This window comes from Drosophila miranda, chromosome XR (genome assembly GCF_003369915.1).
Source record: "Drosophila miranda strain MSH22 chromosome XR, D.miranda_PacBio2.1, whole genome shotgun sequence".
Taxonomy (NCBI): Eukaryota; Metazoa; Arthropoda; class Insecta; order Diptera; family Drosophilidae; genus Drosophila; species Drosophila miranda.
Window position 1 is genome coordinate 14,003,732 of NC_046674.1, and position 70,400 is coordinate 14,074,131.

The 70,400-nt window shown below is 42.1% G+C and overlaps 5 protein-coding genes and 1 long non-coding RNA gene across 9 annotated transcripts in view; 4 read left to right on the plus strand and 2 right to left on the minus strand.

Annotated features, from left to right (window-relative positions):
• Positions 1-6,697: 6,697 nt before the first annotated feature.
• On the minus strand, positions 6,698-8,435 carry LOC108153645. The gene is made up of 3 exons (XM_017283749.2): positions 7,897-8,435; positions 7,237-7,811; positions 6,698-7,170 (listed from the first exon to the last, which is right to left on the minus strand). The coding sequence occupies exons 1-3, from the start codon at positions 8,348-8,350 to the stop codon at positions 7,108-7,110; spliced, it is 1,092 nt and encodes a 363-aa protein (XP_017139238.1). The 5' UTR covers positions 8,351-8,435; the 3' UTR covers positions 6,698-7,107.
• Positions 8,436-8,827: 392 nt separating this feature from the next.
• Positions 8,828-10,035, plus strand: LOC108150780. 2 transcript variants are annotated; one of them, XM_017279079.2, is made up of 4 exons: positions 8,833-9,049; positions 9,115-9,294; positions 9,356-9,549; positions 9,610-10,033. In XM_017279079.2, exons 1-4 carry the CDS (start codon positions 8,996-8,998, stop codon positions 9,680-9,682), a joined length of 501 nt encoding a protein of 166 aa, XP_017134568.1. In that variant the 5' UTR covers positions 8,833-8,995; the 3' UTR covers positions 9,683-10,033. The 2 variants fall into 2 exon arrangements, with proteins under 2 accessions (XP_017134566.1, XP_017134568.1); XM_017279077.2 differs by having other exon boundaries at positions 8,828-9,049; positions 9,115-9,549; positions 9,610-10,035.
• An 18,645-nt stretch (positions 10,036-28,680) lies between these two features.
• On the plus strand, positions 28,681-30,753 carry LOC108165515 (cell death protein Grim). Its single transcript, XM_017301571.2, has one exon. It carries the CDS (start codon positions 29,121-29,123, stop codon positions 29,586-29,588), a length of 468 nt encoding a protein of 155 aa, XP_017157060.1. The 5' UTR covers positions 28,681-29,120; the 3' UTR covers positions 29,589-30,753.
• A 2,480-nt stretch (positions 30,754-33,233) lies between these two features.
• On the plus strand, positions 33,234-36,235 carry LOC108153640 (mediator of RNA polymerase II transcription subunit 1). Its single transcript, XM_017283743.2, has 4 exons — positions 33,234-33,588; positions 33,662-33,753; positions 33,822-35,220; positions 35,282-36,235. Exons 1-4 carry the CDS (start codon positions 33,359-33,361, stop codon positions 35,373-35,375), a joined length of 1,815 nt encoding a protein of 604 aa, XP_017139232.1. The 5' UTR covers positions 33,234-33,358; the 3' UTR covers positions 35,376-36,235.
• A 23,468-nt stretch (positions 36,236-59,703) lies between these two features.
• On the minus strand, positions 59,704-61,199 carry LOC108153690. Of its 2 annotated transcripts, none has more exons than XM_033387903.1 (3): positions 60,657-61,199; positions 59,921-60,594; positions 59,704-59,822 (listed from the first exon to the last, which is right to left on the minus strand). In XM_033387903.1, the coding sequence occupies exons 1-3, from the start codon at positions 61,135-61,137 to the stop codon at positions 59,811-59,813; spliced, it is 1,167 nt and encodes a 388-aa protein (XP_033243794.1). In that variant the 5' UTR covers positions 61,138-61,199; the 3' UTR covers positions 59,704-59,810. The 2 variants fall into 2 exon arrangements, with proteins under 2 accessions (XP_033243794.1, XP_017139303.1); XM_017283814.2 differs by having other exon boundaries at positions 59,704-59,860; positions 60,657-61,197.
• Positions 61,200-64,726: 3,527 nt separating this feature from the next.
• LOC108150792 overlaps positions 64,727-70,400 on the plus strand; it is a 6,489-nt gene continuing 815 nt past the window's right edge. The window contains exons 1-3 of one of the 2 annotated variants that reach the window (XR_001774687.2): positions 64,727-65,219; positions 65,311-65,462; positions 70,094-70,400. The exon at positions 70,094-70,400 is cut by the window's right edge and continues 815 nt beyond it. This is a non-coding gene — a long non-coding RNA (uncharacterized LOC108150792). The remainder of the gene's footprint in view (positions 65,220-65,310; positions 65,463-70,093) is intronic. The other variant, XR_001774688.2, reaches the window with a different exon arrangement.

The window sequence follows — 70,400 nt, forward strand, 5'->3', positions numbered from 1 at the left end:
TTTAATCGCCATTTAAATTGGGATTGGGGGGGGGGGGGGGGGGATGGCACACAGACACACTCTTTAGAGCAAGGGGGTGGCAGGGACAGCATTTACTTAAGCGTGTTATCAGCGTAAAATAAATCTCCATGGAATGGTCAAGGCAGTAGAGGCCCAGGGGCCATCATCCGCTCTGTCTATAAAGATACATTTATACACTAGAAAAAAAATTAATTTCCCCAAAAACCAAGGCAATCCCAAGAGCCTTCTCCACAAAATGTTTAGTAATTTTCCTGATTTTATTTTCCCTTTTGCCTTTGCCTTTGCCTAATTTCTGTCAGTGCATATCTGTTTTAGTGTTTTCCAATCAGAGAAAACCCAAAAGGGTCCTCCAGTGGCACATTGGTCACGTGTCGGCCGATGGTCAGTTCTGTCCGCTGGTCAGTTGAGTGTGACGTGCGTCACATAATTGCAATAAATTAGAAATTGTCAGGCAGTTGAAACAATGTATGGCTCATCGCACCCCCCTTGGCCACACCGCCCTCCGTTCCCAGTCCTGAATGGACGTTGAATGGAGTTAAGTCTTTGCATTGGCCAAACAATTTGCGCTCTACAAATTTGCCTTAACGCACCGCCAGCCCGGGCTTTGGTTGCATTTACCTCGGCAAACAAATATCCCGAGCGGAGAAGGGGGGCGGGCGGCTACCAGACCACCAAAATATTTGTATTGTACATTGTACCCCCCTCGCCGGCCACGGACAAGCGCTCAACACTAAAAATTAATGCAGCATGGTGGGGCAGGAGGAGGCGAAGGAGTCGTGGCACCAGGAAACGCACATAATTAAGATCCACTGAGTGGCCGAGGATGAAAAAAAGGACGAAAAGAGGAGAGCGACTGGTCTGGCCAGACACCCTGCAGGAAAAGGACCTCTAAATAAAACCTAGATAAAACTAAAACAAAAAAGTTGAACAAAATATTCAATAAATAAATTCCATAATTAAATATATTCAAAAAATAAATTATAATATTGTAATTATTGACTTAAAAATAAGCATTACCTGTTGCGCTTAAAAATAATCCAAATAAATACGATATTTATTATTTGGTGACCCCGACGCCACACAAACCAGAGATCAAATGGTTAGAAACGAACGGCTACTTGTCACCAACAACCACAGAGTCCCAGCATACCCCAGAGAACCCCCACGGTTCACGTGGATTGCGAAAAAAACAAAAAAAAAATTCGAAATACAAAAGGAAGCGAATCCGAGGAAGTTGTACAAATAAAATTTTATGATTTTCCTGCAAGTGCACGGCACTGGAAGGAAATTAATCCCAAAGACAATGGGGAGGCAGCAACAAACTCAACATCGGCTTAACATATTTCACATTGAGGGAGTGGATGTGGGGACTGGGGGCTGGGACACGCCCATCGGCGTCTAACCAGAGCGGAAGTGCCAAGCAAATAATAGTAAAAACCAATTGCCAATCGTTAGTTTTTATAAGACATTTTCCTACTTCTTCAGCGGCCTGTTTCTTCTTTTGCGTTGTTGGAAAATTCATTTTCACTTGTCCAAGGGCTGACATCCAACCCCCAATGGAAAATCAAAGTCAATCACCGCACACAGATTTTGGTCAGAACGGAAATGTGTCCGAATTGATTGGTGGGAGGGTCCAAAGTGGGGTTCCGTCCACAAATTAGGAATCGCCAAGTTATGTATTGTCCTAGGAGAGGACTGTGCGACTGGACTCCAGGTCTATTGCGACGTCAGCAGGCTTTAAGATGGTCTAAAAGCTAGAGAATGAAGGAAATATTCTGCTCTAACAGCTCTTCCATTGGTGGTACTGAAATCAATTAACAATTAATTTGATGATTACAAAATCACCAAACAGCAGACGAGGAAATCAGGCAAACATAATGGAAAGCCAATTGAAAAGCAAGCATGAAAAATGGGAAAACAAAACTGAAACCGTATCGAAATCGGATTGGGAGATGATGCTTCATTAACATAAAACCACAGGGGCAGGGGCAAAGGCAGGGGCAGGGGCACAGCCAGGGAGCACGAGATCAATTAAAGGCCTCACAGCTTACCGCGAGTTGTTGCCGATAACTAATGGATCACAGTGGCCCGACAGTTATCAGAAATGTTAATGATTTCCAATCACAATCCCAATCCCAATCCCTATCCCAATCACAACCGCAACGATCCGATCCGATTGTTATTTTTCGTCATGCCGCACACACAGAGAGAGAGAGAGAGAGAGATGGCAACCCTTTGACAGGGGTCTGGTCTCGCCCGGTGTCACATGTCAATTTGTGGAAAAGAACAGCTCCTCAGGGGTAGAGAGTAGACAGCTTTCTTGACAGACAGCACCCCAAAGACGACGAAGTGCAACGCCCAGTGCGTTAGACCCGACCCCGACTCCGACCCGAACCATTAATATTAATAGTCCGCCCCAGAACGGAGTGCGTGCTGTACGTGACTTTTTCCCCGGGTGCCCTGCCCCGTTCTTCCGAGGCGAATCTTTGGCAAAACTCCGTTTTCTTATCGTTTTGATTTGTAGACATTTTATTGCTTTATTGATGCGTTCTTATCAAAAGCGCAGCGTTTCGTTTGATGGATTGTTTTCAACTCTTTTGAGGCCTCTACCTTGGGCTCTCCCCTGGGCATAAATCGTCAGCATTTTTATGCTGGTAGGTAAAACCTTCATCCCCCATCCTCCATCCACCATCCACCATCCTCCATCTCCATCATCTTTGGATCGGCTCGCACGCAATTTAACTTGGGAAACTTTTTCTTTTGTCAAATTTACAAATATTTTTCGGTTTGATTGGCACTTACCACCGTCTGAGAACCGACACACAAAGAGCACACAAAACGCAGTGTTTTGTTGTGGGAAAATGAGGCGGGCTCTGTTTAGGGAGTTTGTTTACCGCACAAGAAAATTCGAAGCGGCTACAAATATTCGAGGATCAAATATTAGGGTCCGTGAAAGGAGCTTCAAAAACAGAGAGATGCCGATTTTCCTATTTTGACTTGGTGACCCCGACCTCACAAAACCTATGTACGCTAATTGAGGTCAATGGAGTAAGTTCTGAAACATTAATTCGTTCTAGATTTTTTTTAGAACATATTATTTATTTAAAAAAAAATTTATTAAAAAAAAAATATATTATTAAAAAATAATCCCGAAAATATTCATATTAAAATTTAGAAGAAATATAATGCATCACGTTAATTCTAATTAAATTTTTGGAACTAAAACATAGATAAAAAGTGAATAAATAAAGTTATTAAGAAAAATTAGTTTAATTAAACTTTAAATTAAAAATAAAAGGCCTTCCACACACGCACCAATTTCTGTTGCGCTCTTTTGCGATGCCCCAAAAGGAAATTGCTGAAAGGAAATAATATATTAATCTATTTTGTGTTTTGTATTTAATATTGGAATAATTATTGCTATTGAATTAAAAGTAATTTAAGCTATTCAACTGTCTATATTTTCTTGAATAGTTCTTGCTTTATAAAATATATACTTTAAGCGGTGGCAGATGCTATTTTACCTCACTCCTCTGAGGCCCGAGCCTTGGAATAAAACCTTCTCTAAAATCCCATCATAATTTGTGATTACAAAAGCCCAACGACAAAAGCAAGTTCCACTCAACTGTTGTAAAATTTTATGATTTCTTTACAAGGATTTATATATATTTACAAATTATGCAGGAGCCTAAGCCTGCAGTAATAAATTACTAATGCTTTCACCTAACAAAAAACAACAAAAAAAAAACACCCGAAACTTTCGGCGAGAAATATTAAATTTTACGAGCTTAAATTTGTGTACGTGTTTTGGCTCAGAAGACGGAGAGACAAGCTCGCCCCCATTGGCAATTATGCCGATTGAAAAGTGGCCAAAAACTTGAGTAAACCGATTTTATTGATGGCTCGTCCCGAGCCCCAGAGAGGCTGGAACTAATCTCCTTAACAAGACGGGTATTAGGGAGTGCTGTCTATTGGTCTATTCATATTTCAAAAGGCAACAACTTTGCGCGACTGGCGCAAAGCCCCCCCCTCAGAAGGGCGTCATTAAAGTTTACGATCTTTTTGTGCGGGTGCCGGGTGCCCGGCCGTAAAGTACGAGTATGCAAAGCTATGCCCAGGCTATTTTGTAATAAAGGGTATTCCCGTAGACATTCCGGGCCAAATGCCCGCCACTTGTTTTGGGTGTTTGCCGTTTCGGGGATGGTCCATTGTTTCGCCAAGTGCCAAAAATGCAACAGCAGCAGCTCCTCCTTCTGCTACACATGTTTCTGCTCCTGATTCCTGCAGAGAGATCCATCCGAGTGTCGTGTGTCTTACCGCAAAATGTGTTGGCATAAAATCAACAAAAGTCATCAAAAGATATGCACGAGGAGAGGCGCCTCCAGCTCCAACTTTAGCTCCAGTTTCAGTTGAAAACTTTGCATATTAAATGTCATTCGGTAAAGTGGAATTAAGGAAGCGCAGCCAGCGCCCAGGAAACGCTGAAGCCTGTCACAGCAAATTATGCTGAAGTGCGTCTGTCAGGGTCCTGAAGAGGATGCATCGTCTGGCCCGCTCCGGCAAAGATTTCTTGGTTTCGGGTTGGGTTCGGTTTGGGGCATTGAGCCATAAATGAAAACTAAACAAGATTTCGGGCGCAGAGAACTTGCTGCAAATTTTATGAGCTAATTTTAATGAAGTTGCTAGCAAGCAAAAAAGTTGATGAATGTCGACACGAGATGCAGACAGGTTTATAAATTATGCCCAACTTAAGATAAGCGCCCGAGGAGCACTGCGTACCCTAAATAATTCAATGTGTGTGTTTCGTGGATAATGAGATTTCATTCCGAAGCTCTAATCGATTGTATTTTATCCATGGCAACCTTTTGGAGACCCACTGTTCAAAGGTTATTTGTTGAGGCTCAAAAGAAACGCACTCTGCCGATCTAATGACCTTTGTCACGGCTATTAGGATACCATTTGACCCCCAGTGCACACAGGACTCCCTTCATTAGGCGGCCACTTTGCAACGCTGTGAAATCGTAACAAAAAATTGAAAAAAAAACGAGGCCAAAGGCAGGCATTTCATGCTCCATTAAATTATCATACAATACTCATTGGAGGAGTACTATGTGGCGATCATCTCTGGTTCTGGAAATCTAATTAAATTAAAATCCAACTGCTGATCCCTGAATGATCTCCTCCGAAGAAGCCGCGGAACCAGCGCGACTCCAGCCCCTGTGGCCACTGGCCCTCTACTCGAAGCGTGACGATTTCGATTCAAGTGTCAAATCAACATCATTATTCATTATCAAATATATTTCTTTTCTTTCGATTTGGATTTGGATTTTCGGTTTTGCGGTTAACACAATCACAGCTGGAATCATCATTATGCGAGGAGGAGGGGGAGAGAATACTTTAATTGAACTTTCCATAGGCGGTGGAAATCAGACCCCGTCCCAGTCCCATCGAGGGGGGGTTTAATATGTTCTAACAAAGCAATCAATATCAAAGGCATAATTAAATAAAACTAATGATGCCACTGACAGACAGTGCTGCCAAGGGGGCTAATGATTCCACAGAGAGAGAGAGAGAGCACATAAATCTCTTCGGTGTTTCGATGGTACTTAGGCTTAGGCCACTCCAGAGGAGTGAGGGCCATTCCATCACTATATTTCCTTGAAGGCAAACCGATCAGAAGCAGAATAATAGTCTATAGTTCTATAGGATATTATTGATTTATTTGAATGATATTCTGATCTCTACCTCTCTCAATTCCATAACGAAAGTATGGGCTTGCCTTTTACCTTCTTCAAAAGTAACAATCCAGCCCCCATTGACATTGACGCCACTTCAGACTTGGGGCTGCTTGTTTCAGACAGATTTTTATGTACCGTAACTAAACGTTAATTTATGAGTGGAGCAGACAGAGAGGAAGACTTTCACTGGCCCGAGAGCAGAGCAGAGCAGAGCAGGAATTAAAAAGAAATTAACACGCTTCCAAAAATGTGTGTGCTAGCGGAATGGATTGGGGGTCGGTGGGTGGATCGGATCGGATCTCCTCCTCCTCCTCCTCAGAGATGCCGCAGCGAGTGTGTGTGAAGCCAAGTGAATTTTACAGCGCGCAAAAGGAGACCTTCCCTCCCCACCATCTCGTTATCTAATTGAGTTTGTTCCTGTTCTGTCTGTCTGGCCTTAATTTTAATGCGCTCGTAAAACAAGCGCAAAAATTGAGAGCCATAAAAGAGGTCCGACGAAACATTGAAAATTAAAATAAACACATAAAGTGGAACGCCGACACGGGTTCTGTTCCTGTCCCTGGGTCCTGGGTCCTGGGTCCTGGGTCCTGGGTGTGGGATGTGATGTGATACGCCCGATAACAAGTGTAAGACACATATGCATAAGCCCCCCACCAGCCCCTGTCCCGCTCTGATCCGATCTGCTCTGCTCTGCTCTGGCCATTCTTTCCTTTATTCAGGCCACGTTAACCCTGCGCCTAGCCTATAAATCAAACGAAGCGTAAAGCGCGCTTTATCCTTCCGGCATGGTAACGGTGCTACGAGATCTATGTCCTGGAAGCGTTGTTTTAAAATGGATTTTAATGGCCTCCGCGTCGCCTCACATTTTCTATGCTTGTAAAACTTTTATGAGTTATGCGCACATATCCATAATTTACTTATTATTTATTCGACTGTGTGTGTCTGGTATTTTGGTATTAAATTAATGTTTCATTATAGGAATTTTTTTTTTTATTTGCAAATTCCCAGGTCGCTCATTTATTTGGATTTACTTGTAGTATATGTCGAAAATCAATTAAGGAAGCTCTTTGCGTAGGAAAACTCCCAGACAACGGTATCAGGATTTACATATTCAAATACTTTTACTTCAAAAAATTATTTAGTTTTAGTGCGTCTATTCTAGTGACCAAGAAAAAAGTAACTTATTTAACACAGCTTTAAGAAACTGTTTAAAAAACATTATTTTGCTAAATTTCTGTACTTTTTCGAATAATTAAATAGGCAAGGTTTTTGCATATCAACTTTTTTGAATTCTTTAAAAATAAAAAGTTATTATTCCAATTTTAATGCAAGAATGGGTGCGTCTAACCTATTGACGAATCAGTTGGAATCTAACTAAATTCCATATTTCGGAGCTTAGGTAATCAGTCGCCTGCAATAGAAAGTGTTGACTGTTATCTCTCATGTCTCTTGTCTCATCTCTCTTCCACACACTCACCAATTTCTGCATCTGTTCTTGGGCAATCGACGAGCCGGTAGTCACTAAAAAACGACGGTGTTCATTGAAACCATTCGCTATTAAAATGTTCATGAAGGCTTCTAGATGTCGGTTGAACACATCCGTTATGACATTAATGGTGTCCATGGTAAAGGCCTGCAAGTTTTTGCATTCTCCAAGAACTTCCAAAAAAACCTCTGCAGTAAATCCGTTGGGTTGCTTCTCCTCTAACTGTATTTTCAGACGTTCCAATGTGAGTGCATATTTTGCGATGATTTGTCCAATGCTAACGTTACGATATTTGTTGCAAGACAGGGTCAACGAGCGGAGCTTCGGACATGATGGCAAGACTGAACATAATGGGCAGAACATAAATGTAAGGCTTTCCAGTTGAGGATACACAAAATCATGATAAGGATGCCCTGAACATGTCGTGTTGTCCTCAGCTGTTATTACACATAAAGTTTTAAGTTTCTTCAGATGAACGCATACTTCAAGAATATGGTTTACGCTTGCCCTACGGTTCGAATAAATCGTCAAATATTCCAGGTGTTCCAGTCTCTGTAAATGGCTGACTATAACATAGTCATCGAGTGCACATGTAAACGAAATAATTGTCGGATAATTCGATATTAAATAACGTGGATAGGACAATCTTACCCTCAGAATTCGAAGTATAGCATATTTCCAATTTTTTGCAGCCTGTATTAGTGTGAAGAAGAATATCCGATTCCACATAATCCATACTCCAAATCAGAATGAATTCGAGGTCTTTCATGCTTAAAATGGATTTGATCGCGTTGATATTCCCAGTTGTTACACACAATTGAGCGCATGCCAATTTAGGGCAATACTTTGGCACAAGATCTATAACTGACTTCCCGACAATGAGATCAATGTTAATATTGACTACAGAGGATCCACACGTTGCCAGAATAACTTTCAGATCGTCGTCTATGTATTTGGAACAGTCAAGTTGTGCGTATCGTCCGCCAGCATGGTAGAAAAAAGCGCTTCCAAGTATTTGGTGTGCGTCGGCCAGATTCAGTTGGTCCGTCTCGTCCAGGTAACCGAAAAATTTGTCAACGATCTCCAGGGGTAAGTTTAGTAGCATTTTGAAGCAAAAATGAACAAAAAACTAAAGTCACAAAAAAAACACGTCTTTGCAATGACACAGCACACAGAAAAAGTATGTATGTACATAGAAATCAAAGATGGGAGTCCCTAAAGCTCGGCGATATATTGTGTATCGATATTCAACCAGGGCTGCATTTGAGTGTGAATCTGTTTCAAGCTGCGGTCGATTCGCGTTCTCTCTTTCGATTCACATTTCTCGCCATTCTCTTTCTGTCCTTCGTTTTCTTTTGCTTTCTCAGCAACAATGCTGAGGCGACTCTCTCTCTCTCTCTCTCTCTCGCTCTCTGCGGAAAGAGCACATGTTCATGTGTGTGTGTGATAGAAAGAGATAGAGATAGAAACATCTTAAATGTATAGCCTTTTCACACTGCCGCGCGTTTCTTAGGCGTCTTGAGAACAGCTGATTTGTGTGTTTTATGCCGAGGAAAGCTGAAATTCTTGGAAATCAAGCATATTATGTTAAACGGCGACCAAAGGCCACCCCTGCCTTCGATTAGGACAGCCTGGAGCCTGGAGCTCAACAAACTGCTTGAATGCGCCTTGGCCTACCACGTTGGAGGAAAATATGCATAGAAAATAGTTTGTTTTTTGTGTCAACTAGCTGTACAAATTGTCTGTGAATATGCTGAATTGTTCCGTTCGTATCGTCAACCTGGTGCTGCAGTTCCTCACGGCGGTAACGTACACAGCTCCGATGGGCACTCGATGCGGCTTACCACAGAGCCCCTCCCCTCTTCCCAGGTGTCGGAGGTGCTGGCCTTGGTCTACCTGGTGATGCTGCTGTACACGCACTGTGTGCTGGCCGGCGAGTTCCGCAGCTCCGTGCTGATGTACGTCTACTTTCTGCCGGGCATCACCGCGGAGAGCGTGATCTTCGTGCTGTGTCGTGTGTGTTGCTTCAGCGTTGGACTCGATCCAATTGTGCGTATACACTGGCCACCGACTGAATGGTGTGGTGTACATGTGTGTGCCTGCTTTACAGGCGATCGTCTTCAATCTGGCCAGCGGCGTCCTGTGCACTTTCACCAGCCTAATCATGCTCCTGTCCATGCTCGATCACTGTGGCAACGAGTACCAGTACAAGTTCTTTATAGCCGGTGGATTCGGCCTTCTGGCCGGAATTCTTCACTTGCTGAATGGCGTCATCTGCAACATCTACCTGCCCGCCGAGGAATGGTACGTGTATTTATTTGCGAGATGTCTAATACACTCTTGATTCCATCGATTTGCCCCCAGGATCTACGCGAAACCCTCGAAACGAGTCCGAAAAAGGCTTCATGCAGCCTGGTTGCGGGAAAAAAGTCCTTAAATGCAGCTTGAAATTTGTGTAGAAATTAATTTGGGATTTAAAAGGTAGAGAAAGTGGTTTTCCTGCAAAGACTTGGAATAAGTTGGCATGAGATGGAGGTACAGTCATCGTAAAAGGTGCAATATCTCTTCATTAGGGAGATCAAAATACCAATAATAATTCCATTTAAGTATTATCCGAGTCTCTGCGTTCCTTATTAGAGGAGGAGACACTTTCTAATGCATTTCAGTGGACTATATTGGTATTGGAAATTGGTAAGAGTCATCCCATATTCCTGTGCCACTTAGTCAATGGTCAATGGCTGTCCTGGGAAACGGATTCGAACTCTCTCTGGCAGTCGGATAGAGATGTACAATTGGAGAGACCAAAAAAGCCAAGGATTGCTTCCCTCCTAGAACCTATAAAACCTCTATAATTGTCATAGAAAAATATTTAAAATAAATGCCTTTCTTTCAAATAAAAATAAATAAAATGTGTGTGCGTGTGTGTGTGTATTTCTACCGATTCCCAGAAACACACAAATCCAATATTTACAGCGAATCAAGATGAATCAATTACCATGCCTTTCTCATTTAAATTATAACACTTTCCCATGAAATTCCTGACCAACGTTCGCCATCAAGTAAACAATTTTTCGACATTTTAAACTTGCCGCAACTGCAGCAGAGATTTTTACCCAACACACACTTTTTTTCCAGAGATTGATGACGACGTTCCCATTCCCATTCCCATTGCGGGTGCTGGCCGATGCTGATTGAGCCTGGAGGGGGGGGGGTTGGAGTTTCTGTCAGGCATGGCCAAAGCCAAAGCCAGGGAGAGACGAGACCCATTGAGTAATACGTCACTTGAGTTGTCAAAAGAGCGACGCCCGACGAGTAGGAAAACGTGTGTACGTACCCCCCCACCCCCCACCGCCCCACACAACACGCATCCCGTCCGTGGCCGTGTCCCTGTTCCCGGGATTTCCGCACAAGTTGCTGTCGATCAGACCCACGTCGACGGCGGCGGGTAGCAAGTTGTTACATTTCAACATGTTTCGTCACGCCTTGAAATCATTTTGATACATGTATTTTGATCTCTTTTCTGGATTTCTCCTCTCTATTCTTTTTTGTTGTTGTGCCATCAAACAGTTTTTAAGTAGCGTCTTAGTTGAAGTGCAGGGCGGTGGGCGGTGGGCTGTTTCTTTTAATAAACAATTTTCCATGGCTGTCAAAAATTGTTTTTGCCAAAAAATTTTTTAAATAATTTTTGATAACGGAAATGTGGATTTCTATGGGGTACATATTTTTTTTTCTTTTTCTACCATTAACAATGATAAATAAGAGCAATATTTTGATATAAAAGAATATCAGGCAAGTAACTTGTCAAATTGATTTAAAAATTCATAAATCAACTGAAAACTTTCCCCTGCGTTTCGTCGAAGGGAAATTCAATTAGAGGCAAGGAGAAGGTCGCTCCGACCGGAACCACAGAAACCGAAAAACCGAAAAACCGAAAAATGTACAAAATGTTAAGCATAGCATAAAATTGTATCGGACAGTTGCCACACCGATACGACGGCACGACGACGAGGGGAGTCTGTCCAAATATAGAAAAAAAAATACCCATGTTTAGCTTCATAATAATTCCGAGTCGAAGTCATCTCCTCCTCCGTGGTGGTGGCGGTGGTGGTGGTGCCTGTCTGCTGTCTGTTGATGCAATTATAAATTGTTGGATAACAAATTACATGCCTGCGTTTGGAATCGGTATCGGGATCGCACGACAAGTTTAACGCCCTCACGCACATATGTTCTTCGGTTGATCCTAAGGGGCGGGGGGCGGGGGGCGTGGGGGGGGTATCTGGCTAGGACATTGATACAGGTATTGGTGGTGGGACTGTACCTTTTTCCTTTTGGGTGGATTATTGTCCTATTCCTGATCATGTGTGCTTGTCCCGGGTTTATTGAACTCCCACCTTAACCAGCCATCCTCCTTTCATTACGCAAATGTTTCACCGTGTCGGGGGTCCTTTCTTTGTTGTGTTGCCCAAATGCGAAAAGGGTTCATAACCGCACTTAGCCTCATTGGCTCTTTCGGTTGTTTCGGCACCACTTCAAATTCAATTCAATTCTCGCCCACAACCTGCAGGTCTCTCTTTTGGCCAACATTAAAATTAATGAATAACAATAAAACCAGCAGCCCCCGAGCACCCTCCCCCCCCGTAGTCTGAAGTGACTTTTGACGTGTCCTGTCCATAGAGATGAGCGTAAGGGGCGGAGGTCTAGAGATTTAAAGACTGCAGCTAGAGCCATCATAATTTAAAGATGGAAATGGAAACGGAAACGGAGAACACAGCCATTAAAATGCCGATGCAAAAGTTTTAATGATCTCCTCTCTCTCTCCCTCTCTCTCGTATAATCTCTTTGTGTGCGATGTCTCATTAGTTTTTGGGGGGGCCCTATACAAATGTAATTCCCCATTAAAATTGAGCCATGATGCCAATTTCAAATGATTAAATATCCCCTCCCCCACCTCCAGCACCCCCCTTTCCCCTGGGCTCCATATATGCAAATTAATTACGAAATTTATGATTTCATTTTGGCAAAAGCTTCATAAAATTCGGCCTGTCAAATGCAATCGCTATAGAGAGAGAGTCTAGTGGGGGGGGGAGGGGGGATAGCACATGTGTAAGGCCGTAAAATGCCTTTGGTAGAGTCGTCAAAACAATTGGAAATTGAAGTCAACATTTATGGCTCTATCCATATCGCGAGGTGGCCGAGAGAGAGAGAGAGAGAGAGAGAGTGTCTCCGGTGTCTCCGTCTTGTCTGGCTGCAACGACGACAGTCACGCACATTAATTGCGCAGAGACAGCGGGTGAGCGGGTGAGCGGGGGATTCCATTCGGAACTTTTTAGTATCCCAACAAATGACGTACGATTTGTTCTGCACGAATAAGTCAAATTATTTGTAGACAGCGCACTTTGTTTTATGGCCTGACAACAAGCCACCTCATCGGCACTCCTCCCCCTCCCTTAACTAGTTTCGTTTCTAGTTTCTTGCTCTACAGCTGACGCATCCGCACATCCCCCTGCACGTTTTTTACCCAAACCCACTGCCGATGCTCGGGCCTCAATCATGGCCCTGCCGGCCGCCTTCCACCTGATGCCAGAATGCGGGCTAATTTATGGCCTGCTCATGTGTTTCTTTCCCATACAAGTATTGTTTTGTGGGTTTTCCTACCCTCCGGTCTCAGGCCTCATCCTCAGCATATAATTTTTCATTTACTGCTAAGTGTTTCTTGTGGGCCGCCTCTCTGTGCTCTCTGTTGATATTTCATAATTTTCTAAATGACATATTTTTGTTGACGCTTGAGTAGTTTTGTTTGCTTTGTTAATGTAGATTGCCTGCCCCGTCCGCAGGGAGAGGGCAGAGGAGAGGAGTACGGAGGTGACTTATAGACATGCGTATCAAATTAAAAGAGAATTATGTATGCCATGCCATGCCCCCCACCCAGGGGAAAATCATTTTAAAGTGTGCAAATTTATATTTAAAACAAATTGCAATCAAGTGGCGACGCGTGAGATACCCATTGATTTTAAATGGATTAAATCAGATTAAAAAAAAAAAGAATAATCTGAAAGGCTTGGAATATAACATTTGAAAAAAACCCAATTAAAAATATATTTTCCAACAAGATCTAAGCGTTTCCCACCATAAGAAACAGCTTTTTCGATTACAAGAAACTAATCTAATTAATTCCCATAACTAATTCATATTTTAACAACGAAAATGCATGGCTTTTCATTTGGCATTTTGGCATTTGTTGACGCCCCTTAATAGAATATAGGATTAAATTACTTTATAAAGGTTAACAATTTGAATATTTGAATTAATATGTAAATATTACTAAAATTGTGAATTAATTTGAAGTTGGCGCGTTACATTATGTACATATGGATAAAGAAGCGCAATCGATAGTATCAATAGTATCGAGCCAAAACGATCTGAATTATGATCACTAGATTTAAGAGACATACGAAATAAAACGAACGAGCAAGGAACTACATCGAGCGGACTAAGGAAGGTCTTAATTGTGTAGACGGATTCCACTGGAAAACTGTTGGAGGGACTTAGCTCGTACAGCATTTGTTTTTTTCCACCAATGAAGGCGCTTCTCTTGTGGTATTTGTTCCTTAATTTTGATTTTTCAGTCAGTAATTATGCATATTCGCTTGAACTTTGTCTATAACTAAATAAAACCCAATGATAACCCATTTATCTTACTCTGATTATTATTTAAGAACATTTGAGTCTACGCTTGAGGAGGAGGGAAACGCTTGCCATACGCTTAGATCTTGTTGGAAAATATATTCGGAATTTAATATTTTGATACTTTTTCGAAAAAAATGTAATTCCAAGCCATTTAATCGTTTAAGAGTATATATTTTTTTTATTTCAGATTCGATCCATATAAAATCAATTAGTGTCTCACGCGTCGCCACTTAATTTCCACTTGTTTTAAATATACAAAAAATACCACTTTTGGACACATTTCTTACTGTCTAAAACGATGGCATTTTTCTCGTATTTCGAACTACTAAAAAGTTTTGCGATGTATTTCGTTTGGTTTACGGTATAAATGGGTATAAATACCTAACAACACTTAAAGGGATATATGTACTTGAATTTCAATAATTTCGAATTTAGACAGAATTTCGGTTCCGTTTAAAACAAACTTTGAGGCAAGACCGACTATCCCCATCCTCGGCATCTGCCCAATGAAGGCCTTTAATAAAATGCAGCAAAGGACTGCAGAGAGAGACTGCCACCTTTGGCACTCTCTGAGTGCTCTCATAAATTGTTACCCAGCAAATTACTGGCATTGATTGTCCCAAGAGATCATTTTCAGGGTATCCCAGTGTTCCCCAGTGTGCACCAGTATTTTAGGGGATCCGATTCCTGATTATACGAAACATTTGAAGGCCTTCAAAGGCCACGAGTGATCTTGAAAATGGTTGATCTAGGAAAATGAAAGCAGCTTTTAGCCTGGAATATCTTAGTAAAATGGTTGCTTTAATAGCTTTGATTTTCTTGATTTCTTTCTAATATGTTTTTGTTTAGCTTTTAATAAGCCAAACAAAATTTTAAATCAATTTTTTAAATAGCAAAAATAAATAGTTTTATTTTTTTCACTTGGAATATATATTTTTGATGGAAAAACAGTGCCAAGGAAAAAGTTGTGAGGGAAATTAAGTCTATTAATAATTAATGGAGTGGCCTTTAAACTCCTGAAGCTACTGCAGCCTACGGGGCATGGAACCTGCCAAGTTTCGTAGATTTAATGCCTCAATATTGTCCCAATACCTTTTAAGTCCTTCAAGGTATCGTACTTTTGCTGCCAGGAAGCGCCACAGAATCTCAATGGGATTTAAGTCCAGACTCATTGCCGCCCGCTTTATCAACTGTTTATTGTGGGTGATTGAGGCCCGGGAAACATGTATCATCCTGCTGAAATGTCCACTGATCGCCAGGAAAGCAAAGGATCACCGTACAGCACTTTGCTGCGACTTCTGCAATTGCTTACAGTTCATTATTGTATACCGATTTTATATGGACAAAGGAGTATCCGCTGAAATCTATATTCGAAGCGAGGCACTGCTTTTAAAGGACGCCCATTCTCCCGTGTGGCATTAAATTTTCATATTGAGTTGTATTTTGAAGACATTTCCCCTCATCAAACGCTGGTGTGCCCGACTCAACGACTCAACGACTCACCTCGGCGAGCAAAACTAATTACAAAGCCGGACCACAAAAAGCATCGTTACCAGCAAAACAGAGTCAAAGTCAGAGCCAGTGGCAGTGGCAGTGGCAATGGCAATGGCTGTGGCAGTGGCAGTGGCAGTCAGAAAAATGGTTACGCTGTTTTTGTCAAGCGTGCAAAAATGTCAGCAAGTAAAAGGCACACACACACACACACACACACACCAGCCAGAGCAGACCCCAAAAGCAGAACCCAACAAAACCACTCGACATGTCAACTCGAATGGAAACGCCGAGACGGGGAGCGGTTGGGGGGGCCAGTCGGGAGTTTGGCAACTTTTTCGGCGAGTGACATGAAAAGGACATGTCACACCGTATGCGCACATTAAGTGTAGCCACAATTTATCAAGCCGCATAAATCTAAATCGAGTCTGGGCGATGGGCGCATCAAAAAGTCAAAAAGCTAATTTGCATTTAAAAGGACCGAAAGGGACGCCACAACAATGATGCCAGGATGCACACACACACACATGTGCATATACTTTCAGCAATATATTCAATTTAATAAGCCAAGATAAATGAAGAGAAACCCAAACTCGGCTCGAGCCAGAGAGCCATGTAAAGGATGGAGGAGTGGGACGGGGGGGGGAGCCTGGACTTGTCAGACGTATCCTTCCTTATTTGCATAGTTTTCGTTTTGGAGTCTGTCAATATGCGGACACACACACATGTGTGTGCATTTCGGTGTGCACTTCATCAAATCGTTCCTGGCCAAGGCTCCTGGGGGTCCTGTGGGTCCTGGCGGTCCCCAGTCGATAAGAGAGCGAGTTGAACTTGCAGAAAATGGGAAAAGTTAAATTACCTTTGCTTATTTAGCTTTAGATTTTCCTAAGATATTCGCCTCGCAAAATCGTTGCTCTGAAATTGAATTTTTCGCCGTGACGAAAGGATATACATATTTTTCGAGTCCCCCCCCCCAGACCTTTGTTGACAAAATTAGCCCATAATCAAATAAGGTAACGAGGAGTAACCAAAACTGACAATTGGCGCATATAATTGGTGTTTGCCGTACCGCAAATACTCAACAATCAGCAAATTTTCAAACCTAATTACATCACGGACCCCAGTCCCAGTCCCAGTCGCAGACCCACAGCCAAGTCCTTCATGGAAATCACAGTCCTGTCCTCCATGTCTGCTGCGGTCGCAGCCCGAATGCATCGGAGCGTGCCACAAATGGCAGCCAATAGACCAGAAAGCACAACTCAAGTGCCGGACCGGACAATGGTCCTGGCTACTGGCTACTGGCTTCTGCGGCAATCCCTGGGCCTTAAGAAACCCACTGAGGCGTAAAGCCATTTTCGTAGGCGTCGCCAAGACCGACAGACGGACAGACACTGGATTTGATTTTTCAATTGCTGCTAATTAGCCGGGGCCAAGCCATTCCCCAAACTATTGACAACTTGTCAACCCCGGGCGTGGGTCAGATAATGACGGATGATGGGCAGGATTCCCTTTTGAAGAATTCCCTTTTTCTGCTGAAATTTAAGGCGTCTCGCAAGCTCCTTAAAGACGTGGTTCTACAACTGTTTGTTGTCTTGACTAATTAACGAACAAGTCAATTCCATATCCATTCGTTCCGCTTTTCCTGCAACGGGTAAACCCTTTACGGAGAAGCCTATTAGGAACTTTATTCCGCCGTACACGTACGGTGTCGGGCCGTTCCATTGCACCTTGCTGTCAGTGTGTGTTGTGCTTTCTTTGTTCCGGCTAAAAGCGTGGCCGGGTCCGTGCAAATGACAGCTGTCAGTGGCGCTTTTGCAATCAACGAGTGCCTGTCAAACTGACAGCCTGTTGCTCGACTCTGCTGCTGCCGCAGGCCTGCCTTTTCACAGCTTAGAAGTGGCAACTTTTTCTTGCCTCCACCCCATGCCCACCCCTCCAGACCAGGCGCTTAATTTGCTCTATCCACATACGGTCAGACGCCTACGCAGAGGACGAGTGAGAGCTGGCCAGGGTTACCACCCCGTCCAAGTGCAAACTGCAACAAATGTCATTAAAAACGTGACATAAAAATATATTTTATGCTTACGCCACATCTCGCTCTGCTGGCACTTCAGGTCCTGCGTCTCCACCAACATTTGATTTTATGCTGCCAGTGGAAAAGCATCCTCTTTCCCGTATTTCTTCTGCTCATTTTATGCTGCATCGCGTTCCGAATATAAAAAAAGCACACACTAGAACGGTGGCTACAAGGACGAAAGGATACCCAGTACTCGGGGCACACCATTCATCTCTGCATCTAAGCGTTTGTGAAACCCATATACCCCGATGAACCATCGATGTACCGCGCATAAAAATAGAAAGAAACGCAGAAAATGGCATTTCGCATGCGTTTTCGAGATTGCGACTGCGTTTCGACGGTTCCGTGGTTGAGGTTTGAGGTCTGAGGTTACGCGCCACTGAGGTTGAATGACCTAGGACAATAGAGTTATGCTTGGGGTAGTTCCTTTCCGATTCTTATGCCAAACTGCCCGCTGTGCTGATTAAGGGCGTTTTGCCATCTTAAAGAAGGGTTAGCAGGAGAGTCGGGGCCGGGACAGGGGCAGGGACAGGGACAGTCCCACTTCGATTGCTTCATTAAAGTCGGTTTGTCGGTAGGGCACTCCGTGCTGGGGGGACCAATTTCCAGGCAATTTGCGAGCAATTTTGATGTGCCAACCTGGTGCCGGCTGGCTGCCTAATGAGCCCAAAAAACAGACAGAAATTCCCATGTAACAATGCCCCAAAGTGAAATGCCAAAATGGAGCGACTCCATCGACACCATCGACACATCTCCGACACGGACTTGGACGTCTTTCGTCTGCTATTCCCAAAAGCAACTGGGGCCCATTAAGGCGACTGGCAAAGAGAGCTGCAATTTGACTTGGAGCTTCTACCAGCTCGTCTCCGTCTCCGCCTCGGTCTCCGTCTCCTGGTGTGTCTGCATATTAAATATAACACAAAATGCATATTAAATGGCATAAGCCACAAGAAATGCCAGCTGAAAGGCAAAGGAATGGAAAGGTGCAGCATGCAGGAAGGCCAAATCCTCTCTCGGGTGGCTTAGCCAGTAAAACCTTTAAGACCTGACGGGAAACGCTTTGGTGTTGTAAAATTTTATAAGTTAACTATTTCGGTGGTTTTCCGCTTTTTCATTTGCTCGCTAGCTACGTGAGTCCGGAGTTAGTGAAAGCCCCAGGAGATCCCTGGCTCAAGATGATATCTGAATGGATAGCCAGCCATCTTCAGCGGAGGCGGAGGCGAAGGCAAAGACCCCGCCCCGTTTACTGGAACGCCAAAGAGTTGCCCCCTTTAAGTCCTTCGGCCTGCTGCTGCTTATCGGCGCCTGTCAGTGCCTGTCGGAGGAGCAGATTGCACTTGCAGCTCATTAAAAAACCGTGTGTGCCCGCCGGAAAGCAAAACTTCAGTCTCATTTGGCCGTATGCGAATCAAGGAAAACGCATTAAAAACGTAACTGGCATCCGGGCAACAGACCAAAGTGCACTTTACACATTTGTGCGTAATGATTTTCCATTAACGTAAATTTGAATTAACATCGGTTCGGAGTCGGATTCAGGGGCCAATTACACAGGCCTACCCAGGAGCCCGGAGGCCAACAAAGGCGGGGTGCGGCAGATAGATTCATTTGATAAATACTCAATGACATTAACTGCATAAACCTGTGAATCCCCCACAATCCGAGCAATCCCAGCAATCCCAGGGAGGCTTCGCTCGGCCCCCATCGTGTGCCTGCTGTTTATGGTAATTATTTATTTGCCACAGCCGGTGCTGGAGCCGATGCCGCTGCCGGTGACTGCATTGTTGGACTTTTCATCATCGGCCGGCCATTAACATAAAATTTTATGTTTATGTCACAGTTCTTTTTCGGTTGTCACGTTGTTGCCTCTGTCTGTTATGGCCTCTTCCTCTGTCGCTGTCTCTTTCTCTGCCTCTTTCTCTGTCTGTTTGGCATTGCCTCTGTTAATGGATGTTGAAAGTGTGAATGGACTGAATGTGTCTCTTCAACGGCCACTCCACTCGTAAATATTGAAAATCTAAGTCCAACAATAGGAAAATAGAAATTTCATTTAAAACAAAAAAAAATGTATATATATTATTTACAATATAAATTAATATATAGAAATTACACAACAAAAAGAAACAAGAAAAAAACATTTACAATGAGCATTTGAACCGATGCTCAAATTTTTAGAATATTTTAAGCCTGAAAAACCATTAAATTCAAACATAAAAAAATAAAAAAAATAAATGATCAAACGCATTAAATAATAATAATAACAATAATATATATAAAAAATAAAAAAAATTATAAAAGGAGTGTAATAAAACAAACAAATGTTAAATAAACATTTAAAATTAAAGTAAATGATTAAATTAATAAAAAAAACTTTACATTAAAACTTTTAGGAAATCAATAAAATTAAATTAAAAAGATCACTTAAAAAAAACGAAAAGAAAAAAAAGAAAAATAAAAAAATTTAAAGAAATAATAAAACAGTAAAAAATTATGTTGAATTACAATTATAAGAATAACGTAAGGTTCTCTAAAAATTTTGAATATTTATAAAAAATAATTATTATAAATAAATAATTAGAATAAATACATTATTAAAATAAATAAATAATTTATTAGATTTAATTAAATAGCTTCCTAACATAAGCTAGGATAGAGCATGCAAATAAATTAAATAAATAAATTAATTAATGGCCATGAGTCCAAAAATAACAAAATAGAATTGAAATTAGATAAAAAAGATTTTAGAAAAAATAATAATAAATAAGAAGAAGAAAAAATTCATATAAGATTTTTTTTAAATATAAAAATATAAAAAAAATTAATAGTGTAATTTTGTATAAAAAAAAATCAACAAAAATTTTATACAAAATACAATTCTAATTATATTAAAAAAAAAATAGTAATAATAAAAGTCAATAACAACAATTTGAATGTATTAATACAAAATTTAAGCATGTAATTTTCTGCATGAATTGTAAATGCAATGTAACCGGCGAATATTATTATCATTTAACATGTTTTTTTTTATTTTATTGAATTTATTTGTTTAATATTCTGAGCTTAAACTCGATGCTCTGGGGCTCCTCGCCTTACTCCTATCCTGAACTCCTCTCCTCTCCTGAACTCCTCTCCAATAATTACAGCAAAATCATGTAGCATCGTGATTGATGCCCCATCTAATCGTTTGGCTTTCTCTTCCAGGTTTTTGCGACAGATGTTAATACATTAATTTCGCATTCACCTTGCTCGATAGCCCCCCCCCCTCCTAAACCATAGCAACATTGATAATTTCTGATACTGTACGTGTATTTTCATTAAGCAATAATCATCGTGAAGAAATATTATGCCGGAGAAAACTCTCCCCTAACCCAGCACGGACGGCAAGCACAATATGTTAGCATCACTTAAGCCCCCAAGCCCGGCCAGGACATGCACGATACATACCAAAAGGATATGCCAAAAGAGTCCCAATTGTGCTGTGTGTGTGTGACTACTTAAGCCTCATCATACGCGTTTTAATGCCCATCATCGTTGGCCAATATCCAGTGGCTCGTCATTATGCCCAGAACCAGGTCTTCTGTTCGTGTCCGTGTCCGTGCCCCTGTAAGGGCCTACACACACACACACACACAGACATCTCTCTCTGTGGGCTGTTGCTGTCCGTTCAGTGCAATTATTTCGTGCATTGTTCAAGGATTGTTCGCAGAAATTTCTCTTTTTCACATGCGACTAGTGTTGTCAGGGGATTTCGAAATACTCCCAGCCACACACACGCACACAATGAGAGCACCGGAGTGGCCAGAGCGAGAACGGAAATGGCAACAATGCTCCTCGGTTTCTGCTGAGGTCTGCTTCTGTTCGCATTGTAAACAATTGACCAGGGATGGGGGGTGGTGTGGGCTTCGGGTCTGCAGGATTACGCACCAGTTTACAAGATGCGCCTGGGCCACTTAATGATTTCCACTTATGCATCGCAGACATCATCATCACCGGCAGCGTCCCTCTCCACCAAAAGTGGGCCTGTGCCGCTGGCCAAAGTGCATTCAAGGCTTACATCAAGTGCCGGCACTGTCCTCTCCTCTGCTGTTGCTAATCTATATGTAAATTTTGCAGCACAACAGTTTCGCAGTAACCGAAATCGAAGTGGTAAATACCTTGGAAGATCTCTGTCCGGGAACACCCAGCCATGACGTCAGGCAAAGTGTTTGACAAATGGCTTAAAAGGGCTAAGACAAAAAACCATACAAGAGTGAGTGCCAGGGGGGGAGAAAGCTGACAACATACTAAAAACGTTGACAAAGTGTGTGTTGGCAAGTGTCAGGCCCAGACCCGGGCCCAGACCCGGGCACGCACATCCTTTGCATATGTGGCTAAGTGCGCGTGAAAGATAAATAATCATGTGATATCATCAGCACGAGTCGGGCGTTGGGAACGCCAAAAATTAATTTCATACATTTTAAAATTTCAATTTATTTTGCTCTGCACGAACGCGCAGCGTCTTCAGGCAGACAATGCCGCTGCCAAAGCCCCCCCACACAACCCCCACCCACCCCCATTCAAAGCCCAACCCTCCGCATGTGTCGTGTCCTCCTTTGGCTTTTGTTTTTCTTCTGCTCGTCCTTTTTTCACACTTGTCACTTGCATTTTTGACATTTCTGTTAGTCAAATGGGCAGCGGATGGAGCGGATGGAGTCCGGAGTACGTAAGGACACAAGAGTGATGACTGAGCGAAGAAAACTGTGCAGGCAGGGGCAGGGGCTGGGCCCCGGGGCGGTATATGTCAGGTCCTTAATTAATTATGTGTATGCAGCAACCATTGCAATGACAGTGCCTGTAAAGTGCAGCTCTCTTTCTCTCGCACAAATCACATTAACCTTAAAGACCGGCACTCTGTTGTTGGATCATTGCGAAAGATTTCCGTCCGCTGTAAGTACAGTAACAGTTAATGCAAAAATATCTTTGATTGGATGATGGATGAGAGAATTAGTAGGGTTTATCTAGGCAGATGACAGTTATTTATTTTAGTTTCAATTTTCGTCGAATTGGGCATCGTTTCTCCTTTTATAATTTAATTTAACAAACAGAATGAGGGCCTAAGATGTGTCAGGTGTTGGCATTGCATTCCCAAGCATTCCAATTGATCTGCTTACCCCTTACCAATTGCCCATAAGTCTCCAATCAACTGATTCGAGGTAATCCTAGCAAAATATAGACCTTCCTTCACGTAGGCCTTTACAGAATCGCAAAAGACATCGAAAATGTTCTCTTTGATGAACAAGAGCGTAAGAGCGTAAGAGCTTTCCATTCCCAAGCATTCCAATTGAACTAATTGTCTCTACCAATAAGTCTCTAAGTGATCCCAGGTATTCCCATCTAAATATAGGCCCACCTTCAGAGTCTTAGTCAGAAACGCTCCTGGAAATATTAAACCAAGAAAGAAGACATCGAAAATGTTCTCTTCGATGAAATCGTTCCATTCCTAAGCATTCCAATTGATCTAATTGTCTCTACCAATAAGTCTCGAACTGATTCCAGGCATTCCCATCAATATATAGACCCACCTTCACAGTCTTACCCAGAATCGCTCCTGGAAATATTCAAAAATATGAGAAGACATCGAAAATGTTCTCTTTGATGAAATCTTTCCATTCCTAAGCATTCCAAGTGATCTAACTGTCTCTTCCAATAAGTCTCCAGCTGATCCCAGGTATTCCACTCAAAATATAAAGCTACCTTCACAGTCTTAGCCATAAAAGCTCGTAGAAATATTCAAAAATATGAGAAGACATCGAAAATGTTCTCTTTGATGAAATCTTTCCATTCCTAAGCATTCCAAGTGATCTAATTGTCTCTACTAATAAGTCTCGAACTGATTCCAGGCATTCCCATCAACATATAGACCCACCTTCACAGTCTTAGCCAGAAACGCTCCTGGAAATATTCAAAAATATGAGAAGACATCGAAAATGTTCTCTTTGATAAAATCGTTCCATTCCTAAGCATTCCAATTGATCTAATTGACTCTACCAATAAGTCTCCAGCTGATCCCAGGTATTCCAATCAAAATATAAAGCTACCTTCACAGTCTTAGCCATAAAAGCTCCTAGAAATATTCAAAAATATGAGAAGACATCGAAAATGTTCTCTTTGATGAAATCTTTCCATTCCTAAGCATTCCAAGTGATCTAACTGTCTCTACCAATAAGTCTCGAACTGATTCCAGGCATTCCCATCCACATATAGACCCACCTTCACAGTCTTACCCAGAATCGCTCCTGGAAATATTCAAAAATATAAGAAGACATCGAAAATGTTCTCTTTGATGAAATCGTTCCATTCCTAAGCATTCGAATTGATCTAATTGACTCTACCAATAAGTCTCCAGCTGATCCCAGGTATTCCACTCAAAATATAAAGCTACCTTCACAGTCTTAGCCATAAAAGCTCCTAGAAATATTCAAAAATATGAGAAGACATCGAAAATGTTCTCTTTGATGAAATCTTTCCATTCCTAAGCATTCCAAGTGATCTAATTAAATCTACCAATAAGTCTCCAGCTGATCCCAGGTATTCCAATCAAAATATAAAGCTACCTTCACAGTCTTAGCCATAAAAGCTCCTAAAAATATTCAAAAATATGAGAAGACATCGAAAATGTTCTCTTTGATGAAATCTTTCCATTCCTAAGCATTCCAAGTGATCTAATTGTCTCTACCAATAAGTCTCCAGCTGATCCCAGGTATTCCAATCAAAATATAAAGCTACCTTCACAGTCTTAGCCATAAAAGCTCCTAGAAATATTCAAAAATATGAGAAGACATCGAAAATGTTCTCTTTGATGAAATCTTTCCATTCCTAAGCATTCCAAGTGATCTAATTGTCTCTACCAATAAGTCTCGAACTGATTCCAGGCATTCCCATCAATATATAGACCCACCTTCACAGTCTTAGCCAGAAACGCTCCTGGAAATATTCAAAAATATGAGAAGACATCGAAAATGTTCTCTTTGATGAAATCGTTCCATTCCTAAGCATTCCAATTGATCTAATTGACTCTACCAATAAGTCTTCAGCTGATCCCAGGTATTCCAATCAAAATATAAACCTACCTTCACAGTCTTAGCCATAAAAGCTCCTAGAAATATTCAAAAATATGAGAAGACATCGAAAATGTTCTCTTTGATGAAATCGTTCCATTCCTAAGCATTCCAATTGATCTAATTGACTCTACCAATAAGTCTCCAGCTGATCCCAGGTATTCCAATCAAAATATAAAGCTACCTTCACAGTCTTAGCCATAAAAGCTCCTAGAAATATTCAAAAATATGAGAAGACATCGAAAATGTTCTCTTTGATGAAATCTTTCCATTCCTAAGCATTCCAAGTGATCTAATTGTCTCTACCAATAAGTCTCGAACTGATTCCAGGCATTCCCATCAATATATAGACCCACCTTCACAGTCTTACCCAGAATCGCTCCTGGAAATATTAAAAAATATGAGAAGACATCGAAAATGTTCTCTTTGATGAAATCTTTCCATTCCTAAGCATTCCAAGTGATCTAATTGTCTCTACCAATAAGTCTCGAACTGATTCCAGGCATTCCCATCAACATTTAGACCCACCTTCACAGTCTTAGCCAGAAACGCTCCTGGAAATATTCAAAAATATGAGAAGACATCGAAAATGTTCTCTTTGATGAAATCGTTCCATTCCTAAGCATTCCAATTGATCTAATTGACTCTACCAATAAGTCTCCAGCTGATCCCAGGTATTCCACTCAAAATATAAAGCTACCTTCACAGTCTTAGCCATAAAAGCTCCTGGAAATATTCAAAAATATGAGAAGACATCGAAAATGTTCTCTTTGATGAAATCGTTCCATTCCCAAGCATTCCAAGTGATCTAATTGTCTCTACCAATAAGTCTCGAACTGATTCCAGGCATTCCCATCAACATATAGACCCACCTTCACAGTCTTAGCCAGAATCGCTCCTAGAAATATTCAAAAATATGAGAAGACATCGAAAATGTTCTCTTTGATGAAATCGTTCCATTCCTAAGCATTCCAATTGATCTAATTGACTCTACCAATAAGTCTCCAGCTGATCCCAGGTATTCCAATCAAAATATAAAGCTACCTTCACAGTCTTAGCCATAAAAGCTCCTAAAAATATTCAAAAATATGAGAAGACATCGAAAATGTTCTCTTTGATGAAATCTTTCCATTCCTAAGCATTCCAAGTGATCTAATTGTCACCAATAAGTCTCCAGCTGATCCCAGGTATTCCAATCAAAATATAAACCTACCTTCACAGTCTTAGCCATAAAAGCTCCTAGAAATATTCAAAAATATGAGAAGACATCGAAAATGTTCTCTTTGATGAAATCTTTCCATTCCTAAGCATTCCAAGTGATCTAATTGTCTCTACCAATAAGTCTCCAACTGATCCCAGGTAATCCCATCAAAATTTAGACCTTTCTTCACAGTCTTAGCTTGAATCGCTCCTGGAAATATCCAAAAATAGGGGAAGACATCGAAAATGTGCTCTTTGATGCAAGCGTTCTATTCCCAAGCATTCCCAATTGATCTAATTGCCTCCACGCTGCCTTTAGCCATCAATCTCAAATCAAGGGAACCCAGATCCACCCTTCCCCTAGTTCTACCAAAAATACACCCCCACAGTGTCTTGGCCGGTGAGGGGAAAACTTTTTATAGCTTTTTGATTAGTTTCTGACCCGAAAAATACCCACTGGGACGACTCTCCCGGCCCCGAGACGTACCCCAGAGAAGTCAATTTAAATTAAAAGAAACACGCGGAGCTGCATATTGAAATGTCCCTCTCGACTGGGGGGCGAGGAGGTGCTGTGGTAGGGACCTTAGGGAGTTGGACGACACGTAACAAAAGTTAAATTGCAGGTATTTAAGCATTTTATACAAAATTCATCATCATCATCTGGCACTGCGAGTTAATAAAGAGCAGGTATATAGGGTGTCCCCTCCCGTCCCGTCCCCCCGACTGGCTGGAGCACTTTCGTGTGCATTATTTAGCACCGTGGAAAAGTTCATAACTGCGCTACGCTCGTGAATTGTAATTTTTCTTTCAGCGCTTTCATTACTCCATCACTCGGCAGAAGAGAAAAAGCGAGCGAGGGAAAACTTTCTCCCTGCATCGGTCTGCGAGCCATTTATTATGCCATGAAATTTGAGCTAAAGCAACGGGTTGCAGGGAGTCCTTTTCCTCCTTCCTCCTACTTCCTACTTCAGTTTTATTATTTTCAAGTTAATGTTCATTTATGGTGGTTACACCTCGACTTTTCGCTGCTTTTGTTTAATTAGACGGTGTGGATTTTATTCAGGGGGGTGGAGAAAGGGGGAGAATGAGAATGGCGGAAGACGCCACCAGCTTTTAGCATTAGGAAGCCAAGTTGTTTGTGTTTAATTGCGGAAAATGGTAGAGTAAATTCGCTTAAGAAACGTGGAAAACGGGGAGAACGAGCTGAACGGGGGGAGGTGTGGAAAGTTGGAGCCCCCCTTCTGGTGGGTAGGTGTTTGGGTTCTACCATTTCATTCCGGAGTATCGATTGTTTAATGAAAATTGGAAGCTTTCGTAGGCTTCTGGATTCTGGGGACCGACTCAGCAGAGCTCAAGGCAGCGATGCCGGAGAGCCAGATGATGCTTTTCTCAGAGGCGAAAGATATCTAGGTGTATGCTTAGTCCTTGCTATAGCCTATCCCTATCTTATCCCTTAAACAGCCTTAAGAAATATCTTCTTAAATTTCGATTTCCAAAGACTTTCCACCTCATTTGCTGGCACAAAAATCATGGCACGCACACCGCATGCCTCCCCGTTGGCCAAATCGATACCCAACGACCTTGACTAAAGCTCTGCCTGGAACATAAAGAGCACGTGCTGTCAACTGTGTCAAGTTCCGCCCACATTGCCAAGGAGGAGACTGTTGCCGCTGCTCCCTAAACGAATTCCATTGTCAAGGTCGCACGCACAAAAAGCCACCCACCCACCCACACGACGAAGCAGGGAATGCCGGCCGGCATGGCCTTGGAAAAGCTTTACCCGGGTAGGAGCACACACGGCCTTGGCCATGGCCTTGAAGCGACGATGCCCCTAGTAACAAGGAAGTGGAAAAACTCGTTGGGGGTGGCGGGTGGGGCTCGATTGGCATTTCGGTTCTGCTCCCTCGGAATCTTTTTCTAAAATGTAACAACTTGAATGGCATTTATGTAGGGGACCCATCCACCAGGGGTGTAGCATCCAAGGGGGGTCTAGGGAGAATAATACGCGTCCCAACCCATGGATAAAATGGTCTGCCCCTTGGTTGGGCCCCCCCCTTTGGTTAGCTACACCCCTGCCTGTGTGGCAAAAACTATCCAGGAAATGCTTATCCTAATGGATGAGCTGCAGTTCTCAAAGCCACTTGGGGGAGACACCAAACACACTCCAAGGTCGCAGCTGGAGCTGATTCTGATTCTGATTTAGTTTGAAGGTCAACCCCATTAGGGTATCCCTTGGGGTGGGTCAAGTTGAAGGTTGGGCCTGGACTTGGGTTGGGCTTGGACTTAGGAAAAGCATTGCTTAAGCATTGGGGCTCCCTCTTTGGAAAAGGTTGAAGTTGAAGGAGGTTTGGCTCTCGAAGGGAATTCTGGGTTGAAGGAGGTTCTGCAGCAGTATTTATTGAAGAAAGTATTCCAGATTTAAAGAGTAGCGGCAAGGACCGCGGCTCTTCTTCTTTTCCGCCAGGAGGCGCACACTGCACGAGGAAAAGTGTGAAAGAGAGAGAGAGAGAGAGAGAATGAGTTCTAGAGCACAAAAAGGTCTGTCTTAAAGGTTTGACTAAGGAAAGTGAACACGGATACTCGTATATTTCAAAGAAATATCAACAGTAAAGCTAGGAACTTCCAAACAATTGTTGATTCAAGCAAGCGACTCGAATTTCGAACTTCCCCGCCGGAGTGCGCCCGCAGTAAACCCCTCTTTCGAGTTCGACTTTGGACTTCACGCAGGCGTTTCTCAGTCTTACGTTACGTTTGACGTAAGGCTCTCTCTCTATCAACGCTCTCTCGCTTCCTAGGTGCCCTCCGCTCTCCTCTGCCGCGACAAAGCAAAGGTAACGCGACTTTCCGCTTTGGGGTGGCGGGCAGGCCGACTGTCTGGGTGTCGGGGTGGTTGTGCCCGCTGGTGGTGTGAGGGTCTGTGGTTGGTGGTTCAATTGGTTGGCTGTTGGCATAAACAAAGCGCCCGGGGGGTGGGTGACATTTACCATTTGCCACAGAGAGCGACAGAGAGAGAGCGCGCGCGCTGCACAGAGGGCGGGCAGGAGCGAGCCGCAGCTCAGCTATTTTATAAATGCGAGTGCCGTCAGGATGTCGACATTCAGTCCACGCTAAACCCTCGACAAGGCAACAGCCCAGTGCACCCGGAAGCGAATTTCCACGAGCAGAAAGTTTCGTCGAAAAGCGTACAAGTTTTCCCGCCAAATGTGACACTTCTATATAAATATATTTTTTTTTTGGAAACAACAAAAGAAAACAGACAAATCTGAAAAGCTGGAAAAGTGCATCAAGTGAAGCGAGAGATAAATTCGAAAGATATTCAATAAACAATGGCCATTGCATATTTCATACCCGACCAGGCCCAACTGCTGGCCAGAAGCAATCAGCAAAGTGCTCAACAGGCCGCCGCCTCAACAGGAGCCGTGCCCCAGCAGCAGCAGCCAGGACAACAGCCAGGACAGCAGGCAGGACAACAACAGGCAGGACAACAGGCACCGCAGCCGCAGACGAGTCAGCAGCGACAGCAACGTCCCCAGTTCCGTGCCAACATATCCGTGCCTCTGGGCCGGCAGCAGGGAGCCATGAGCATGTCCGAGTTCGGCTGCTGGGACCTTCTGGCCCAGATCTTCTGCTATGCCCTCAGAATCTACAGCTACAACTCCAGCCAGCGCCGGCCCACGGTCATTCAGATCTCCTTCGAGATCAGGAGCGGCGGCCAGGAGCAGCAGCAGCAGCAGCAGGAGGATCAGGAGGAGCACCAGCCGGATGCGACTGATGCCACAGGCAAGGGCAACTAAATGTCTCCCGGAAACGCCTGGCAACGGGGACGGGACGGTGGAACACTAAAGCGAGATTCTCTTTAGTTTCGGTGGCGGCAGGCTCAATCAAAGCGCATTGTGATTTTTTTTTTTTTTTGGGAATTGGACAGGACACGCGACGGTAGTGGAGTTTTGTAAAAAAAAGAAGAAAAAGAAAAAATTGGATATTTCCAAAAAATTAAAAGATTTGAAAATACAAATTTTTTTAACTATTTTTGAGAAGGAAAATTAATTAAGAGAGAGAGAGGGAGAGAGGAAAATTCAAAATTTGTCATCGATTTGCTGAAAGTGATATTTGATTGTTGGTTACTTTTTTTGGGTGTCAAATTTTCGGTTTTCAATTTTTGGAAAATAATTTTAAGGCAACGGTTTCCGGGCTTTTGGTTCAAAACAATTCTCAAACATTTTTTTTATACCAAGCAGTAATTACTCATAAATCATTAATCAGTGTCTACAAAAAAAATAAGGAATATTGTATACTCGTATAAGGTCCCCCCCCCCACACACACACACACCCACACACACACACACAAATATCGTATTCAACTATAAAAACTATTGTCAAATTTTTGCATTTCAACTACTTATAAAATACCATAAATATAGCGAATATACAACAACAACAAACAGAAGAAGAAAAAAAATAAACTATAGAGTACAGATCTACCATACAATACGGAACCAAACAGCAGAATAAAGATGCAACAGACAACAAAAGGACAACAAATCAATTGTACAAAATAGACTTAAGCAGACTTTAACAATTTTTTATATGTATACAAAAACAAAATATTAAAAATAATGAATGAATACAACAAAACTAAATGTCAATAAACTATTTGCAAGAGAGAACCGCCGAGAACAGAAGAAAGCCAAAAAGCTGAGGAAACCCCCCCGCGAAGAACAAATTACACACAACAACAACAAAAGAGAAGAGAGAATTTTTAAGCAATTTTGATACAATTAACACAAAACAACAAGAAAATATTTGAAAATTATTATTGATTTTAGCGAAATTCAAAATATTATTATTTCCATTTTTGGCATTGAAAATTAAATCATTATACGAAAAATTAATCGAATGTATAAATTAACATTTAAACACCACAATTTTTATATGAAACAAAAAACTTAAATTAAATACAATTTTATAAAAAAAAAAATATACACCCTTTATTTTATTTCAATTAAATGGGGAACAATTATTTTTTACAGATATTCCGTGAAAACTTAAATGTTCAGTGTCCATTGATAGTTTTGCATTTTTTTAAAGTGTAAAAAATGGTGAAAACTTAATAGAATATATTTAAAGACCCTCTTGAAATATTGGCTCGAAAAAGCACTTGGAAAAACCGCGATTTGTCATATATTTTTTTCAACAGCGGGTTTGCAGTTAGTCCTAAAAGTGATTGAAAATATTCAAATGCAGTGAATACTTTTGTGATTATTTCGAGAGTACATTTCTGAATATATTCCAGGCAGAATATTGCCTAAAAATTCAATTTTTTCCTATAGTTTGTGGTCGTTGATTGTGGAAAAGAAGAGCTGGTATTGGTGGATTTTATTCGGAGCTTAAATAATAAATTATGGAGCGGTTGGTGGCGTGTCTCAAGTTATCAAAAGGAGGATTTTTCGGTAGCAATCAGCAGGGGCATGAAATGGACCTTCCTTTTCCTTCGAGAGAGAGAGAGTTCTTTAACTCGTGCTGGCATCGAAAATAATATTATTTATTTATTCATTTTTCCGCAACGGAATCAAATAATCCTTAACTGGCTTAGTCTGATCTTATTTCTATCTGAAATAATAATAATAATTATTAAATAAATAATTACAAAGAGGTATTAATAATCAAAGGCATCTATTTTGCACTGAATTCAGACAAGAACCAGTTTTTTCTTCTTTCGAAAGTTTAAAGATTGTAAAACAATTAGAACCGAAATTTCCGGAATAAAGTGAACAGAAATACATATTTTTATGTGCAATTTGTAAAAGAAAACGTCCGACTACAGGAAATGTATAGGCTATAATATTTTTTACTTGTTTCAAAAGGAAGGCCATATTTGTCCCCTAACCCTTTGGGGCGGCGAACAAACGATTCATTCATCCAACCAGCCATCCAGCGAAAGCAAACATTTAGCGATCTTAATCGTGAAAACCAATATGTCACCTTTAAAGGGAAAAACACAGAGCACTTTCCCGTTGTGTCATGCCAGGCACACTCCCCAAGCAAAAGGGTTAAACGGGTTACGCTTAACCGCAGATCAGAGTCTTGGTCGCAAAATACCGCGAGTCATCGGGGTCGTGGTCGTGGTCGTACACCCCCCGAGAACCCATTTAACCCCAGTAGCAGACAACAAAAAAGTGTAACATCTGTGGAAGGAAACGATCTGCGGCGCCAGATACGTTCGCGCCAGTCAAATAATAATTATGCAAACCTTTCGGGCCGCTAATTTGCCGCCTATCTTAATTTAAATCGCGCTCAAAAGCGCAGTGAAACACATACAAAAAAAAATATTGTTTAATTGTCGTGACATGACAATAAGCGACCCTGGAAATTAGGGTACTTTCCACAAGGCTCGCTCGGGGGAACCTCGTCCTTTTTTTTTGCGTGCTTGATTTTTTGGCAACGATAAGCGAGGCCTAAATTATAGGGTATGCAAATGCTCTTACTTGGGTGTCGGGTCGGTCGCGTGTCCGCTAGGCTGCTGCCTTTTGTACACGAATTCTTTTTAGCGCCTGCCCCGACAGAGACACAGTTTATGATAACATATTTGTAGTTAATTTAGTTAAATTAGTAGCGCATATGTTGGGCGGTGGGGCACAGGTTGTTGCACGGCATGGAACTGTAGAGTTTTAGCCAAAGGCAAAAGACATTATAATCGAATGGTTTTAAATAGATTTAAACAGAGAAATTGTGAAAAAAAAGATGTTTTCACTCACATACAAAAATATTTGATTCAAGTATATTTTAAAATTAAAATTCATATATTTAAAATTTAAAATAAATCGAATTTACATTTAAAATATTTTCGACCGTTGTATGAGTGGCTCTAAGAGTAACAGCAAACAAATACATAATTGTATTTGTGATAATATTTCATAATCAAATGTAAATTAAATAAAAAAAAATTATTAAAAAAAAATAACTAAATAATAAAAAAACATAAAAAAAATAATAATAATAATAAATAAATACAAAAAACATATATAAAAAAAAAATGAAAAAAATATAATAATAATAAATATATAAAAACATAATAATAATAAAAAAATAAAATACAAAAATATTTATTATTAAAAATTGCAATATCATGAACTGTTTCTCTTGCTCCGAACGATGATATCTGACCATCTTCATTTTAGCGCATGATAATAGGAATCAATCAGCACCAATCAGCACTTTTGGATGAGCGAAACATTCAGACTTAGCCAGATATCGGCTCGTGACAAAGAAAAGAAGTGGATGTAAAATAAATACATTTCATAGGGACTCGTAAATAAAATATTCTTAGATATTCTTTGATTAGATACAATTTTTTACCTACCCGTTGAATATATTAGGTATATTTCACACTAAAATCCAAGTTTCTTTTTACGAGTTTAAAGCATATTTGTAGCAACTGAGTAGGCGCTGATATATACGTTATAGTGTGCTTTTATTTGAAATTGGAAAATGAGGTAGGAATTTTTCGACCCGAGAACTTTTAACATCTTAGAGCACCTTGGAAGCAGAGGGTCTCCGAGCAGCAATGGCCAGCGGTTCGGACGATAGCAGCGACGAGATCGAAGACGACTTAATCGATGAAAACCGTCAGATACTGAAATCAATTGACAGCTTTGAAGACCAATACAAGACATACAGACCGAAGGACGCTGAAGAAAATGAAAATAGTGCAAATATAGGACCGATCCAGTCTTGTCCGTATTCAAACGCATCGAAGGAACGTTCGGACAAATCGAAGCGCACGAGTAGGCATTTGTAAGTGGCACATTCGTTGTCTGTCTGTTGTATTCAACATTGTATTGTAATATCGAGTTCTCTGGACTTGTAGCCTAAATTATCGCATAGCTTCGGGGCAGGGGCAGCAGCAGCAGCAGCAGCAGAGCACCGTCATGGCCCATCAGGGCTATAGCTTCAGTGAATGTGAGACCCTCTTATCCGTATCGCAGGGAAAGACAGCCCCTAACCGCATCGTATTCCCTCCAAACTAGATCCCATCTGTAGAAACAGCTCGTGTGCACAGATGGAGAACGACTCCTACATGTCTCAGAGCGAGAGCTGCTTCTGGGCCGCCGAGGCCGGAGGCAACAGCCGGCCACTGCCCGAAAGCGGCTCGCGATCGGACGACACCATTGTCAATCGTCCGGGTGTGTGCGCCACATCAGGCGGCGAGGAGCAGTCGGACATCTCGGCCCAGTGCTCGTGCATGGGCTCCTGCTGTTGCTGTCGAATGCCAGAGCCGATTGGCCCCGGACAGGAGCTGGCGTCGCCGGGTCCCATGACCTTTGCGCCCTTTCCGTTCATGCCCATGGGCATGCCCATGTTTTGCCCAGGAAACGGCGGGCCTGCAGGTGGGATGTACGCCATGCCAGCCTCAGCGAATGGGATGTACGCCATGCCAGCCTCAGCGAATGGGATGTATGCCATGCCAGCCTCAGCGAATGGGATGTATGCCATGCCAGCAGCAGCACCGGCAGCAGCAGCAGCCATGGAAATGGATCAGGATGCAGTGGCAGGACGTGGTACGGCGAGCCAGGCGCCAAGTAATTCCGAGGTCAACAGCAGCTACAACAACGCTGGACCCTCGCCGAGTGGCTACTCGGGCATGTCAGACAATGCTGCTCAGCCTTCAGCCCCGATGGGCAGCTATCCGGTAATGCCCGGGGCCTACCATCCGTCCATGGCTGGGCCCGGCGCCGACCAGAACTCGCAGGGCCCTGATGCTGCTGCCGCCTACGATTATGTGCAAAAGTATAACCAAAGTATTCAGCAGTTTTTGGCCACGGCCGAGCAGAACGCTCAGCAGTCCTTGGCCCAGGCCCAGGCTCAGCATGCCAATCCACAGGTGTTCAACAATCTCCAGCCAGGTATGCCGCAAGGCCTTGCCCCCGCCGGTGCTATGGGAGCTCAGCCATATTATCCGGGCCTTCAGGAGGGCTTCGCCAATAGCTCGATGGGCCCACAACAATACTTACCCAATGCCATGTCGATGGGGATGCCGTCCATGCAGCCCACAGCCCTCTATGGCATGAATTCAGCCAGCAGCAGCAGCAGCAGCAGCAGCAGCAGCAGCAGTGCCTACTACGGCTCGCAAGGGCTCTCGGCGGGCGGCGCCTTCAACGATTCTCTGCAGACCCAAACGGTGTACTCCACGGACTATAAGCCCTTTGCGGCACAGGGCAATAATTTCAATCACTTTCCCAACGGCATAGACATTGGCTTGCCAGCCGATTCCTGTCCGGCCTACGGCTCCGTGGGCCCTGTGCCGGGACCTGGTGCCGGTGTCCCGCCTGAGATGTGCAGCCAGCTCTATGGCATGGGCATGGGCATGGGCATGGGCATGGGCATGGATGTGGGCAACAACTCAGCCTATCCCCTCAGTCAAATGAGGTGAGATATTATGGTATATTTTGTAGAAGATTTCCTTACTATACCCGGCCTGGTCTTTCAGCTATGCGAGCTATCCCTGTGAGATGCCGATGCCGGGGGCACCGTCTGCCGGTGGCTATCTTCCCTCGTTCAATATGTCTGGCAAATCAATCTAGATTGAAAGAAACCTCTTAATTCTCACCGAAAAACTCTCTAAAATGCCATCGGGGTCACCAGAAGCCACTCAAAGCCACACAGCAAATATTTCTCTAACTAAATTCAATTCAAAATCAATGTAAATCGAAATTTTCTGCTCAAAAATACAAAATAGGCAAATAGAAAATTGTCTTGAGACAATTTATATACATCGGGGTCACCAAAGCCGCCCAGAGCTATAATTTCAATTGCAAAAAGCTGAGCAAAGCCATTAACCCCTCGTGAAAGCCCTCACAGAACCTGAACTTCTTGTGGCATGCACTTTAAGTCAAAGCTAATTACAGTTGGCCAGAGCCCGGGCCCGAGTCTATTGATTTTAGCAGTAAAGTACACTAACCCATGAAAGAACACACACACACACACACACCCCTCGGCCGCGCACACAACCAACATTTGCTGACCCACTTTCCACCCACTAGCCGGAAAAGGGTCGGACAAACAACGCCTACGAATGCGAAATTCTAGAAAAGTGGGACACAAGTGAAACGCAATATGGCCACAAACGGAGCTCCCTTAAAGATACAGATATCCCGCCCACATGAGGCTTGTGTCGAGGAAGCGCCAAATCAAATATCAAAGTGCCCGACACTGAGAGCTTCGCCAGCCAGTTAATTGTTTGATGTTTAAGACCGTGGCAAAGGCAAAGCCTTCTTCAGATTGTGGTATTGACATTTACTATGGGTTTCATTAATCTTGGCCAGGAGTGGAAAGACCTAAACTAAAATCAAAAAAAGAAAGAATAAAAATAAAGAACGTTTGTCAACACCCACAAAACCGCAGGAGGTCGGTGGAATGCAGGGGATTTTTTTCGAAAAAATAAAGAACCTTTGAGAAATGAAATGATTTGAACAGACAAGAGTACGGCAACACCTTAAATTAGTGGAAAAGAAGTCATTCCGAGAGGTAACTCCTTCGATTCCTATGGACAGATTGAAGGCGAATATGATTAATGATCCATTGGGAATTTGTTTGACCAGAGCTGCAACAATTGCGCTTCATTATCCGAACCGAACGACCATCGAACGGCAGTCAATTACCGGGCAGTCGACAGACTCGTTTCTCTCTGTTTTTATCCCATGAACAGGCCCAAACCCAGGCCCATACCCAGGCCCAAACCCACTCCTATGGCTATCCATAGATCGGGTGTTGTTGTCAATGTCCTGCTGCGCTATTATTTGTCTTGTGTGTGTGCGTGTGAGAGACGGTATAAATTGCTGTACGCCACTTTTGGGTCATTAACAAAATTGAAAGAAGGTAGAAGGCAGAAGACCGACCAGCGACCTCCCATTAAATCAGTGCCACCTATTTTGGTAGCTCCATGGGAGGCTTACGCTCCATGGGTGATGTGGAGCAGAGAAAGCGAGCTTCTAATTCTAAACAAAAATCAAGCAAAAAAAAGAATAATAATAATTAATTAATTAATAAATATATCTTAAACCTATTTGAAGGTTCATGAATTGTGTAAGTGCTCTCCAATAACCCTTTTTCCAAGCCAACAACTCAATCCGGGGTAGAGAGAGAGAGAGAGGCAGAGGCGGCACGAGAATGGCTCGCTTCTTACCCAAGGACATGGGATTTAATCAAGGGCATGTGACTTCAAGTAGGTAGCAGGCAAATGTCCAGGCAAGACAATAAAGAAGAAAGGAGACCAAAAAGGGATCAGAGTTTACGCGATTGCCTTTCACTTCGGAAGGAAGGACGTGCGGACGGTCGGAGAGAAATCAAAGCGTTACAAATTTGCCAGGCACGGAGACCCTGTGATACTTTCACTAAGCGAGGGATACACGGACACGGATTAGAGGGCAGGCACGTGACAGAGCCCGGCCCGGCCCGGCCCGGCCAGCCAGACCTTTGTCTTGTATCGAAAGCCGATTATGGCCAGGGTCGGGCCCGTAGGCGATTTACACTTCATTATTATGAGTTATGACCCCGGAGTGCCATCAAGGACAATGGAATGGTCGGGCGGGCTGGTCAGACTACTCGTCGACTGGTCGACTGGTCATCGCTTAATTATGTCACTCTTTTTGGGCGAAAGTTATTAATTTCTCCTTTCTCTCCGCCCGATTCCATGCAAATCGATTTGTCGCTCGTCTCCATATCGATATCGTTCGACATCTGAAGGCTGTGACCAATTCCGGACACGCGCCGCCAACAGATCAAAGTGAGGAAAATTCAACAGAGGGGGAGGGATGGTTCGGTCTCATCCCATCCCCATACCATATCCCTATGCAAATCAAACAAAAACAAATTCAATAAATGTGCTTGGACATAGGTCAATGGCTGCCACTTAGTCGAATGTCAATGGCTGTCTGCTTAGCCTGGGAACATTTATCCCCGCATCGGATTCGAGTTCTCTTTGCCTCAAAGAACCTCCAACTGACAGTCGGACAGATGTGGATGGGCAGATCAAGTATGACAAGGATTGGGCTAGTCAGTCTTACCTCAAAGTGTGTTCCGAAACGGAACTGAAACTCGTCTCCCATAATCGTTAAAAGAACTCTTTAATTGATTTTTCGAAAGCCAAAATAAAATTCATACGCAATGCATTTTTAAAAAAATTTTTTATGAATGAAGTCGGCCCTAGACAATATTTGGGTATTATTATTGATGGTTTTCACAGTCTATAGAGGAGGTATAAGACTACATATTATCACTCAAAAACGCTTTTAATATAATTTTGAATTTTATTCCAATGAAAATGATTGAAGTGATAATTTTTCTTAACTGAAAACATTTTGATTTTAGGAAAACAAATTCCCAAAAAGTGGAATTTAAATAGAATTTAATATTTTTAAATTTAATTTATTTGGAGGATTTTTATTTAATTTTTTTTTTTTATAAAGAAGGAACTATTTTTAAATTTAATATATTTGGAGGATTTTTATATTTTTTTTGATAAGGAATATTTAAAGAACTTCTTTATTTCAAATATTTGGATAAAACACGAGTTGAGCTCCATAGATCCATATAGGTAGTATATAGGATCTCACACTGAAGAGTCCTGGCATCTTTCTCACGGAGTTTAAAGTCGATTCCAGCGCCCTTCCACTTCATAAATTCCCTTCAAAACGACACGAAGAACCCTTTGGCTAAGTGGCAACACATCAAGGGGGGACCATCGTTGGGCGTTGCAAATTGGCCGACGGCAAATTACACACACCAACTGCTTGCAAGAAATTTGCAAACAATATTGATTTCGTAGCTATCAAAATAAAAATTAATCAATGCACTTAAAAGTGAAAAACAAAAATAAAGAAGCAAACTCAATGACGTGGAAAGGTGTGTTGCGGGGAGGGAAAGGAAACGAAACGAAACCCTTTTTATAAAAAAAAACCCTCCCTCTCCGGGACTTTAAAGTACTTCACTAATTTATAACTTATGACCTCTATGCCCATGGACAATTTTCCATGCCACTACAAAGCAGAGCAAAAAGCCAAAATTTGACATGAGTGGCGGTCGGTTGCATAAACCATAATCATTGTACATGTGTGTGTGTGTGTGTGTATGTAACGTAACCCCTTCTTCAGATCCCCTACGAAAATAAACCCTTCAGCCGGGACATGTGTGTGTGTGTGTGTGTGTGCACCCTCCTCGCGCACATGTCAGCAAGGGAATTAATCGAAGAGAAGTGATTTATTTAGCGCTCGGACAGACGCAACGCTTCAATGACCCAAAGGAAAAAGGGTTATGCTATGCTATTCCTCCGTCTCCAGCGTTTTCAATTCGCACCCAAATCAAATTTAAACTGTTTTCAAAACTGCACCGAGAACAGTTACGGTTGCCTCTCCCTCCCTCTCTCTCTCCCTCTCCCTCTTTCTGGCTGGGCCACCAAAGGGTTGGTGTTGGTCCCTCTGCACTTTTTTTTTTCTTTTTCTTTTGGTTAATTTTGGGTTTTTTACTGTGTGAAATTTTGTTGCCTATTGCACTTTTTTTCTCCTTAAATTCACACTGCATTTTATAGAGAGAGAGAGAGAGGGGATGTTGTGAGCGGCTCCTTTCAAAATATTTATGACTTTTTGCTCTTTATGGTTTTTCTTCGAGATTTGATTGATTCGACAACATTCCCATGTTGTGATGCATTCAATTTGCAGTAAATTTGCAGCAATTAATAAAATCGAAAAATCGCCAAAAACCATAAAAAAAAAGGTATACAAAATTTTTTTATTGTGGGAACTTTCCCACAGAACAGCTGCAAGCCTGCCAGGGAAACGAAGCTGAGAATATTCTTAAAAACTCTCAAGATACAAGCTGAAACGGTAGGATTTATGTGGTTTATTTTTCCATAAAAAACTTAGCAAAATGTTGGAGGAAATCAAAGAAAAACACGTAAGAAGTGAAGCAAAACGGAAAAACTTACCGGTTGTCGTAATGGAATATTATTTGCATTTAGGTACACGATCAAATTGACCAGCCGCCTGCTGAATAAATTATGAAATTCGGCACACCACACGCTTTGGAAAAGGGAAGGGGGGGGACTGGAAGCAGAGATAAGAGTGCAGCGGCGCGGGCGGCTCAGAGCTTCGTCGAAAACGAGAGCGAATGACCAAGAACATGATGAAATTATGGGCACGCTCTCGCTATGCGATTTCTTTTCGGTAACTTCGTTTGAGAAAGAGAAGCGCAGCAGAGCAGCGTAGCGTAAGACAGAGGAGTGCAGCAGAGGAGCGCAGCAGAGGAGCGCAGCGTAAGAGAGGGGAGCGCAGCAGAGGAGCGTAGCGTAAGACAGAATAGCGCAGCAGAGGAGCGCAGCGTAAGAGAGTGGAACGCAGCAGAGCAGCGTAAGCTAGCCAAAGCTCGGTTTGCAGATCGGTCTTCGTTTCTCCTCGTCTCCCTCCCCACTTCCCACAGCAAAGACCGAAAGCGAAAATGTGCGGCCGAGCAAGAGCATAAGCATGTAGCTTTCTAGATCACTGAGTTAATGTAGGTCAGGGCCTCTCTCACTCTCACTCTCGCTTTCGTTCGCTGTTGTTAACATCAACATGCCTCTGTTCTGTTAGCTCGCTGCAGAGATTTGCAAACTGCGCTGTTGCTGCGCTGCCGCTCACGTACACACGTGTCGATCAGTGGCTGGCACCAAAGCAAAGCTCCGTTTTGCCTATAAAAGCAAAGAAAAAAACGTGAACAAGTGCGTGGCTACCTCTGGAGAATGCAGTATGGACGATTATAAATGTCCACGGTTAACCTTTTTTCTTTCAAAAATAAACTACAAAAACTCCAGCCAAAATAATATTTAATATTTTATATACTATATTATGTTGTATATTGAATCGCCCTTCCAATCAAATATTTCATTCAATGCCAGGCGCTACTTTATGAACCTTTACTAAACGGCATAGCACATTTGTAACCCTTTAGGTGTGACCCCGACCTACTGGCGTATCCGGCCGCCCTGCCCCTACCTGAACTAATAGGCGTGCGGCGTGCAATGTGCTGCATGCCACCGACTTTCAAAGAGAAATTGCATTTTGCGAAACTCAATTGGGTGGAACTAATTTCTTGGATGATCGCCAAAGCTGTGCTGCTGCCGCTGCTGCGTTGGCGTTGATTTTCCTTTCGATTTTGACATATTTATTTGAACCGACGACCCTTTTCCAGAGGCGCAACCAATTGTTGGCTCTTTGTGGTGTTTACGGGCACTCGAAAAATCCTTATCACATATCCATATCCCTGACCAAAGGCCACTCTTTAAACGAGGCCTAATGACATCCGTTGCGAGGCAGGCAGCCAGACAGTAGAAGTCCATTTATTGTTTTTCATTTCCTAATCGGGGCGGCATGTGTGTGTGTGTGTGTGTGTGTGTGTGTTAGAGCCTTGTGTGTGGTTAAGGGTTGGCCCTTCCGCCGCGAAGCGATCAAAATTTACGATAAATGCTTTAAAAATTCTATACACCTCACAATGGGAACAAAGAAGTTTTTCATTCTGCCGTTAAGTGAGCATGGCCAACTGGATTTGTTAGAGATCATAAATTGTCCAACATGAAAATAGATTAGATGACATCATATGTGTGGAGTGCGAGTGCCCTTTGTGTTGCCCCGCAAACATTCACATGTGAAGGAGTTCGATATGTTTTGGGGGGTAGATTTCTTAAGGGAATAACTGCACCTGCTTGCAATGAGGGGTGGGGTAGGTGGGGACAAATCTCTGCCGCAAATTTGTAAGCAATTATTTGTATAGGCAAAAAAAAAAAGAAGAAAGCCAACCATCATCAATCTCTGTCTCTACTCATAAAAGCGCATGCATTTAAATTAGACATTTAAGCCAACACTCTCTCTACCCCCACCACCCCCACCCGTACCCCATCGAAGGTGGGGAGCCAGAGAGAAGTGTCAGGAGCAGGACTCCCCGTCCGGGAAACGCTTAATAGGATTTTTACAATTTTTACTATTTTCCTTGCGGCAGTCGACAGTCGACAGTCGGCAGTCGCTACTGGTTACCAGTCGTCGCTCCTTTCGCTCCTTTCTATTCACTCTCTCTTTTTTTAATTTCCCAAAAAAAGGGTTTGAAAAATGCCAGCAGAGCGCACCCCTGGGTCGCACTGGAAATTCTTTTACACTTTTGTCTTTCTTTTTTTTTTTCGTCGCTGTTGTTAGACACACAGGATATGGTTATTCCTGTTCCTGTTGTTAGGGTTTCATGCACCGCATAACATTAAAATTCAGATTTTGATTGATCATCCTGCCGGCGAGCGGAGGGAGGGGAGGGTATGGTGGAACGCCGCGAAGCGGAGGAATTTCAATTGATGGAACGGGAAGGGAATTCTCATTCCGATGTTGGACTCTGCTCAGAGTTTGTTTAAAGCTTGTTCCGACACTTTCGTAAATTGGTTAATGCTGAGCAAAGACAGACACTCGAGATCTGACCTGAAGTAGGGTCTATATTTATTAAATTATTTATGTATTTATTTAAAAGTGATAAGCTAATTCTAAAACTTAGCTCGGGCTTCGGAGGACTACGGCTTTTATCTATTTTTTTTTAAAATCACATATTAATATTTTCTTGGAACTTTAATCCTTATTTTTCTAGATATATTATTAAGTTTATCAAATTATTAATTTATTTATTTATTTAATACTGCACTGCCTTCGGAGGACTACGGCTAAATTTATTAAATTAATTTTTGTATTATATATTTTTCAATATATTTTCTTGGAACTTTAATCCATATTTTTTGTTAGATTTATTATTAAATTATTTAAATTATTAATTTATTTATTTAATACTGCACTGGCTTCGGAGGACTACGGCTAAATTTATTAAATTCATTTTTGTATTACATATTTTTCAATATATTTTCTTGGAACTTTAATCCTTATTTTTTGTTAGATTTATTATTAAATTTATTAAATGATTCATTTATTTATTTAATACTGCACCTTCTTCGTAGAACTACGGCTAAATTTATTAAATTAAGTTTTTTATTATATATTTTTCAATATATTTCCTTGGAACTTTAATCCTTATTCTTTGTTAGATCTACATACCTATACAAAAATATCCCATGGGTGTCCTTGGGTAAACACCAAGCACATCCTTTAGCCAATCAATCGAAATCCCTTTAAAGTGCTTCCGTATGCAAATATTGCTGCCTTGGAAGACGCGTCACGCAGACTAAACTTTCCCAGGAAAATTTACAAACATTTCAGCAAACTGTTTTCCACGTTTTTCGGCTTTCACCGAACCCACTTAAATATGCAGGGGCGCAGGGGTAGACGGAATTCGATTAGCAACAAATGCATATTGATGGAATAATTGAGCAATTCTAATGAACCACAACAACGGCAGGGGCAAACAAATTGCATTGGTTTTGGATCGGGATTCGGATTCGGATTCGGGATAAATGGAAGGGTTTTTTTTCTTTCCGAAGGAACCACAATATTTGCATGTGATTGACAACAGGGTTAATTGAGTGTGAGTGTCGCTGGGCATTGGTGGAAGCAAACAAACATTTATTGTAGTATTCTTGAACTATGATTTCGGTAACCCTTTTCCTTTTCCTATCCTTTTTTTTGGGTGGCTTTTGGGGGGTACAGTACAACCATTAATTCCACTGACAGGGTGAGATCCGTTCTGACTGATGATGGGGTGTTGAGTCAAGGTGAGAGATCTCCTCTGCCAGGCCCAAATGTCATTTCAATGAATATATAATTGGAAATTATGTGATTTTTTTTTTTTTTGCTTACTATTTTGTATTTGTTTTTTTGTTTCCATTTTTGTAAAATTTACATATTTTTTCGCTCTCTTTGGCAGATCCTCTACGTTAATTAATGATGCCTGCTGATATTTTGCATACGTGTTGGCTGGAATCATTAATCAGGCCTTCTAAGTAGCTGCTTGAACTCATTAACCCTTTTGTTCGCCGTACCCCCCGACAGAAGTTTTGTGTCTTATATAAATATTTGCATTGCCGCCAATCCATGAGAACGGAGAGATCTGCAACGCAATAAATGAACACAAAAAAAGAAAATAGACAGGAGAAAGCACAAAGAACACAGATATCCTTATTAATGATCCTGGACCTGGAACCTTTTCCGCACTTTTAATTAGTGGAAACCCCGAACCGCTGGGAAAACTCTCTCCCGCTCTGCCGCTCTCCCGCTCTCTCTCTCTCTGGGCCATATATCAAATATTTCTTGTATTCCTTTTGGCCTCCTATCAAGATGCCCATTAAGGCCAATAAGTGGGCTCTCATATTATGCCATATTTTCTAAATTGCTAAAAAACAAAAAACACAAGAAAGAAAAAAGAAAATGCAAGCGAAAACAAAGTTTTGTGGAAAAGTGCCAGCCGATAAACACGAATAAAACATTTGAGGTACATTATGTCAGGGCGTAAGAATTATTGGTTTCAGATTGTTTTCCCCAGATAAACCCCTGAATTATGGGGGCAAACGCAGCGGGCAATAAAAAAATATACGCGAGAGATGAATGCCATACAAAAAATATCTTTATCCGGGGGTTGCAAATCAAATGAAAATTCTGCCACTTTATTTTTGTAACTCACGTACAAAATATATGATTCTTTTGTGGGAGTTATCTTCCTCTAGATTCTCTACTTGTGACAGGGAAATGGATCTGCTTTTTGTGGTTTCAAGGAGGCGAAATAGCTAGTTTGATCGGGGTTACCAACGAGGCAGAAAGGTCCACTAATCGGGGTCACCAAATGGCATTATTAATTTAGGTATTTTTTGCTGGATCCGCTTATTGTGGTTTCAGAGTGCCGGATTTGAAAAAGATTTGACAGTTTGATCGGGGTCACCAAAAAAGCAGAGAGGTGTAAATATTAATCCGCTCATCGCGGTCACCAAATATAATTACTAACTTAGATATTTTTTGCTGGATTCTTATGCTTCTAATGGTTTCATAGCGCTGAAATCGCCAAAAATTTTACAGTTTGATGGGGGTCACCAAATATCCAGAAATGTCTAATTCGGGGTCACCAAATAGCATTACTAATTTAGGTTCAGGCTCGCTTCCAATTGTATATTTTTCGAATTACCTGCAAGTAAAATATATATAATATTAAAATTATTATTTATACGAATATGTAAATTATATAAACGAAATGTACTTCTGTTTCATAATAAATTCAACTCAAAGTTTGAACAATAATTCATAATTAAAACAAGAAAATAGAATTGTTACAGTTCAGATAACAGCAATAAGGTACAAAAAATACAACAAAAAAACTGTTGTGTAATCCCTCAGCGACTTATGCGGGTAGATAAACAGTTGGGTTAAACTTAACCCCATCGCAGGGTACAAAAGTCACGCGAAATCGTATAATTAATTGCGTCGTAATTCGGTTGTGGGTCCAAACATCATTAATATCTATAAGATTTGACGAGAGCCAGGGCTACCGGGGATCTTCCACCACTTTCGACTTGTGGAACCGTGGAACCCGCATCCAGGCCGCTTCGCAGCCAATTTCAATTAAACGCGCGGATTAAAACACTGAAAATGGGACTAAGACGACGTTTTGGCACTTTGTCGTCTCTCCGACAAATTGGTATATATACATATGTATGGTTTGGTATGCATAGGATCATTAATAAAAATCATAATGGAGGCGTGGCGAATGACGTCACGTTTCTGTGATTAGCAGAGACCGAGAAGTCAAAAGGATTGTTGTTGTGGGCTGCCGTTGCCGTTGCCCCTGATAAAAATGTTTCTAATTAGTTTTTTCCCCACTTCCTTGGCATCTAATGCAATTTGATGATCTGACAGTGAGGCGTCGTCTTATGCCTCAGTGCGTTTTGGCTTTCCGAAGGAAGTGTGGCTAATTTGATTAATCGATTGGGAGCTTGCCAGCTACTGTACTGTGTGTGTGTGTGTGTGTGTGTGTGTGTGTGTGTCATATTAATAAATGTTTGAACAAAAAGAATTTTTCATAAGCAAAATGAAGCCTCGAAGAGAAAGTAATTTAATGAGCAAATAGATGGACTCTGGCTCAAAGACTCGGAAAAGGTGGTAAAATCGATGGAGTTATAAGGAAAGAATTTTATCTTCATATTTTGGAAGCCAGTTTGTCAAATGTGTCTACCCCATATCCAAAATCACTTTGTGGCAAGACGGTAACCCGACAATCGTCCCAAAAACTCGAGTTTTCACTTAATCCAATGGCCTGCTCAATAGCCCAGATCTGAATCCCATCGAACATCCATGGGCTCTGTTTAAAAAACTGTGGTAAATTACGAGTCTACACCAAAGGGATTGGATGAGTTTTTGGGAGCGCGTGCAATGTCGGAGGGGACTAAATTTAGTCGAGAGTACGCCAAAACTTATTCGGAATGTGTTAAAAGCTAAGGCTCTTTGGAAAAAAATTTTTTTTTTAATTATTAAAGTGAAAAAATTTGAAACGTGCAAAAGTTGAGACATGGACTTTTTTGGAAAAAATTAAAAAAAAGGGAAACCGATTTCTTTGAATTATTGTATTTTTGATTGCTCACTAAATTAAAGAATATATGAAAGAAAAAAATTACCAGGATAGATACATTTTTAAAGATTTTACGGGCGTTTGAACTGAAAAGTGTTGAACATGTTATAAATAATAATAATAATAATATAATAATAAATTTCATTATGCTTAGATACATAGATAACCAATTTTAATAAATTTTGTATGTATTAATTTATGGATATTACAATTAAAAATTTGTTTAAATTAATACAAATTGTTGCATATAATAAAATATATTTAAAAGTTTAATTTTAAGTTTTTATTAATAGTTTTAACTGTTTTTGATAGTCCCCCCTTTTTTATTATATTCAAAAAATTTAAATTTGTAATATTCAATATTAAATCATTTCAAAAAATTCAGACTATCAAAAGTTATAGTTTTTTAATGACTCAATTTATTTATCGAATAAAACGCTGTTATACGCTGTTATTCAAGGAAGTTCCTCTTCGCCCCCCACCACCCGAAAAGTCTTCTTAGAGCTTCGCCCCTGACCAAAGCCCACCCAAAACCCTATAAATGACAATAAAAAGAAAGACATTTACATAACTTCTCAGCTCTGGCAAGAAATCCAGCACATAATTATGTCTGTGAAAACTCTCATACATAATTCAAGAAATTTTCCGCCTTGGGAAACAAGTTTCCTTTCCTTGCCATAGAACCAAAAAATTAAAGACAAATAAATAATTTCATGCAACAAGATCATAAAAATTTCCGCACCATATAAATGTGACCGTTGGTCATAAATATTCAAATTTCACACCCAAAAAAGAATAAAGCAGGGCATCGCATCACATCCCAAGTGTTGCTGCATCAATCATGACACAAAAACGGGCTCATTAAAAACCGTAGAACGGAATTCGGTTTCAGAGTGTCTTGCATCCGGTCCTGACCACGCCTGACCAGGATATATGGGGCATTTGCATATAAAAAGCATTTAAACGCAACAAATTGCATGTAAATTGAGTTTTTCCCTGCCACCCGATCTGAAATCGCCGCCACTAATTATGCTCATTCAAAGAGCGTTCGGATAAATCTTCGGGGAAAAATCCTTGGCCAAACTGTCCCATCAGATGTCCCGGTGGTGGGTCATCAGCATCTGGCTGCTGGACCACTACCCAGTAGCCAGCGTGTCGTGCCTATAAATTTTCAAATTTAAATTCCCCGGCCTCGTTCCCACTGTGTCCCGGCGCAAACGTGTTAATGTCTAACCCTTTGGGCTGTCCTCGTCCTCGTCCTCGTCCTTGTCACCGCTTGACACTAATGTCCCGCATTACAAACTGTTGAGCAATTTAATTTAATGTATACTCGGACTTGCTCTTTTCCAGGATCCCCGAATAAACGTATTCTTGTTTGCGGATGCGATGCTTAAGATTTATTCCAGAAAATCTACATGGCTTCATTTTTTTTTTAGGGTTAAATTTTTGCGTTTCACTTTGAATAATTTATTGCCTTTTGGCATTTTATTTTTTTCTTTGCGGTTTTCGGTGTTATTTTTGGTTCATTAATTGTAATTTTATGGCTGAGTTTTGATTTAATTAAGTTGAAGAGCGGCGCTCTTCGGTGCTAAATGAGTTGGAATAAATGGGGCTGTACTTGGCCACCTGGCATTGGTTTTTTGCCAAAGGATTAGGGAGTCCCCCCCAACACAAAAGCAAAGCCCAACGATAGTGGAAAAAGTTCATTATACCCGCAAGCGTCTGCCTAATCGTGGGGCTGTGTGGAGCTATGGAGCTCTGGGACTGTGGGGCTATGTGGCGGCTGTCAATCAACCTTATGACTTCTAATGACAATTCACATTTTGGTTTTTATCGTGCGTCTGTCATCAATAAATTAACTCGATCCAATGCCAATGCCAGCACGCGATGGAGACTCGGAGACAAAAGCTGCAAAGAAATCGGAAAAACGCTCAAATGAGCTGCAATTTTTTATTGCATTTGTCGTTCGACGTTCATTTCACCTTTTGTCGCTGGGGAATTCGAATGCAGACGAACCTAATTTCATTTTATTTATTTATTTATTTAGCCATGACAGCCAAAAACGATTCCCCCGCCAGTTCAATTCGATTCCTTTCGTTTCGATTCGGTTCAATGTTTCGAATTTTACAACATTATTTAATACGAGTATTGGCTGATCTGCTGTCCGCAGTCCGCAGTCCGCTGTCAGTGTCATGGTTTTTACCGTCTCTCGTCTCGTTTCTCCGTGACTTTTATGCGCAATTGCTTGCTAATGGCCCCCGCTTCTGTAGCGTCATCGTCATCGTCATCATCATCTCGAGACACATTCCGATTGCCCCGCGGGCAAGTTGCATTTTTCACTGGCTGTCAACACTGCCAACGACAGCCAGGCAACAGTAGGGCCACATAAAAGAAACTTGGCTGCCCAGAGCAAAACAGGAGGCCCCCCCCCAGACCCTAGGAACAGGCAGGGAAGTTCCACAACTTCCTGGGAAGGTGGTGCCACATTAGAGCCAAGGTTCCTCTCTTGACTCCCCGCTCCCTCTTGGCTAGAGCCAGCGAAATGGAGAGAGATCGATGCTCTAGGGTGTGCCTTTATTCTTGTATTATGGCAGACCCCAGAAACTTCCCTCGCCGGGGCCAAGTTCTTGGCCAAGTTCCCAAGATAAAATCGTCCGTCATTGAGTGGGTGAATGGATGACTTGGCCCCCACCCAACCGATGACTGCCTCCCCACCTGTCTGCGCTGATTGAATGACTGAATTGGCGTGTGCAGGGGCAGGATGCGGGGTTGATTATCCGCCGGCTAATCCGAACCCGTCCCTCCACCGAGTGGGGGAGATAGTTTTATGAGCGTCCACCCATCCACCGCAGCGCTGCAGCGGCAGTATCGCAGTCGTAAAATCTTAATATATGAAATTAAGCTGTCATAAATTTGCTTTAATGCGCTTTAACTTAATTGCCAGCAAAGAAAATTGCAATGAAAATGAAATTCCTTTAACTCTTGACTGCGGCAGGTGTGTCGTTAAATAAAACGTGAGGGAGTGCATCAGGTAGATTATTAAAATCTACAATATTCAGTGGGAGTGGCAGTGGAATGTTCCAAATGTTCCGGGATTCTTAGTTTCTAAATTTGTCGCATGAAAAATTGAAATTTTAATGTCAAAAGAAAATGGGGGGATGGGGGGCGAAACTCTCTGCATCTTGTCTAATTGGAAACTTCTCTCAAATCTTCATTAATAATCCGGCTAGAGGGGAGACAACTGGGCATTAAATCAATTAATTTGAATAGTTGTGCCAACATTTAGAGCAATTTTTCAGTGACATGAACGCGCGTGCAGCCCCGGGAACGACATTTAGGAGTTGCCATTGATTTGGGGCCGCACACTTTTGTCGAGATTTATGGCTGGAGGGGGCTCTGGTCCGTGGGGCACGCTTCGCCGCCTGCAGCCCATAATTAAGTGTCAGCCATGGTCTTGTGACTTTACTAATTCCAATCAGCAGCCAGACAATCCGCATTGATTCCTTCCCCCGACAGGCCATAATGTACCGATCAGGATCCACATGGAGCGTATGATTTATGACGATGTCTGTTTCCGGCGGGGGGAAATGGTTTCAAGCATGGATTGGTAGGGTGATCTGAGAGTCCTATGGCCACGGAAGATCTTAACTTTTTGGCTAAAGTTTTCCCTAAAAAGGCCATTATTTCTCACGATCCATCTTCCATCTTGCATTCTGCAATGAATAATTTATTAATTAATCATGTAAAACGTAAAACTTGAAACTTGTACAAGTTTTCACCGTGCATTCGGTGCTCGGTGCTCGGTGCTGCGCTTTTACCTAAAAAGGGGGGAAAACACCCAAAAATTCAATTCAGCAAGATTAATGATGTTTTATGAGGCACTAAACAAAAGCCACCGAAGACCAGCATCAAAAGATTTCAGACACATCACTCAGCCGAAGACAGTCGCCGGTCGGGGAGTCCGTCAATCCGTCAATCCGTCAGTCAAGTCGGGTCTGCAGCATCCGTTGAAAATTTACCTTGGTCATCGCACAGACAATGGACAATGGGTGGCGTTAATAATTCATGTTTCAATTAATTGCCATTTTGTAGCCCCTTCCCCCATCCCCCTCCCCATCCCCATCATCATCTGCATCATCCTCCGTCACAGTCTCATTTCTCAGCCAAAAAAACAAAACAAAAAGGTGTTCAGTCAACACCTTGACCAACCCGGCCAAAGGGCGGCGACGCTCTGTCTGCCACTGAGTATAGCTTGTATCTTGTATCTTTTTCGTGGGTCCATGTGTGTGTATGTGTGTGTGAAGTGCCAAGACGAATTTCAAGTTTTTGTTTAGCTCTCAGGCATTAGGATGATTAATCCTTCAGTTCTCGTCAGTTCTTGTTTGGTTGCTTTTTATGCGCAATTTGCTTTGATTAATTTTTGTGAGACATGATCTCACTATTCATGAGCTTCTTCAGCTGGACGGGAGGACTCTCCATTCTTGTGGATCAAAGGGTTAAGCCTAGCGGAAGATATGTGTGTGGATAATGTGGTTATTCTTCTCATTGATTCCTGTCATAGCTGGCGGGTACAGCCATCTCTATCGCGTCAGCAATACAAGCATTTTATCGAGCAATGATATGGTCAAAAGTGGCCTTTAGGGGTTCTCAAGGACCTCATTCCTGGCATAAATGAGTTTCATTTTTTATAAAATTACATTTTTGAATTAATTATTCGGGTTTTAAATATAAAAATTGGGAAATTAAATAGAATTTACTTGAATTATATTGATATAATAAATATATTTAATCTAAAGATGAAAATATTGAATATTAAAAAAATATAATCCAAATATTAATCTAAAGATCAAAGTATTTATTTGAAATATTAAATATTTTTATTTTTGATATTATATATATTTATTTTTAATGTTATATATATTTATTTTTAATATTATATATATTTATTTTTGTATATTATTTATTATTAGAATTTACTGTATTTATTTTGAAATAATAAATATATTTAATGTATAGATGAAAAAATTAAAAATATTTATTTGAAATATGTATTTTAATTTTTTTCTATTTTTTTAATTTTATATATATAATTTTAAATATTTAAATTTATTGAATTATTATACGTATTAATATATTATTCTATTAAAAATTTAATGTCTTTTTGCAATTTCCCCTCACACTCTCTATTGTCGTATTATTTTTTTAAATATTTGCCCCTTTTTATGCAATGTTTCATTGAATTATGAAGCAATTTACCATCAATGCCTCAATTAGCCACCGAAAAAGCCACTTTAATTGATGATTTTTGTAAAGCCCAAATGCATTTGACATTGGCTTTGGCATTGACATTCTTCGGAGCTCTGCCGCGAGATTTGTGGATATTTTCAAGTGCCAAAAAATGTTTGCCATAAAGTTTTTGGCGCCCATAAATTCCCATTGAAAGGCTTAAAGTGCCGCTCGGGCAACAAGACAATCTCATAAAAGACATTACAACCAACGGAAAATAAAAAGCCAATCAAAGAGAGACAACAACAGATCCACTTGAACTTGAGCTTCGGCGACAGATGACAGACGACCCAGCCCCAGCCCCCAGTCCCAGCCCCAGCCCCAGACCCCCTCCAACCTTCTCCGAGAAAGAGATTCTTTGCCAAATCGTGCGTATAACTGCGTCAGCGACAACGACAACGACAAACAGAACAATTTACATATTGACAAGGCTGTCAATGCTTATTCGAGGCAATTCATTTCAAGGGGTTACGGATTTCTTTGTGTTCGCGCAGATAGCCACAAAAATGCTTTGACATAATGCAATTTTGCAGACGAGCAGCATATGAAGAGGGAGAGAGAGATGTGCTCCGCTGTTCCGATTGCATCTGTCAGATGTCAGTGATGCCTCCTGAGCATATTCCGACTGTCAGAGGCTTGTGTGTAAGGTAATATCCACTCGAGAAGGTCGTCGTCGTCGCTCGTCGCTTGTCGTTGCTGCTCCTGTCAGCACCTGATTGTGTCTGCCTCGCACTCGCTCGGTGGGAGAGTCAGATGTAATTTCTAGTCAAAGTCGCACCCAGAGCCCCCACTGCCATCATTTGGAAAAGTCAAACAAATGCAGTTTAACACTTGCCGTCTCCAGGCGCCCCAGCCCGGCCCGGGCTCCGCCCAGTCCCAGCCACCGCCTGTAATGTGGCGTGTAACTGAAACATGCAACATCCAATGCATCCAAAAACAAAAAAAAGAAAGAAGAAAAACCCCCCTATCCACCCGAGCTGGCTGACTGACGGCGCACGGAGCCACAGCATACAGATGTACATCAAAGAAATACTTTTTCTATATAAAAACGCACCAGGGGGTCCCGTCCGATTCGGTTCTATGCTCTGCTATGCTCCGTGCTAGCTCCACTGTTTGGGGCATGCCCTGAAAGACAAGAGAGTTCAGTGGAATATTGGACTCCTTTTGGATCGAACAAAGAATTTCCTATGAAAATTGTATTCCATATAAAACGGATTCGCAAAGGATTCAAGGTAATAAATATTCGAATTAAATTTGATACAAAAAATATTAAAACTTATATAATAAATCAATTAATATTTTCATATTTTTGTATAAATTATTTTGTAGAAAAACTGATTCAAAAATGAATTAATTAGGCAAAATATAATATTATTAATATTCTTTTTCAATCAAATAATTCAAATTCATTAAATATACAAGTTTTTAAGACCAAATAAAATAAAAAACAAGACAAATAAAAAAAAAACCAATACAAAAAAAAAGAAAAAAAAGACAAATAAAAAAAACCAGACCAATAAAAAAATAAAGACAAGACAAATAAAAAAAAACAGCACAAATAAAAATAAATAAAAACAAGACAAATAAATTCACATAAAAAAAAGGTAATCCACTTAATTTAATAGAAATTAAATTTTTTAAATATAGTTTACCAAGTTCATAAATATTTCAAAATAAATTAGTATTTTTTAAAACTATTCAAAATTTTAATCATAATATATAAGTGGAATCAATACACAATAAAAGTATGAATAAATTTCCACGAACTTACTTAATTTAATCTAATAGAAATTAATATTTTTAAAAATATAATTGTACAAGTTGATAAATATTTCACGATCTAAAAATAAATTAATGTTTTTATTCAACTATTTAAATTTTTAATCATAATATATTTAGTTAATTTAATAAATTAAATGTACAATAAAAGTATGACGAATTTGAGCTTCATGCCATTCAATCCTTACCGATTCCATGAGCACTCAAGTATCTTCCAAATATTCCAACCAGCCGGAAAGGGCATCCGAGATTCCATTGCCATTGCCATCGCCTTGTTCTTAGCCCCCTCCCTGTCTGTGGGTGCCCTTCCTGTTGTGTCGTGTCATTTCTGTGTGTCGCTTTCTTTCAATTGAATTCTTTCCTTTATTTTCGTTGCCTCCTCCTCGGCACGCACTCACTCTCTGGCTGTAGTCGCAGGGTGCTCTGATGTGCTCTTATTTTTCGGTTAGTGCTTCAAACACCTATGCCGCCGACAACGTCTGGTGGGGCCTTTCTTTCGCCTTTAATTAGCGGCCCGATTTATTTATTTACTCTGGCTCTGTGGGTTTAGGGCCTGTCCCGAAGTGACTGGCTCGTTATTGGCTGGCCGGCCGGCTGCCTGGCGGATGCGATTGATGCTCGGCGCTATATTGAATTACATTTGATTTGAGCTGCGGGAAAGAATGTGGCCTGGCCGATGGTTGTTCAATAAACATTCTTTGTTTTGTCCAAGGAGATTATAAATTAGTTTCGGTCGGTGAATGAATGCAAAGTTTCTTCTTCCATTCTCTCAATGATTTGATTAAAATGTTTCCCTTCCTTTTGGTGGGCAGAGAGGGCAATAAATGTCCCATAAAAATATAATTATTACCCCCACGGCCGCCCACCTTTTGGGCCTGTTCCCAAGGCAGTTTATCTTGGGTTCTAATGTGTGTGCCACCGTGCCACCGCTCCCTCTCCCTCTCTCTCTCCCTCTGACGAGTCCTCGGTCCACTCCTGCACATAAATTTCACCGACTGTATTTTATATCCACTCCTCGTCTCTCTCCCTCTCTTTCTCCTCATTGTTTCAGCATTTCTATGTGAAAATTTGTTTATTAAGTGGTCTTTGATAGTTTTCGTGGGCGGTTCTTAATTTATTGCCCATTTTTTTTTTTTTTCGTTGTTGTTGCAATTAAATGGGTGCGGTTTGCCCATTAGAAGGCATATAAATTAATCTGGCATTAGCCTTGATTTGTTTTCACTTGAAATTCCTCCTTTTTTTTTGTTTTGGATTTCCTTTTGGGGATTATTTCTCCAACGATTTATTTGTGGATCTTGCGCTGTCATCCCCCTCCCCCACCCCCCCACCAAACACCAGCTAATTAATTATTAACATATTTCATTTACAAATCTAGATAGAAATTCTCGAATAATTCATTCGCTTTCACACCTCATCTCTGGGTGGGGGGGGGGGGGACCATCTGCCCCCCTGGAGGGGAGATGCACACTTTTTTCTGGCTCTATTTTTAACGACAAATGGGGCAATAAAAAGGCGTCACCTTCAGCATGTGGCAGGCTGGTGCAGGGGCGGCACAAAGAGGCGGCCCCCTTCAGGCGCCTTCGGGGCAGAAGGCAGAAGAAGGTGATCTTTGAATTATGTTTTTCCTTGCCTCTCCATTTGGGGTGGAAAATGCTCCCCAGCAGCGTTTTCAGGGCTTTCCTCAGGGCAGATGCAACAGATCTCCAGAGAACTCGAGCAGCATTCATTTTGTTATCCAGGAATGAGCTGTCACTATCAGGGATGTTCTTCCATAGTATTTACTCACACACTCACGGTCCTAGAAATAGGTACCCCTAGAAGTTCCTTTAACTGCGGGTTTACGTCGAAAATCTATTCCGAGTGGAAAGAAGCCTCTTCTGATTCTTCCAAGTGGATCCGTACCCTCGAAAACCCTCCGCTGGAACAAATTTCAAGCACTTCTCAAGGAAATTCCTCTCGTAACTCTGGTAGATACGATCCGCGATGGCAGCACCTTTCCCCGCCTTTCTTTGTGGGAAGTTTCATCAGGGCACGGCACTCCATGCCACTGTCTGTCCTTCCATTTGTGATCATCTTCCATTTTTGGGGTAAGCCCGACCTCTGAGGATACCCTGCCACTCGCTGCAGTCCCCCAATTGTGGGGTATTCTTCAGGCAGCCCTCGCCTGCTCTGCCCCTGCCCCTCTTTCCTTGCCAAATACTCCTTCCTTGATGCATTAACCAGTAGCCGCTGTTGCTGTTCGAGTGATTTCTTTTCGGCAGCCAGCAAATTGCTCGTAATGATGCTGCACTGCATATTGCCGCATTGCCGCATTGCCTGCTTGCCGCATTGGCAAATTATCAAGCAAATTAGCTTAATAAGTTTATTTTAAAGAGCGGAATGCCCTCCGTATTACGTACATGAATATGAATCAGTCCAGACCTTCTCCGATGATGCCTCGTGTTTGCTTTTGCTAATTGCTGCTTTTTGTGTCTGTCTCAAGTGTTTTTCGGCTGTCAATGGCAAAGTTTTCCGTTGTGATGGAGAGGAGGCGGCGCCAGCGGCAAGGCCAATCTGTTGGCCCGACACTCGGCGGTTGGGAGGGGTGGGGACGTTGGTCCTTGACAAACAATATCCGAAAATGATGACAATAGGATGCGCCCCCGAAACACTTCAAGTGCTTTTCATTTCACACTAATTGCACGAAGAGGTTAATGCTAATGTATCTGTTCCTCGAGCAGCTTTTCAATGGGCTGGAGAACCGTTTGGCCATCAGGTAGTTGGCCGATAGTTGGAACCCCTTCCCCTTCCCCGGCGCCTGCCCCAAACCCATGGCGTTGTAGCGCCAGTTAATTGCCATGGAAAACCGAACCCGAATCGAGAAGACGTCGGCGACATCGAGTGTCGGTGTCTGCGTCTGCGTCTGCCTTCCCCCCGACTGCCGCCGTCTGCGGTTAATCGTGCCGCGGGACTCCGGTACTCCGGGACTCCGGGCCGGGGTGTACTTTTCTCAATTTACCAAACAGATCTCCCAGGCCGGGCCGGTCCTCAATTTTGTCTAATTTACTTGCCGTGATTTGCAGCAATTTCTTTGGTCTAAAGTGTCTAAGAAGGTTCTAATGTTATGGGCTCTCAAGGCGTTCCTCTCTCTCCCTCGTAATGCATTTCGGGCTCTGCTCTTGGCGATGATAAAGAAAATTGTTTATAATGAGGTTCTGTGGTTTTTCCCCTAATTGTCGGCGGGGCCACTGGACTTACGCTGGTCTCTGTGGCGGGCAAAGGGGAAGGGGAAGGGGAAGGGGGGGCCGTGGCCGGGGCTAATGCCTAACTAATTGAGTAATTTTTGTGTGACTCTGTGCCTGGTATCAATCATTTATACGCCGCTCCTCCTGCCGCCGTCGATTCTGCAACCCGTTTAGTGGGCTTCCGGTTGGCCCCCCCCCGTCAACCCTTCTGTGGCCCAGAGCCAACGCTTTATTGTTACAAATTTGCTGTGGCCTGTGCGTGTCCTGTTTGCAGCTGGATCTGGATCTCCTTGGGGGCGAGCGGTGGCTTCCTTCACTTCTCGGCCAATCAATCATTTCCCAGACCGATTCCCTGGGACTTCGAGGCGAACGGTAAATAAATGTGACTATAAATCGAAAAATTATAAACGCCTAAGCATTGACCATTTGACCATCATTTGGCAAAGCCACCATCCCCCCTGATGAGGAGATTCTGTCGAAGACGGGGATACCCTGCAGCTCCTTGGAGCAAGGATATCTCGTGCCCAGAGCCCAATCGACTTGACTTGACCAACTGCTTAAGCCCTTAACAAATCCAATTCCCCCAGGAACTGGCTAACCAATTCAATTGATAGAGAGCCCGGGATAAACTCTTTCTGCTTTCGTCTTTCTGCTTTCTGCTTTCACTATTGGGAAATTTATGCATTTATTTTGACAAGCGGCATGATTTATTGACCGTGAGTAATTTGTACTGGCCCTGACAGGAGGAAGGACACCAGGGGAACCACCCCACAGCCTTCCAGTCTGTTTTTTTTTTAAAGAAAAATTGTTATTTGCATTGACGCATTTGTAACCGCAACGAATTTGTTTGTAATAAAAATGTAAATGTAAATGTAAATGTAAATGTCCATCGGATGGCACTTGAAGACGGGTTCTTGGCATTGTTTTTGTACCGGCGAACCGCAAGTCGACCCAAAGACCAGAATCGCCCGAAAAACCGAAAACGAGTTGGACAAAGAAATGAAATATGACCGCAGACCAGGGGCCAGGGCACAGGGGCCAGGGGACTGGACACCGGGGGGACGTGCGTAACCCTTCCTCTGGTCAAGGGGATTGCCGCACTTGGCCGAGTGGTTTGGCAGGTTGCTGCCGGTCTGCCGGGCTGCCCGGCTGCCGGTCCCTTGACCCACTTGCATATGGCATAGACGGCTGTCCCTTCGGTTAATAACTGTGACGTTCATATATCATCGTCCCCTTGATTTATGGACCTCAAATGGAAATTCTATAGACGGGAATTGATAAGCGATTGGTGGCCATTTCGCTAATGTCCTTAAACCGATTTAAAACAAATTGAACAACCCAAAACCATTGCCATAGAATCCTCTACGAAGATCAGTTCCTGGTTGCCTGACTTTTCATTATTTATTTCATTTTTTTGATGGGAAATGCAAACAGGAAGCATCACCGGCGAAGGTCTGGACTGATTCATATTCATGTACGTAACACGGAGGGCATTCCGCTCTTTAAAATAAACTTATTAAGCTAATTTGCTTGATAATTTGCCAATGCGGCAAGCAGGCAATGCAACAATGCGGCAATATGCAGTGCAGCATCATTACGAGCAATTTGCTGGCTGCCGAAAAGAAATCACTCGAACAGCAACAGCGGCTACTGGTTAATGCATCAAGGAAGGAGTATTTGGCAAGGAAAGAGGGGCAGGGGCAGAGCAGGCGAGGGCTGCCTGAAGAATACCCCACAATTGGGGGACTGCAGCGAATGGCAGGGTATCCTCAGAGGTCGAGCTTACCCCAAAAAATGGAAGATGATTGCAAAGGGAAGGACAGACAGTGGCATGGAATGCCGTCTCCTGATGAAACTTCCCACAAAGAAAGGCGGGGAAAGGTGCTGCCATCGCGGATCGTATCTACCAGAGTTACGAGAGGAATTTCCTTGAGGAGCGCCTGAAATTTGTTTCAGCGGAACTTTCGAGGGAACAGATCCACTTGGAAGAATCAGAAGAGTCTTCTTTCCACTCGGAATGGATTTTCGAAGTAAGCCCGCATTTAAAGCAGCTTCGAGAGATCCCAGAAAGTGGATATTTTGTATCCCAAACTGGAGACGATGTCACTTTATTTCCATTATTTCATGATTCATTGAAGCCCAATGAAGCTTCTGTATTGGACACTAGATACTTGGGAGCTTGGAGCTTGGAAATTAGAAATTGTTGGCAGAAAACTATATTCTCCGAACTTTTGGGGTCCTTCACCGAACAGAAACGATGAATTCAAGCGGAAATTGGAGTGTTTTCTCTGACTCCCAAAATCAAAACGAAAATCCCCTTCAAAACTCCTCGGTCCACCCTCTTGGGGCAAGTTCAGAAGTGAAACGCAGTCAACACCTTGCCACAATGGCATGAAAAAATGTTGAATAAAAATCGCAATGCATTCTTAATGGATTTTTTTTTTTGTTCACGAATTACGAAGCCGATGACATGAGCGGTGCGGTGCAGAGGGGGGGGAGGGCAGAGGTCCCCCCCAGACATTATGTGGGTATTATTGTTGTTTGTTTTCACAGGAGCCCAGGCCAGGCCCCGAAAACCGAACAAACAGCGCCAGAAGAGAGGAGCCTCGGCATTTTGCAATATTAAAACCTGCGGTCAGGTCTGGGACCAGGTCTGGGTGTGTCTGCCATGGCCCAGAGCCCAGGCTCTGCGCGTGGCCAAAAGCGTGAAAAATGTTTCTGCAAACCATAAACACAAAAAAAAAATGGAGACAGAGAGCCACAACAACAACAACAAGAAGAAGGAAAAAAAAAGTGTTAATAACACTAATTTGTCTGCGGTCAAAATGGTAATTCTTGTGGATTTTTCTGTGGCCCGAATGGAGTGGAGTTTTGGCTGCTGTGATTGGCAATTGTGAGGCGGGCGAAGGTGAAAGGCGACGGAGCCGGCAGATAATGAGAGATGCGAGCCACATAATCTTCGACAGGCCCCGGACAGAGGGGGAAAAAAAGAGGTGCCAAAAAGGGTCAGAAAGGCAATTGGCAGCTGAGAGATACCCAAGGGGGATAGCCCCACAAAAAGACGATCTACAGGCGGCAGTGCTCCATTTATTTAAGAGTATTTCTTCAAGAACTTGAGATGAGATGTCGTCGGATGTCCTCGGTTAATTGCCTCCGTTCAAGACAGGCTTCCCATCAGCTTTGAACCTGGTGATGACCATTAAGGTAAGGTCCATGTGAGAGATCTACAAGCAGGGATACAAATTGCTTAATGCATGCCGTTGGCCAAGGTGCCCGCCACTTACGTGATCTCCAAATTCGGCGTTCACTTTCAGCTCCACTGGATTATCGGGATGGACGCCGTTCTTCTTGAGTATCTTAAGGGCCGGACCCACCAGGTGCTTGTTGATGCGTTTGCAGCCCACGAAATCGATGAAACGCAAGTTCTTGCAGCCGCGCAGCAAACGGAGAATCCCCGAATTGGTCAGATTCCACGAGTCACGGATGAACAGCTTCACCAGCGAGTCCGACTTGATGGCGCCAATAAAGGCATTATTCACATACGGAATGTACAGGACTCGCAAGGACTTCATCTCCGAAATGATCTTGGCATCGTCGGTGTCCGCGATCTGAGTCTCGTAGACCATGCCCATGGAGTCCAAGGTGTGGGCGTACTGGGACACCGTGCTGGTGAACAATTCGGATATTTTCCTATGCGGCAGCACGTGACTTACGGAAAGATGCTTCAGGCTCGGTAGATACGGCAATTCCGAACGAAAAATGCCATATATTAAGGTCAGTTTCTTGATTTTCGGCCAATACTCGTCGCCGGCAATCTGGGTCGGACAATTCATGTAGGCGAGCTTCACTTCGAGGGCCGTTAGGTTCTTCAAGGCGGCGAAGAACAAGAACACATCGATCGGCTCTTTGTTGATGACATCCAAAGACGTCAGGCCCTGCAGCTCATCGATGCGACTCACTGGTATGGAATGGGCACCGTAAAAAACCGGAGTGCTGTGTACATAACCTGCAAATACTCACAATTATCGTTTTGGAATCCAGCCAGAAGCAGGTCCTCAAGCAGGGGAAACTGAAGCAAACTACCGATCACCTCAACCGGACGATAATCATTGCGCAGATCGATGCGGATCAGCTTTTGCAACGACAAGAAAAACGGCTGGATTACGGCCCAGTACTCGGTGCGTACGGGAATTGTGATCTCCTCCAGATTGGGGCAGTGGTCGGAGGCCAGCTTCATCAGAGCCACCACATTGGCCGGGTTCTGCAGCGACAGGCTCTTCACAGACGCCCCCGCCAGCTGCATCACCTTCGAGCTGTACGAAAAGGGCAGTTGGCCGCAGTTGAGCTTGAGGTGGGCGGTGGCCGCGAATTCGGCAAAACCTTTGGCGAACTTCGGATGAACCGAGATCAATTTGATTCGGTCCTCCACCGACTCAAGGTGCCCGAATATCCCGCTGATTATCTCCACGGATACATCTAGAATACTCCACATGTCTGACATTTTATTTCGAATTAGAAGTTAGAAGACTGCCAGTGACGTCACGCCGATTCACACAAAAGGAAATGGCCGCCCTTTTTGGAGGGTTGTTATCTTAGCTTTGGACTAAGGGGTATTCGTGAAACCCAATCCGATTTGTCTTGTGTGGTCTCAAAATTAATTACGAATATAAATTAGGGGGATTTTGTGTGGAAATTAATGGGAATATGGAAATGATTATTTTTCATAACTTTTAAGTGAATCAGAGATGATATTTGCATGGAAACAATCAAAATTCATGTATTTTTTTCAATCGTTCAGCTGATCAACAAAATAAATAGCCGATTAATACTGGAAACGCAGCAAAAAAGCTGGAATATTATAATTTAATATAGAAAAAGTCGAGGGAAAGCAGGCCAGCCGCCTAGAAAAATCCCCTAATGAAAGGGAGTCGCCTGAAAGCCTATTAGACGGGTCTTAAAATGTATTAATTTTATACCCAGTATTTATTTTATTAATTTATAATTTATATAATTTATATAAATTCAGCAAGAATGGTTTTAGCCAATATTGCGGAGCTTTCTACATGCCGCCTGATTTTTAGCTGATTTTATTCTTAAAATCGGGTCACACTGATCATCGAGCAAAACATATGGCACTGTCCATCGCTGGACCATTTTGCTAGGCCTTAAAAAAAAAACAAAAAATGCTTAAAAAACCTAAACAAAAATAGTTTCAATGGGTTCTTAGGAGTTAAACCTTAAAATCTATTATATTTCGCTAAAATTACGTTTCTCTTAGCTTTATTTGGGCTTAAATTATTATTAAAAACCATGCATAAATTTATTATATAATATTTAATGGACTTATATTTAACATTTCCCATTTCCGTACAACTAAGGGCCATATTCCCCATTCATCCCGATTGTTTTCTTAGAAAACTTGTTTTTAATTGATCAAAAGTGACCGTTAAAATGCTTTTGCCGTTTCGCCGCGGAATTCCCAAAGACCGCGTTGGTGGAATGCCGCAGAGGGGGTTAAAGGTGACTAAGCACCAGGTGGAAGCACGTCTGAAGGTAAGCCCGTAACCATCCATCCACGAAACTATTTGCCTTAATTCCGCCAATGTCGGGACAGCCCCGGGATGCGGGTGGGCATGGCACCCAAAGGGGTTAGTGGTTCTGAGACCTGGCAGCGTGTAACTTATGGCCAAGTATGGCCATTCAAGTTTAGAGACAGGCTATTATCATAGCCAAGTGTGTGCTGGCGACAATTTTATTTAATTGGATTCTATGCGATTCTCGAGAGCGTGTTTAATTGGGCAGAAATGCAAACACACCGGGGCAGGCAAAAGTATTGGCGGTATTTGGCTAAAAAGGTAGTAATTATGCACCTCAAAGGGGGTTTCATTTCCCCTAAGTTGGGTTTCTTTTTTTTTAGTCTAATTTTCATTGATGGAATGAAACCAATAAGAAAATATTACTGCTGCTGAGGTATTTTGGTTTGTTTTGAAACAGTGGAAATGAAACAGTGTAATAAAAATGTCCCATATTGGTGCTTTTTTCCACGTTCCGCCAATTGGGGGAACGTTGGGAGTTTTCATAAGATTTTTTAAAGGCTTTAAAATATTTCCTTAATACACACTTGATCATAATAATAGGTACACACATCTACGTAAACTTCAACATAACAGAAAACGGTTTTATGCAATATATTAAACTTAAAATTAGTTCTCAATTATTCCTTAAGTATCTGTTTTCAATCAAATAAACTTGATTATATTATAAGATAATGTTATAAAAGAAGATAGATCCATTTGTACTTCACAGTCAATATCATGCTGCTCAAAATAATAGGTACACTTCAAGTATTGTTATGAAAAAAGTTTGTTAACTGGTTATTATTATTTTTTTTGCTGCCCAAATGGGATTTAATAGTTAATATCCGATGTATCCACCTTTATTTTTTGTCACCTTTATAATTATTTTTGGCGTACTTTTAATAAGCGTCAGGCAGGTGTCTCACACCAGAATTTTTGGACGCCCTCGCATAATTTTTGATTATTTGAAAATGAAAACTTAGCTAATTTTGTTTCGTAAATCTCCCCACAAGTTTTCGATTGGATTTAAGTCGGAAAATTTAAGAAGCCACTTTAAAACGTCTATTGTGTTTGGTCATCAAAAAATTTGGTCAAAAGCTTGGATGTGTGCCTTGGGTCGTTATATTACTTAAATACCCAATGGAAACTCATGTTTTCTTCAGCATAAGATAGCATAACTGTCTGCAATCTGGGTTTGTATTGCGTCAGCGTCCATTCTGTTCGTTTTCACGAAAAATGGACCTACGCCGTACGAGGATGAGCAGCCCCATTTCTTTAACTGGCACCTCCATGTTTGACAAATTTTTCTTGTGAAACATGGATCAAAATTCTTTCGTTTAGGGCTTCCTGCATTGCTTTCACATTCATTCCCTAATAAATTTATTTTAGTTTCGTCGCTCCATAAAAGGCTTCTCCACTTTTTCTCTCCGGCGCATCCTGCGCAGTCTTTATGATCTTTATCAAAAGTTTGCCCCATGGCTAAATTTTTTTGACGCGTAAGTTGGACCTTTCTTTCTATTCTCCTTGGAAGGCTGGCTTGTTGTAGCCGTCTACGGATCGTTGGAGCACCAACTTCTAGTGCAATTTCTGATGCCATAGACTTTGACGACTTAAATGGGTCCTTATTCCTCAAAGAAAAGTATGTAGTGGTCAAGTGTTATGGTTGTTTTCTGTGGCTTTCCGCGAGTTTCCTGACTAGGTTTTAATTTTTAAAGCATTTCAACAAAATTATGAAACCTTTTCATTAATTTAGCAATGGCCCGAAGAGATTGGCCTTCTTTTTTCAGACTAAGGGCTGTACAATAAGACTTTCGGCCTATTCTTGTAAAAAAAAAATAATTATTTGTTTATATTTAGACTGTAGTTAAATTAAATGGATGTTTAATTGCCAAAAAGCCAAGAATTTCCAAATTATTCACTTGATATTCAAAATTTACTGACACTGTACCTATTATTTTGATCAGCCAAAATGTGATGTCAACTCGCAATATCGCTTAAAGCTCTGTTATTCGGCGGTTTCCCTGTTTCATTTTTTTTTTGTCACGGAACTGCAATACATTGACAAATAAAACATACCAAAAAAAATTTTGTTTTCAACACTTAAAGTACGATAAAACTAATTATTAATGAAAAGCTTCAACGTGTACCTATTATTATGATCAAGTGTGTATGTACTAATAAAATAATATTTTTATTAGGCATCCAAACAGCCAATTCCTTCCGAGAAACACAAACTGTGCTCAGTACTCACTCGCACAAAATGTTTGGATGTTTAATAAGAATATTATGATATTAGTGCATATTAAGGAAATATTTTATAGCCATTAAAAAATCATTGTGAGTGATTATTGTGCATAATTTCTGTTCCTCGATAAGATTTTGATGTTCCAGTGGACTTTATGTACAGCCTGGCCTCTGGTTCAATGGTTTTGGTGGTGTTGCTGAGCTTTTTCTCATATCCTCTGTCTCTTATTTGCATTCGAGCGCATGAAAATTTGGACATTCGTTGTCCTTGGCACCAATCAGTACTCTTGGATGAGCGGAATATTCGAAATAGGCCTCCCACTCGAATGCGAGACGAAGAAAAGAAAATATTGAGAATAATAAGAACATTAATTTAATTAATTATCGATAGTTCCCTAAGGCTTTCGATATTTAAGTGTTTTCATTAAGTGATGAAGAAGAAGACAGACGCCGGTAAATAAAGAAGCAGATGAAATGCACACACAATTGGCATAAGAGACTACAGTTTTAAGTTGTTGTGAACCAAGAAGAAGAAACCTGTGGACACCTGTGGACAGGCGTTTGGGGCAGTCTTTGCCAAGGCTTGTTGCAGGGGCGCGTCGGCCTCCAGTATCTCCAGGGCTCGCGGAATTCAATGCCAATCATGTGATCATGTCTCCAAGCTCTGCAAGAAACCAAAGAAGAAGCTCGAACCATGATCCGGGTGGCAGCAACAAGCGACTGGCGTGAGTAGCCAACACTTTTGGCAGCATTAAACGTAAATGTGGGTAAAACACAATCAGAGATACGAATGTTACTGAAGTAGATATTGCATTCCATTGAATAGATGATAAGCTTCCGATTTACGATTCTAGGTAGAACATTTTGGAAGGCCGAAGAAGGTACAATTTAGATGTCGACAGCGGCTGCAAGCCAAGACCTGTCTTAGCCACATGCAAGCAGTGTAAGCTGATAAAGCGAGTGATTATTGATGGTGTACAAAGCTTATATGTTTTCGACGGATTGGGTAAGTTCTGGCCACAGAATCAGCTTGAACCCTGGGAAAAACCACCTAAGGGAGCTAGCAAAGTACAAGATCATTTCGCGAGCAGCATATCCAACGGATTGGCCTAACATCTTGCAAATTGTACTAAAGTCTAACAACAAATTCCCACAATAGATGACGTTCTTAGTGTTATGGTCGATAAAAAGATTACAGTGCAGTTCTGGGATGTGTTCAGCGGAATTTTGGATGAAAAAAGTTCAGATCTCACAACGGCTACGACTCTGTTTGGTCGGTTCCACGTCAATGGCGCATTATTCAGACCATTTGGCGACGTAGCACCTGGCGTGGCACTGTACTTTGAGCAGGAAGGAGCATGTTCGATAGAGCAACGATAAATGGAGGACCACCTACTATCTGAAAGCATTCTGGACATCTTCTGAGGCTCCTTGAGGCCCAGCTCCTGCCACAAATTGTGTGCTTTGGAGCCTCCCATCTGTCCAGTAGATTGGTGAATGCATCTCTCTGTGAGCATGGGCATTCAATTGTTCGCTTTCTATGCTACTTTCCAATGGCTCTAACGAGTGTACTTCATTCCAGCTCCAATTAGGTCTCTTTAAGTCATCGGAAAATGTAAATTTCTGCCTTGGGCCGAGGCCCTAAAAGAAAGCTCCTTCAGTGGCAACCATCATCAACCATCAGCATCATCATCAGCCATGCCATATCCGAATGCACTCAAGCATATAGAGCCATAAACACAGGCAAGCAATGACCACACATAAACGATAGACCAGGGTCCGGGGTCCGGGATCCGGGGTCCCGGTCACCCCAAACAATGAGGCCATAAGGAAGAAAGAACCCAGCGCTCCTCCACGCACTCTTCTTTGCACAATCAAATGGAAATAATTGTGGTGGCAGTGGCAGTGGCTGTGGCAAGACGAAGTGCTCCGCCGCATTGTGCTGGACCATACTCGTCGCACTCATTGAAGTGTTGATGCATCCAGCGGCCTATTGATGTGGCATTGGCAGTGGCAGTGGCAGCAACAGTGGACAGTGGTTGCACTTCCGTACACCGTACTCCATACCCACATCAATGATTTCTTTATTGAGCCCAGATCGGAGAACTCCACTGGGAGACCGAAGAGAACTCTGCCAATTAGTACGTCTATCATTGTCGACAAGAGCAAGGGCCTTTGGAACAAAAGGGATTTTGCGGTTAGTTAGTGGCTTTGCTTAGGCATCGACAGGGGCTAAGCGGGCCCCGGCCGGACGGCGGACCTCAGGTGATGGGGGAGCCCGAATGATTATGAATAAGAGACCGCAGCAAGGAAGTCGTCCCCCGACGGGTAGGCTCTTCCAACTACCATCTCGGGCGCCGGAGGGTCGGCTGATGTGCAACCCCTTCTATGGCCTGTGCTTAAGAATTCTTTCCAAACAATTAAGCGCAGCCTTCTCTATGGGAAATGCCGACACACTCGACTCAAAACCGAAAAACGCAAAAAACGCAGAAAACACAAAATGAGACACGAAGGGGAGAGATTCTAAAGGAATTTCTCAAGTGTTTCTCTGTCGCTACGAGTTATGCAAATTTTTCAAGTCTGCAAACATAAAAAAAAGCAAGTACTCGGGTTGGAATGAAATCTAACCGAAAAGTAACAATCACTTGTACAGAGAGCTGTGGCGAAGCGTATGCCACTTGTGCACAGTACAGTTACTGTCATTTGAATGCCGACTCAAAGGCAGGCCCGAGACCGGCGAGTCGAAGCCGCGATACCCTTTACCAAGGGTGGAACCGAGGATAGATGCCGAGACAGATGGTCAGTTGGTAAGTCAAAAGCAACCACCATCAGCCCCGAACCCCGAGCCCCGAGCCCTGGCTCAGCTCTCGTCTCGTCTCGTCAGTCAGTCATTCAGTCAGTTGGTGAGTCAGTGGTCTCTGGCTCAGGTCCCCCGGCAAATATGACAGTTCACTCGCGGCATCTTGAACCCTCATTGTGGCCGGGCCCGTCTTTTTGGGGGTTGCTCGCTCGGCCAGACCCCCTCTGACTCTCGCCGACTGCCGTTCAATAGACACAGTTTACCGATTGACGGTGTAACGGTGACGGTGACGGTGACAGCGCTGGTGACGGGTACAGTTTGTGCATTGATACTTTTGTGGTGGTCGTGCCACTTGGGTGCCTCACAAGGGCGGCTCGTTGTAGTCGTAACCGGGAACGAGGGTTACCCAATGAGAAATCAATAGAAAAGATGGTTGTAGATCTCCCCTCAAGTTGAAAAGAGGTCTAGTCTTTGGTTTAGCCGCAAAAAAAGTGGAGCCCCTCAAAGTTGGTTATAGCCCAAAACTATCCAAAATGTAGTCCATCTGTACTCTTCAGGCAACCCTCGCCTCAGGCCAGTCAGATAAAATTCTTCTGTTTGCTACCCCCTGGCACAAGGGCTGTGTGTGGAGTGTGTGTTTCGGCTGGATTTAAGCGTTAAGTGGTTATATTGAAAATATTGTATTTACATCAGTAGGTGATTACACACACACACACAGACACACAGGGAGAGAGAGCCTTTAGAGAGCGATGACTCACCCGGGAACGGCGGCCTCAACGAAGGATATTGATAATTTCATTAGACCATTGACCGGAGCCCAGAGATGAGCATAATTGCTGCTGAAATATTTGAAAGGTGTAATCAGGGTCTTCCATTACGACGGCTGAGCAGGAGTGGGTGGGAGGGATGGCCCAGGACCTTATCTGCGGCTTGACTTTGATGGATGCCCAGGGGAAGGGGGGGAGTTTCGAGCTAGGAAGTTGACAAGGCTCTTGAAATACAATTATAGTTCGTGGAGGGTGCGGCTCTTCCTTTTGATTGATGGCAAATTCGGTTTTCACTACTTCATTGTTGGTCAAATTTAAAGCAAACATCTTCAAGCCAACTTCATAAACTGTCTCGGTGCCCCCCCCCTCTCCCCCCTCCCCCCCTACCACACCGCGCAAAAAAGTTCATTAAGTGAGTCCAAAAGTTCGCGGTCCTGTTTCGCCTCTTGGAAACCCCATAAAATAGGCGATGACTCGAAAGACCTACAACCACAAAAAAGGGGAAGCCGACTCTTGTGCGGCAGGGGGAGGAGGAGGGGCAGCAGGACTGACGGGTGAGGGCGCAAGGATATTAATGATTTCGCGCTTGAATTGCAATTGCAACAGCAATGTAATAACAATATATCCATCCACCAACACACACACACACACATACACACACACAGACACGCACTGCGGTCGAGCTGTCAATTTTTTTCGACAACAAAAAACTGCGAACTACATAAAAAAGTGCGCGTACGAGTGGGAAGCCCCTGGCAGCGCCATGGGGTTTCCCGTTCCCCTCCCCCCATCCCCCTTGACCGTTCGGCGCGTTGCCAACGCAATGACAATGCAGTATCAGGATACATATACATATATATATATCACTGCACTTTTCAGTCGAGGAAGCCCGCGACGTACGTATGCACGTGTACAGTGCGTGTCGCGAGTGTAGGTCGAAAGTCGAGAGTCGAAATAGAGATCTTGGGGCTTAGAATTTTTTTATTACAAAAATGAAAAAATCAATATTAAATAAACTTAAATAAATAAATTTAAATAATAAAATAAATTCATTGCTTATTTTTATTATTATTTTATTTGTATTAATAGTACAATAATTTAAATTTATTTATAAAAGAAAATAATATAAAAATTAAATTTTATAAAACTCTTAAAAAAAGATTACAAATTTTTGTAATAATTTAAATTTGTTAAAAAAAAAAAAATTTAAAGTAAATTTTTAAAAATTAATTTGAAAAAACTCTTAAAAAGGGATACAAAAAAATAGTTTTAGTTGTAAAAGGTAGCAAATCGGTAAGAAAAAAAAAAACAAAAAAAATGTTAAGCTGTATTTTTAAATGCGCCTACATGACTTTTTTAAGCTTTGATTTTTTTTAAATTTAAATAATTTTTTTTTTTGTTTTAATTTGTGCTCTCACCAAAATCATTTATTTCAGGTAATGTTTGAGAATAATATATATAAAATATAATGCATTTAAAATATAATATATACATAAAAAAATAATAATTAATTAAATGAATAATATTCAAACCCACTTGTCAATGCACTCATGAAACGTTCTGTATGTCAGGCCGTTTTTTTGTGTGTTTTTTTCGTGTTTTTTTCAGAGTTGATCCGGACTTTTGATGGTCATCTCTTTGCATCCCCTCAATTTGGTTGCTTTGTTGGCATTTTATGCACATTTGTGTTTGTTTGCCAAATGATTTGCACAAAAAAAATTTGTTTTTCGGATTGCATATTGGACAAAATCAATGGAAGGAGGGGAGGGGAGTGGACAGGGGGGCAGGCGGTGTTTGAACCATCAAGTTTTTTTTACATGAAAAATTAATTGAGTTTTTTTCTAGTTGACTGCATTTTTAATGAAATCGTTAGGGTTTGCTTGTGTTCTGTGTTCCGTGCGGCACTGCACTGCACTGGTGGATTTTTTATTTGTAAGGTCATTGCTGCGGAGATAATGCTCTGGGGATAATGCCATACTAAAGAGCCCATTCTCTTCAAAATATATTGGTTATTTTGCTGCAATTATTTGCACAGTTGTTTGATCCAACACTCTTTCTCTCTCGCTCTAGCTCCCACTCCCAATGGACTCTATAAGAAGGAACCGATAAGCGGGCCATAACATGTCACCCAGCTATCATCCGCGGAAACCTGTCGAAGAGCGAGCCTCTCTGTGTTTTATGGCCACTCAAAGGTAATGGAAAAGGGCAGACTTGAGCCCCATAAAACCCCCCAAAAAAGCCAAAGAATTTCAAGCAAAGGAATGCAATTAGTGGTGCCAAGGGGAAAATCTTTCCAGGAAATAAAGTATTCTCCAAAGAAAGACATAATTGCCACACCAAAAAAAAGAGAAAATGAAATCGTAAAAATTATTACAAG

What these genes read in the sequence shown, in the direction of transcription:
- LOC108150780 (XM_017279077.2), top strand. Translation starts at nt 8,996, where the DNA reads ATGCTGAATTGTTCCGTTCGTATCGTCAACCTGGTGCTGCAGTTCCTC. An exon ending in TGCTGCAGTTCCTCACGGCG is followed by an intron (nt 9,050 to 9,114) that starts GTAACGTACACA and finishes CCCTCTTCCCAG; the next exon opens with GTGTCGGAGGTGCTGGCCTT. An exon ending in TACCTGCCCGCCGAGGAATG is followed by an intron (nt 9,550 to 9,609) that starts GTACGTGTATTT and finishes ATTTGCCCCCAG; the next exon opens with GATCTACGCGAAACCCTCGA.
- LOC108153645 (XM_017283749.2), bottom strand. Translation starts at nt 8,350, where the DNA reads ATGCTACTAAACTTACCCCTGGAGATCGTTGACAAATTTTTCGGTTAC. An exon ending in CTATACTTCGAATTCTGAGG is followed by an intron (nt 7,812 to 7,896) that starts GTAAGATTGTCC and finishes ACTATGTTATAG; the next exon opens with TCAGCCATTTACAGAGACTG. An exon ending in AAGAACAGATGCAGAAATTG is followed by an intron (nt 7,171 to 7,236) that starts GTGAGTGTGTGG and finishes TTTCTATTGCAG; the next exon opens with GCGACTGATTACCTAAGCTC.
- LOC108153690 (XM_017283814.2), bottom strand. Translation starts at nt 61,137, where the DNA reads ATGTCAGACATGTGGAGTATTCTAGATGTATCCGTGGAGATAATCAGC. An exon ending in TGGATTCCAAAACGATAATT is followed by an intron (nt 60,595 to 60,656) that starts GTGAGTATTTGC and finishes ATTCCATACCAG; the next exon opens with TGAGTCGCATCGATGAGCTG. An exon ending in ACGCCGAATTTGGAGATCAC is followed by an intron (nt 59,861 to 59,920) that starts GTAAGTGGCGGG and finishes CCCTGCTTGTAG; the next exon opens with ATCTCTCACATGGACCTTAC.
- LOC108165515 (XM_017301571.2), top strand. Translation starts at nt 29,121, where the DNA reads ATGGCCATTGCATATTTCATACCCGACCAGGCCCAACTGCTGGCCAGA.
- LOC108153640 (XM_017283743.2), top strand. Translation starts at nt 33,359, where the DNA reads ATGGCCAGCGGTTCGGACGATAGCAGCGACGAGATCGAAGACGACTTA. An exon ending in GGGCTATAGCTTCAGTGAAT is followed by an intron (nt 33,754 to 33,821) that starts GTGAGACCCTCT and finishes CCTCCAAACTAG; the next exon opens with ATCCCATCTGTAGAAACAGC. An exon ending in TATCCCCTCAGTCAAATGAG is followed by an intron (nt 35,221 to 35,281) that starts GTGAGATATTAT and finishes CTGGTCTTTCAG; the next exon opens with CTATGCGAGCTATCCCTGTG.